Raw genomic sequence first — 72,089 nt, forward strand, 5'->3', positions numbered from 1 at the left:
CAATGTTAAGAGTCTGACTGTATCCGTTAGCAATTAAGCGAGTCTTCAATTATTCAATTGTGTCATTAAGCTGAAATTTAATAATATACACCCGCTGACAACCAACAATACGTTTACCTATAGGAAGACTAGTTAGCTCCCAAGTGTCAATTTTATCAAGTACAATTATTTATTCTTCCATAGCCTGTAAGACCCGTGTCCTAATCCGTACCATTTCATTAGCTTTCGCGGTCCTTCCGGTCAAATTCCGGCAACCTTCGCACCGTATTCGGTGTTTGTGCACGATCCTAGGCCAGGTCCCGCGCACCGACGTCGGCTTGATCCGAAAGTTGTATCATAGCGACCGCATCGTCGCCGCGGTTCCAACGCCGTGACTTGCGCACCGAACCGATACTCAGGTAAGAAGATGCCGATCAGCGTTTATTCCGAAGAAACACCGCGCGTTGCGAATTTCGAGGGAATCTCTACACAATAAGTCCCATCAATCATCATTAAATGCAACCTTATCTCAAGTACAACAACCCATACCTCTTTCTTCACAAAGTCAATTCTCTCTCTCTTCACCCATCCCTCCTTTACTCACTTTTCAAACAAACCCATGCCCCATTAATTACACCCATCACTCCATCACCTCATATCACTCCCATCCTCTCATTTTCTCTCTCATTTTCTCATATCTCTCCAAGCAACCCCAAGCCCCAAACGTCCAAGCCTCCTCTCCCTCTCAAGTGTGGTCCACCTTCCATCTTCCATCTACACCCTCCCATCTCTCATCCACACCATTAATCCCCCATCATCCTCCATTAAAAGTGAAGGTAAGGAGCTAAGGAGTCCAAGGGAGCAAGGAAAAGGAAGATAAGGTGGGTGCATTGTCATTATTTTAAATTTTAGGGCCCACTTGTTGGTGGGACCCATTTGGATGTATGTGATTTAATCTAGAGGGCCCATAGTGGCGGGGTTCCTCTACCTCACGAAATGTCTCTCTCTCTCTATCTCTCTCCCTTCTTTCTTTGTAACGGTGTAGATCCCACCAATATGTGTTACATCTACCCCGTCCATCTACATCAGATGGTGTGGCCCACTCTATTGCAGGTGATGATCCACCCATCCATCGTTTAGATGGCCCAATGCTATATATATATGTATATATATATATGTTATATAAAATATGTATAATATAATGTGTATCACATATATAATATAGTATATATTATATACATATAAGATGGTGGGCCACATCTACGTGGGACCCACCATAGCAATGGGATTAGGAGTGGGTCGCTGGACATTGGAAGTGAAGTGTGTGCACTGACGTGGATGTGTGCCAGCAAACACAAAAAAAAAGGGGGTTAGTTGCCTTTTTGGGGTGGGCCACCTATGTAGGCCCCACCTTGATGTATGTGCTCAATCCAATCCGTCCATCTTCCTCTCCAGCTCATTTTAGGCGTTGAGCCAAACTTTGAGGGTAATCTGGTTCTCAGGTGGGCCATACCATAAGAAATAGCGATATCACCCTTGAAAACCCTCTAGATCCCTCAATTCGTCAAAAGCAGGCCGTATATTAGACTCGTTTGATCGGTCTTGGTCCATGGAATCCGATGGCTGGAGTGGATTCATTCGATGCGGGCCCCACACAGGAGTTTCTGCAAAAAAATGATTTAAAAAAAAAAAAAAACAACAAACCATTGTCAGGACGCCAGAGGGCGGACGGACGGACGGACTGGTTCCACGTCCAGCCGTGGGCCCCACCATGATGTGTATTTTGTACATCCACACCGTCCATTCATTGCCCACCTCCATGGCCGTGGGCCATTCAAAAAATCAGCCTTATACGAAATTCATGTGGGCCATACCAGTTAAAATCATGTGAAGACATGTCAAAATATATAAGATCACTTGGTGGGACCTACCTGAGTTTTGGATGTTGCTGAAACTCGGTATGTACCGTCAGTCAGATGGGACCCACATAATGGATGTGCTGGATCTGTGAACCACATTTCGGTGGGCCCCAAAAAAAAAAATATATATATATATATATAAAAAAAAAAAAAAAAAGTTTTAAAGCAGCATTTCTGCAATGATGGCGTCCACAGGCAGGGAACCACGGCTCCATCCGTGGGCCCCACCATGATGTATATTTTGTATCCACAGCCCATTTGGTGGGCCACTATTTAACATGGACCCCCCTCAAAATTCAGGCCAATCCAGCGCTCGGGCGGCCCACATCACAAGGAACAGTGTGAATTGAACTCTACCATTGAAACCCTTTCTGGGTCCACAGAAGTTCCAGATCAAGCTAAAAATTTTTGTTCCCCTCCTCCCTGGCCCGTGTGACCTTATGAATGGATCGGATGGAAGATAAACACTATGGTGGGCTCCGCATGGGAACCACAGTGGTGCATGTGTTGCATGCCCACCGTCCAGACGGACGGTGGGGCCTATTTGATGTATGTGTTCGTCCGCACAGTCCTGGACGGTGGGACCCTTCCCTGCTGCACGTGAAGGTGCACGTGTGTGCACGTGTGTATGCATATGAGTGTGTGTGGATATACATACATACGTATATATGTGTATATATATATAATATTATATTATTATTATATATAATATTGTATATATTTACATATATTAATGTTATATATATATATATATATATATATATATATATATATATATATATATATATATATATATATATATATATATATGATGATGGGCCTATATGGGCCCCACCATGATGCATGTGTTGCATCCAAGTTGTTCAACCATATGGCCGTTGTTGAGGCCCACCTGGATGTGTATTTGTGGCCATTATTGAGGCCCATCCTGGTATATACATAAGGCCCATGTGATCACCCATTTAACGTATTTAAAGGCCCATGGGTTATGGCCCATTGCAATGTACATAAGGCCCACTAATGCGGCCCACTTGACTTATATAAGGCCCATATGAGATGGCCCATTGGATGTATCTGAGCACTATGGGTCGAGGCCCAATGAGATGTATATTAGTCCATTGCAATGTGTGATTTCCTATGGTTTGTGTAATGGTGCTTTATGGCGGGCTAAGCCTTGGGAACAATGTTGGTTTGACGTCCACATTGTAAGGACAATGTTGGTTAAATGTCCGCATTGTCACACTCCTTAAGGCCACTGATAGGTTCATACTTATACTCTGCAGGCCGTCTAGGCCCATTTCTGTGATACGCAGAGCCCATCCCTATATGCATGTTTAGTATAGATCCATGATTTATCATCATACGCATCATATGTATGACTGGTATGAGGAGTGATTGATCATAGCATATGCCTTCGAGCAGACTGTTACGAGCTCCCTGATAGGCGGAGTTGCCCAGTATGAGCGCATGGGTTACGCAGGACTATTGCATGACTGATAGTATGATTCATGCACTTGCATCTGTGTGATTGTAGTTACTGTATGCCCTAGCGACATCAGGGCCATAGCCTCCACAGATACATCGTGGATGGCAGGATTGGAAACCGGAAATATTTGGTTCTAGCATACGGGCGCCATAGACGTCCCTGGGTGAAAATCCCTAAACCCGATGGTACCAGAGGATGACTCCAACGTCGAGACCGAGTGGATATACGAACGCACGAGGGCCGAATACCAGGAGGCCGCGTCTCCCACTGTGTCGTGGTCGGTTGGAAAGGAGTGTGGCCTTACTCGCCCGAGGGTAGGGGGCAATACTAGGCTGAGTTTGACCAGCTCGCGAATGGGTCCGCTATCGACGTGCCGGATAGGTATTGGCAGACTATTGGTCAGGCGGATAGTGAGGTTTCTTACGCTCATTTGGACTGTGCGGCTAGGAGAGCGACAGTGCCAGTTGGAGTGTATTGAACCCCGGTAATTATCCTGAATGAGAACTGTACTGATACATGTTGAGGATTGGCATGCTTGAGTTGCATTTCACATCGCGTGGCCGTGTTTTGGCCGATGGCATTCATATCTTGCACCGCATAGCCTTGGTACGGCTGACTGCATTCATGTGCTCATTACCATGTTTCCACATCACTCTGACCTTGCATTTTGAGTACGTTTATATTGCGCACACACTTACACCACCCTCTAAGCTTTCCATAAGCTTATGCACGATTGATGCGTGCAGGTGACGCCAGGACGCAGTCGCAGCCATAGTCTCGCTGTAGTTGGAGCGTGCAGCTGAGCTTCTGGAGTTTGCTTCTTTTGTTACATTGTATTTTTCCTTTTTTGTCGCATTGTACTAAAAAGTTTTTGATCATAGTGGATTTTGTGGTGGTGTTCTTGTGGTTATTAGTTGTGGGTTATGCTTTTGTTATGCTCATTATGAATCAGACTGATAATTTGAAATCCTCCTTGTAGTATCCCAGGATCGGAACCTGGTGAATGGGTGCCGGGATCCGAAAATGGGGTTCTACGGAGGCTGTCGGCGCCGGATTCGGCGATCGGGAATTTTGTGAGCCCGGTTTCCGAGTTCGGGGCGTGACATAGCCTGCTCCACTCTTTATGTAGTAGGGCTTCCTGATATGACTTTGGAACAAAATGAAATGACAAAGATAATCCAAATTTACGAAAAGTAAAAGACACAAAATGACAATGGTGTGTGAGTGATCCAGGGTTTAATCCTTGGTAGTGTTACCTTTAAAAAAAAACACTAAAAAGAAACAAATTCAAAGATAGGTTGTTTACCTTTCCTTAGAGCAATAAGGATATCAAATAAATCATGAGATATACATGGAATGATTAAATCAACAAGCTCAAAAAATAAATAAATAAATAAATAAATATGATGGTTGATGCACTCTCTCCCTTTTCGTTGTAAATAGATTTTGAGTGTAAGCGTGTCAATAGGAATAAACGAACAGTGAAAGGAGGTGATTCGACAGTGCCTTCTTTAAAAGAAAGAGGCACAAACGCTAATGATGAAGCTTCCAAGTCAAGAAACCTACCATCATTTGAGAAGAATGGAGTGGACTCAAAGAAATTAGCATCAACACAAATTACCTTTGAAGTCGAGGACTATAACCCCTTAGCATTCTAGAATGCCAAAGAAAATTACATTTAACTATTATAAGATTTAATCTATCATGGATCGACTCTAGTTGATGAACAAAGCACACATATCCAAAAAACCTTGAGGCACAAAAAGAACAAAGAAATATCTAGAAACAAAATTGCATAAGACATTTAATCTATTAAGATAGTAAAGGGCATTCTATTGATCAAATAGCATGTTGTTAAAACTACATCACTCGAAAAACTTTTTACAACATATATGAATAACAAGGTACATGTCACCTCAAGTAAATAACAAAATTTCCATTATGTGGCACCATTTTTATTTTTATTTTTATTATTTTTTGTGGTGTGTGCACACAATGTTTAATGCAAAATAATATTTTCAAATAAATATAAGTTAAAAGAATTGGATATACTCATTAGCATTATCTTAATGAAACATAATTTTGAGTAAAATTGATTTATACTTCCATATGAAAGAGTTTAAAAATAGAGAACATATCAGATTTATCTTTCATTAAATAAAGTCAAGTCAATTTTTTTAATCATCAATAAAAGTAACAAATACACACACACACACACACACACACCATGAAATACTAGAGACACAAATAGGTCTCCAAACATCTAAATGAACCAAAGCAAACATAATTAGACAATGCTTTTTTACACGTGGTGGAAAAGTGACTCGATAATGCTTAAATCACACACTTCGCATTCTAAAGATGACATGGACGATAATGAAGAAATAATACTTTTGAAAATCTTTAAAAATGAGTGATCAAGATGAAAATGCCACTATTAAGAAGAGATCTTGTTCTATGCTAGTGCTCCAACTACTTCATGGTCAAAATAGTGAAGCCCACCATTCTCATGTCCTCCACAAATTTTCTTTTTCGTATTTAGATCCTAAAAAATACAGTATGAATGATAGAAAATCATAGAGCAATTAAGTATTTTTGGGATTTTACTAACATACATAAGGCTAATAGAGAATTTAGGTACATATAGAACATATAACAATGTAAGAAACGAACTTGAATGAACTATACCCATTCTACACACTTTGAACTAGGCACCGTCTGTCAAAGTGACCAATGAACTCAACAACAATGTATCAATAGAGGAAAATGTATTAAAGTCACATATCATATGGTCAAAGGCCCAAGAGTCAATGATCCACAGAGTAGAGGACTTGGACCTTGCACAAGTCACCCAAATTCGAAAATGTGGCTATAAAAATGAGAGTAGCAACAAAGATAGGCCGATTCTTCAATAGCTTGGAATACTTATCTTTAGAAAGCGTAACTATTTCACTAGACATACTTAGCTACTAAGTTGGAGTAGAACCAACAAAACGAGACTCACTACTTTCTTCAGAATAAGATGAATGATTTACTTAAGCTAGCTTCCCATAAATGTCTCAATATTTCTCAGGAGTGTGATTTGTAAGCTCACAGGGAGTACACCCCTACCACAATCCCCTCATACATCACTACAACCACCTCCTTGATTACCGTGGCCATCACAACCACCACCTTCATCTCTTCTAACATACAATGCTAGAACAAAATTTTCACTAACTCCACCTTTGCCATCACAACCACCACCTTCGTCTCTTCTAACAAACAGAATTTTCACTCCACCCACAAAGCCAAGAGATACACATTGAAAGAGAGCATAAAGTTTTTTAAGAGATGGAACATCTTTGTTACCCAAGATTTGCGCATGCACTGGATCATATTTAGTGTTAAGCCAGATACAAATTTAGCCACACAAAACTCCTTATTGACATTATTTCTCCAAATCAAGTGAGCGGCCAATACACATTCAGCTTCTCTCACGTTCCTTTAAGTTTTGAAGAATATTCACCAAGGGACGTATCCCCTTATGGAATGCAAAATGCATCTCTCATAACCCATCCCATAGCTCCTTTGTAGCATCTAGAAATATCACATTCCCACTAACAAATATTTCCAATGTTGTTCCACAGCCACATCATGATCTGAGTATTTTCCTGAATCCAGTGATCATGTGTTATTGTGTTATCACTTTCATCTAATTTTTCTATAGTCAGTATTTTAATTTTCCTTTGGCTGTAAATAAAAAAATAATAAAAAAAAACAAAAAAAACAAAAAAAAAAAACACTTTAATTGATTTAAATCACTAGAGATAATTCACTACATTTAGTTTTGTAAAAGTTATTTGTTCCCTAGGAAAATCAGATGGATTTAAAAAACCCAGATCTTTGATCACTCTTTATCTCTATTGGATGAAAAAATTAAAGAGAATACCACAGTATTCATACAAATAAGGGTTGACTCTTCCAGATATATGAACCCTCCAATGCAAACTTAACATTATGTATGCACCCCCCTTGGTGAAATAATCAGACCACACATACCAATGGAACACAAGAAGATCACGAACACAACATTCACCCTCTTACACAAACTACTACAAAGGCCTGACACATTAAAAATGGAAGCAACTCTAGATTTCCTAGAAAAGTTTTATCACAAGGGAGATATGAGAGCAACAAGGGAAAAAAAAAAGAAGAATTTATAAGATAGAAAAGAAGAGAAGAGAGTGGTCTAAATCAGAATAAAATCCTCTCTGATGTCAATGTAGAATGATGTAGAAGTGAAAGGAGACAAAAAAAGGGTAAGAAAAAGTCATGAGAAAAAATAATGGAGAGAGGGAACTAGGGCCACACGGCCCTCCTCTCTTGCTTTATATATTAAGTCAAAAAAGCAAAAAACTTGAAAATACCCCTCACAATATAACATGTATATAGTAATTGCATCCAATAGACCCAATAGAGGGATATATGGGCAAACTCAAGACTAGGTGGGCCATACCACTATCCATCCCCTTATTACATTCACCCAAGTAGCCCATACGGAGTCATAAAGCCCACATCCATAGTCATTAATATTATCAATGGATGACAACCACCAATCTCTATTTTCAAAATTACCCTCAAAATTATTTTTTGGAAGAAAAAATATTTTATTTGAGAAAAACGTGTTTAAAATGGTTTGTCCCAAAAAAATGTTTTTCCCTAGCTTCCTAAATATACTGAGTTTTAAAAGTTTAATCGATTATAAAATACAGATTTTATAATGTACTAGTCTAACAGAAATCCTGAGAAAACATGTAAAGAAAAAAAGAAAAAAGGAAAAAAGTAAAGGAACTAAAGAATGAAAGAAATCTCTGTAGAGGCTACCAACACATAACATGCCCTATCAGTCACTCTGCACGGCCTAGCCCCTTGTTGGTATCCAATCAAATACCCAGTTGTGGATTCATGCCCCTTTTTGGTATCAAATTACATGACAGTTGTGGATTCATTGCCCAGAGGCATCACATTCAGCTGCATTCCACTCTACCCAAAAGTTGGATGTTTTGTTGGTGTCAAAAGCCGGCCACATCAATGTAACACAACTTTAGATCCAAGCACCACTTGATACATGCTCGCCACAATAGAACCTGCTGATAAGACGCATTGCAGTGATGACATGAAAATCCATCAGATATCGAAGTGAAGAGAAAGAACAATAAAAGTGGGTAGCAAGATTTCTACAGCAAGGACCAAAACCATGAGCATGCATGCATGTATACAGTCATTTTCACCAAACCTGTTCCACTTTCTTTCACTAGCATTAAACAAGAACAGTTGTGGACTTGGTTGAACTTCCATCAGAAATGGAATTGCAATTTTACTATTCATTGTCGATTCCAATGCAATGTAATGCAATGCAATGCAATGCAATGGTAGAAAAGCAAATCACTTTCTGTGTTCCCATGTAATTTTGTCTTGTCATTGTCTGAATAGGATCAGCATCCTGACCAGAAGAGACTGGAAAGGAATATACTACAGAAAACAAATTACTGATACATACAGACCATAACATTGATGAAATCATTAAATACAACAACATTTGAAAAGCTAACATAGCTTACAGGTTGAAACCATCACCAAATGGGCTCCTCAGGTTTGGGCACTCGGCCTCCACTGGAGCTTTTGAACAACGATATCTTATGGGTTTTTTTTTCTTTCTTTCCCGCAATCCATTGAGATTCATGGTGAAGGCTCATGTTATCATTGCTCAAAATCTCCCATATACTATCATTTTGCGTAGGGAGAATCCATAGCCTAGGGAAGGTCTTTCTCGTCTTTCAGCCGTAGAACAGATGCAGGCCGCTGATCATTGTTTCTGAAATCTATTGTTTGAACTGAGGCATGCTTGTCAGCGATGGCATTGTGTGGTTTCAGCTGTACACTGTTGGCAGAAGCACTACTGTTTGCAGTGTTATGGCTGCTGTTTTTGGCTGCGGGGACATCATGGTTATGTTTCCCCTCGTATGTAGTGATGACAGCTTTGGGGTCCGTTGAAGCCCTTTCGACATGCTTACGGACATTGCATCCTGCATTCGTGCATTTGTAATAGCTCCTGTAGATAGCAATCAGAATCATCAGGTTAGAAAAGATGCAGAACTTTGTCAAGATAACACTGGTAACTCTGCATAGCATGCATGGCAACTAGAAAACAACAAGGAAACATGCATATATGCTAACTCAAATTCAAGGTGATGTGATAAAGGCTAATGGACGCATTTCAATCTTCAATTCACTGTCCCTATAATCTTCTATCATATCATATGAAAGAGCAAATTAAATAGAGATGATCCTTCTGCAAAGGTATCAATGACAACAGAGGATAATACAAACTCTATATATTGCTTGTGAACAGCAATTAGATGAAATTTCAAAGCCACTTGGACATAATTTCCATTCACTGACAAGCTAGATGGATGTATGGATAGAATGGGACTCTGGATTGAGGAAGATCTTTGACAACATTAGAGCTTACTGCTTTATGGTTATCCGTTAGAGCATTTAGAGCTGTCTACTGTTCTGCTTAAATCTCATTCCTGGTGAAGATTCATCTTGGAGGTGCTAGGTTCTCTCAAAATACAGTTTCCACCCGACTCTAGGTCGCAGCGAATGAGAATTGTTACTCAAGAATGTGATTATATGGCAGTGGCACTGCAATTTTGAAATGATTTAATATTTTCTGAAATTGGTTACTTGCTAGGTAACAAGGACACAGCATTTTATAGAAATGGATCCCATGTCGATCTGTCTGGACAAGAACACGTGGGCCCGTCACCTCCTGCACCCACCTCAGGGTCTTAAGTTATCCTTTATTTTTGGATGTTCTTCACTAATTTCTTTTTCAATTTTTAGGTTTATTATTTTATTTGGTTCTTTTATATTTAAATAATTACAACATGGTGTATACTAATATTTTAATAAAATTTGAGTGGACATTGCTGAATCATGCTTCCAGAAGTTGCTATGCTGGGCACCCTGTGTCTATCTGACACCAACACGCATGTTGGTGTCTAAGTTATATGGGTTATGTTATCAGATATGGGCCGTTCTATGGCCTATCTACAGGCTGACTAATGTAGAGGCATTTTCACACCAAGCTCGAGTGGGGTGGCTTGTGAGATGCAGGGGCACACTTAGGGTGTGCGGCCCGTGTGAAGCGGAACCCATGTAATGTGGAGCCCACGAGGGGGGTTCAACTGAGGACCTAACCCATGCGATGTGGAGCCTGAGCTATGAGATAAAGGGATTGATTCACCACGCTCTATCAGATCCAGCTTTTAGAGCGAGTGGTTAGTTGTCCTACATCAAAGTGGTATCAGAGAGGGGGAGGTCTTGTATTCGAGACTCCTCACCAGGGGTGATTAATATAGGGGGATTTTAACACCTGCATCACCGACCATGTTTAGGACATAATGGGTATTTTTACTTTTGTTATTAATGGCATTATTGTTCATTCAAACGAAGTTTTTTTTTTTTGTTTGAGGGGGGACCCTTCATTCTCTCCTTTAACAATCACGCCACATGGTATTAGAGCTTTGTCAATTCAGCCATTTATCTCTTCCATCAGCTTCCTAATTCCTTCTCATTTCCTTGTTATTCTATTTACTAGAGGTGAATTTTTAGAGTCGTTAGAGACTTTCTATACGAATTCTCTTCCAACCACCATATGGTGGGTCGTGTAATCGTGAATGCATGTGAGGCCCATTGATGTAAGACACATGATTTAATGTTAGCACGCAATGTGGAGATTATGAAAGAGTCCATAAAGTAATTTAATTAACGAAGGATGTTAATTCACCAAGTAATTAAAAGTAAACAATAAGCAATAAAATCGGATTTAACCTAAATCACATGCCCGCATGCTAAGGAATCACATAAATCAATTAAAGCTAGGCACGATGGAAGGATAGAACTTCCAATTTAGCATAAGCACATTCCACACTCAAGGGACAAATTTATAGGTTTTATAATTAGGGTTATAAAGGGGAAAATCTAAAATTTGAAAAATTAGGGTTCATGTGAATTGAGAATTTTAGAATTAGGGTTTTTAAAAATAGGGGGAAATAGGAAATTGGGGATCTAGGGTTTAGGGTAGGGTTATGGATGAGAAATAAAAGGGGATTTTATGAGGGAAGCAAGGGAAAATCAAAGGATTGAGCAGTTGTCCATGCAGTTAGCCTAGGAGCTCATATGTGTGGGTCATTGGCTAGGCTTTTTTGAATCCTCAATGGTTGATTTCGATTGGGGTTGAAGTTGGATGATGAGAAGTTGAAGAAAAATATAATTTGGATGGTCTTGGATAGGAAGGGAAGAAAAAAAATGAAGTTTTTGAAAAAATACATCTTTTGGATAGAAAAGAAGAGAGAAGGAAGATGATAGATAGAGACCTCGCACCTCTATTGAATGGGGAATGGAATCACACCACACCCAAGCTCCAAATCGCATGGAGTATTCTTCAAATCACATGAAGAAAAGAAAACAAAAATCTTTTTTTTTTTTTTTCAAAATAATGGCATTAGGGCTTCACACACCCATCTTTCTCTTATATATATTCTCAGAAAAGACCTTTTACAAAAAGATGCTCTCAGATAAGATTCTCAACATAAAGACGTTTAATAAATTAAAAGTTGTTCCTAACTTCTTAATCTCAACACAAATATAAGGTATACCAAAAATAATGAAGCATGTAAATAATCTAAATAACTAAACTATTTCGTGGCCCATGGGGGTCCATGATTAAGATGTCTGATGATGATGATCCAACGGTCCGATCATCATTTCCATCCAATCCAATGGTTCGATGTGTCTATCAAGCTCCTATATGCAGCCCACGTGCATCTTCTTAGTGTAGGGTCTTCAAAGATACATGGATATGCACGTGGGGTCTTTAACGTAGCTAGGAATGTGAATTGGGCCAAGTAGGCCCCATGTAATGGCCGTCTAACCATAAGGAGACTGGCTCGGCCCTCCTCTAATATGGTGATCGGATGTCACTTTCTTGTAACACCATTGTGATGGACAAAAGTGGTCAATCAAATATGTGAGGCCAGGCATGATTTATTTATTTATTTATTTTTTGTGAAATTTTGTGTGTATGAAAGTTTTGTATGATAAGGATTACAAACAAATGTACATGTGAAGTTTTTGGATCAAGCAGTGCTATCAAGTGATCATGTTCATTGATAAAAGTGGTTTTCTGGAATACGTGTTGGGTATGTTAAAGTTAAATGTTCTTCCCTTGTGTATTTGATTTCGCCTACATCAGGGGATTTTGCGAATGAAACCAAGACCAGTATTTTTCCTCCATCTCATTTAACGAGCATTTAGATTACATTAATTAAACTCGATGGTGCAAATTACTTGCAATTGGCCATAACGATAGAGGTTTTCCTTACGGGAAAAAGAAGAAGAAGGAAATTGAAGTATTTGACTTCTCCCAAACCCAAAGAAAGTTCAATACAATTTGAAGATTGGGTGGCATTCTAGACAACAGAGGAAGTTTGGGATAATATGAAAGAGATATATTCAAACTAAACGAATTTAACTTAGATCTAAGAGTTACTGTTGAATATCCTTGCTCTTGAATTGAACAGGGAGATAAGAGTGCTAAAGAGTATTATTCAGCCTTTCGACGCATGTGAGAAGAACTAAACGTATACCAACCCATCTGCCAATTATGAGGCTATGAGCCAGCACATAAGGAATTCCATGTTGCTAAATTCCTCTCTAGTCTGTCCTGAATTCAAGCCTATTCGAGCTCGAGGTAATGAAAGCCCATCCATCATTAAAGCATTCACTTGCATTCAACCTGTGGCTAGTGTATAGAGTTTTCCATTGTCAGATCATTTTGCATTTGTTTTTGCATCTGGTAGAGGAGATGGGGGAAATCATGGTCATGATAGCTGTTTTGGTGGTAGATATTTAGTGGCAGGTTGCTTGGTGGTAGAAATAATTGGAGGCCGTGGTACTCGCAGTCATGGTAGTGGTAATCAGCAATGTACTCATGGTGGTCTTAGTAACCACATAGCTAATACGTGTTGGAACCTTATTTGTAAGCCCACTTGAGCGAATCAAGTTCACTCTTTTGATGATAGCACCGAGGGTTATGTCTCAAAGTCTTCTCCTCCATTTTTTAGCCTACCAGTGATACAGTTACACTGCCAAGGAAGAATATGCCAAACTTCTGACAAATCGTTCCATACAGGCACCATCGTCCACAACTACTCTCACACAGTCAGGTATCATTTGTCTTGCATCGTCTGATAGTGTTCCCTCGGTCAATGAATCATGAGCTTTCGATCATATGACCAGCAAGCAGTGTACAGTCTCAGTTTAGCACAATCGTTGTCCATTATTCTGTTACATTACCAAATGATACTTCAACCTGTGTGTCTAGGTTGGGTACTGCTTGTCCTACTCCATCGCTTTCATTCATCAGAACTTTATATCCCTAAATTTCCTTTGAGTTCATTGTCCGTGAGTAAGCTAACCAAATCCTTAAATTATTCTGCCACATTTTAGCATCTTTATTGTGAATACCAAAATCCAAAGGCAGAGAGAATGATTGGTGAAGGCACGAAGCAAATGAACTCTATCACCTCAATAGTGGAATAATTGAAGCTACATTGTAGACAAATATTTATCTCATGAGTCATGCATTTAACTAATATCTTTCATCTCATACTATTATTTCCAAACTTCATGTGCACACACACCAAAACAAAATGGGGCGTAGTTGAAATTAAGAACCGTCATTTACTTGAGAGTGTTGTTGTCGAATATCAAGGTTCCGAAAATATTTTGGAATGATGCAGTCTTAATTACATGATGTCTAATAAATCGGATGCCTTCATCAGTCCTAGATGGAAAGTCACCTCTTTGTGTCTTGTCTCCTCAAATTCATTCCTACTATATTCCTCAAAAAGTGTTCAGTTGTGTGTTTTGTGGATCAGCTTGATCATTTTCGTGGCAAGTTTGAATCAATGGCTATCAAGTGTATTTTTCTTGGACACTCCCGTACCTAACAAGGATACAAATTTTATAATCCAATCTCTTGAAGACATTACGTGTCAAGCTGTCAACTGATGTCAAATTCTTTGAACAAACTTCATATTTGTTTTAAGGGAAAGTCTTTATAGTTTGAAGAGAGCTCCATAGCCACTCTTTCCATTGTACCTGATACTAATACTGGAGTTGGGGAGATGTCTATGCAACATTCAGATCGGTTATTGCATGTTTACTTCAGATGTTCCAAATGTAGAGATAGAGTACATATGAATGTAACTTCTACCAATCCTCCTAATCCGTTAGAAGATCATCATTCTTCCAAGTCTTTGCCTACACTATCAGATGAAGCTAATTTACCTATTTCTCTTCATAAGAGTATCTGTTCATGTATTTGGCTTCTTATTTCAGTGGTTTATCTCTTTCATTTCGATAATTTTCTTTCACTTTGTTGCCTACATTTATTCCCCGTTCTTTCAAAGAAGCCCTGAGTTATGATGGGTGGCAATTGAGCTATTGAAGAAGAAATGACTACACTCTATCATAATCAAACTTGAACATTAGCTAAATCCTGTTGGAAAGTGGGCAATTAGGTGCAGATGAGTGTATATGGTAAAATACAATCATGATGGCTCAGTGGATCATTTAAAAGTCCGGTTAGTTGCAAAAGAGTACTCTCAGACTCTTGGGGTCAACTATTTGGATACCTTCTCACGTATGGTAAAGCTTTACTTGGTACATGCGGTTGTTTCCACTGCTGCAAATTTGGATTGGCCATTGTATCAGCTTGATGTGAAGAATGCTTTTCTTTGTGGAGATCTGGTTAAAGAAATTTACATAGAGCAATTACCTGAGTTTGTTGCTAAGGGAGAGTCAAATAAGGTATGTTGTGTCAAGAAATCATTTTATTGGTCGAAACAACCTCTAGAAGTTTGATAAATTTAGTAAAATTTTGTTCAAATTCGAAATGAAACGTAGCCGAGCCAACCACTCTATTTGTAAGGCAAAGTGAGATAGGCACTCTTGTGTTAGTTGAATATGTACATGTCATCATTGTGACAGACAATGACAGTATAGGAATTGACAAGTTGAAAAAAAAAAAAAAAAAAAACTTTACAACAATTTTCTATACGAAGGACTTGGGTCGTCTTCGGTATTTTTTGGGCATTGAGGTGGGCAGGTCAAAGTAGGCATCAACTTGTCACAAATAAAATATGTGATGTATTTACTTAATGAGACAAGTTTCTAGCAGTCAAGCCTGCCGAAACACCCATGCATACAAATCAAAACCTAGTGTGAACCTAGGTGAGTAAATGGATGATCCAGGGAGATATCATTGACTTGTTGGAAAAGTGATTTATCTAACAATTACCCAACCTGATATTACATATCCTATCAACTTGGTTAGTCAATTTATGCAGGCTCCCCATGTTCTTCATATGGAAGCCGCACTCAGGTATTTAAAAGGGGCTCTTGCTCGTGGTATCCTATACAAGCAGAACGGCCATCTTCGAGTGAAAAAAACATTATGATGCAGATTGGGCTGATTCTCCATCTGATAGGTTATTGAAATTTGGCTACTGTACTTTGTAGGTGGCAACGCTATTTGGAAGAGTAAGAAGCAACGAGTTGTGGCCCATTCAAGTGTTGAGGAGGCAAACTATAGGGGAATGGCTCATGCGACATGTGAACTCATTTCGGCAAAGACCAATGTGCAAACTTGAGTTTATAACTAAGGTTCCCATGAGACTGTATTGTGATAATCAAGCAACCTCCCATATTGCCAACAACCCTACCCATCATGAGAGGACCAAGCATATTGAGGTCGAATGCCACTTTATCCAACAGAAAGTTGCTAGTAAGGAAATCCGCATGAGGTTCGTCAAGTCCTAAGATCAACTAGTACATTCATGATATATATGCTCCAACTTGAGGGGAAGTGTCATCAAATATGGGTTGTTCTATGGTCCATCTACAACCCATCTATGTTTATGACATAATGGGTCTTCTTGTTATGTTACTACCTGCATTATTGTAATTATTGAAAACCAAGATAATAAAAAGAGAGAGATGGGGTGTGTGAACATTAATATCTCCTTATGTCCTTTCATTCTGTACTTGTAGTTAATTGGAAGAAGGAAAAGGATTAAATAGAGGAGCTCCCAAGCGTGCATTATGCTAGCAAGTCCCACCCCCATTAAGGCACCCTTTTTGTTTTTTCTTCTTTTTTGAATCGGTGCAGCAAGTCAATTGCAAGGTGCTGAAAGAATTAAAATGATCAATACCTTTCTCGAAACAAACAAAAATGAAAAGAAAGATGAAACATAAACCATGAATCAACTAAGCCCTCCCTCTGGGAGCTTGCTTAAGAATAAGGTGCAAAGCGTGGTAGGCTTGCATCGGGGGAGCATAGCATAGGGAGGAAAGGGAGCCTGGACGATAGAAGAGCCAGGGGAGGCCGAGTCATTTAACAGAAATGGAAGGCTTTTTCCGAGCATCTCATGATTTCTAGTAAAAGAGGGAGTGAGCCCTCAAGCAAAGAAGAGTCTATTTCGGTCTGAATTCAAGCCATGCCTGCTCATTTGCTACTAGGTTCAGGAATGGCGCCTAGTTGGGGTCTTCGCTTCCTCCAAGAAATCCTGACTTTTTCATGGTATCAAAGCCATCCTTCATGGCCCTCCAGTCATATTCCGAACCAAATCATTAAAGGCAACACCGGGAAGCCAAATTATAAGGTGAAAGAACTGGGATGTAGTCACCATTATATCCTTCTTGAGATTAATCATGACTATTTGTGCCTTTCCCCTCCTGAAAAAGGTAGGGCCAGAAGGGAACGATTTCTGGGATTTCTATCTATCCATCCGTAGGAAAAGAGAGGGACGAGCACTTGTATTGCTTTCATTGCGATGATTGAATAATGAGGAGGTGGAGGACTTCCTGGTGCTTGCTAATCATTCAAGTGGTAATCAGGCATCGCGAGCAGAAGTCGATAAAGGAATGAGGTAGCCAAGACCAACTCCTTTTAATCCTAGGCTCATCTCATGAAGGAAAAAAAAAAGTAGTTGTGTTGTTGTTGTTCGCTACCTTGACACATTCCCTTATCTCCCCGGCATCATCCCACACAGAAAGAAAGAGCACGGATCCCTGGCCCGTGTAACAAGTTCAGGGTTTTTCTGGATGACAAAGTTGAGGCATACCCTATTACCATTTTACATGTGTATTTTGTTCGCAGATTTAGTGGAATTTCGGAAAAATTGTCATGTCACCTTCAGGTGATTAGCACACAGATAAAGAAGATACAGAACAGCTCTGCACACATTCTGTTCCTCAATAATCATGTGAAGCATAAAGAGGTGAAGATTGATTCTGCACAGCATGAGTTACTAACACCAACCAGGTTACATAAACTAGATTGCCTCAAGTGTTAGTAACACAATTGCTCATGTCCCAAGTGGGAATCAAGGTGTGCTGTAACAGCCGTTACGCTTTACGGGGTCGTAATGGCCATTCCTGGAAAATGACCCATAATGACAGTAACAGCCCCGTAACAGTCCGTTACAGGGCCAATACAGGTTTTTCTTCATTTCTTTTTATTATTATCATTATAGAAAGACCGTAATGGCCCGTATCGGAACGGTAACGATGGTGGTCGTTACTGCCACCATTACTGTTATGAAGTACCTTGGTGGGAATCCTTGGTGACGAGGAGGGAGATGTGTACAGGCCTGGAAGACTAGGAATGTCCAAGAATAATCTCCATTTGATATCACATTGGAGTCTAAAATCATTGTTGATAACTTAAATGAATATTATATTGCTTCATGAGGTTCATCATGAGAACAATAGACATCCGACATAAGTTGCAAACAATGAATGGAACACAGGCTCTGCATAATGAAAATGAAATCAAGACGACATTTCATACATTTAGTGGCCAAACATGATCAAACTTAAACCACTTGTCTGGCTTTAAATTTACACCATTGGTCATGTTAACCAGATGAAGAACTATGTGATCTTTCCAACAGTTCCATAATTTCTAAATAATAGCCGTGTCTAACTGGATAAATGGAATTGGGAGAATCCAAAGCACTTCATAGCAAGCAACCCGTGTGTGAAATTTTTTCTTATGTAAGTGTACATCATTCTATCATGTTAATCTGATGAAGAACTATATAGCTTTTCCATCTGGCTTGTAACTTCTAGATACCGAATGTCACCTTGTCTAACTAGACAAACGAAATTGAAGGAATCCCAAACACTTCATCATCATCATTATAACATACGCCTTATCCCAATTAATTGGGTTCAGCTACACAAATCCTGTTATGCCATTCCACAATATCACAGACCATATCCTCAATTAAACCATAAATCCTCGAATATTTTCTTACTACCTCCAACTCTGCCCTTTTGGGCCTTCCCCTTGCCCTTTTAGAGCCTTCAACTTGAACCAATTCACTCCTAACTGGTGCAGTTTTTGGTCTCTGTTGCACATGACCAAACCGTCTTAGTCTACTTTCTCACCTCTGAATACGAATTGGTGCTACTCCTAAGATCTGTCAAATGCATTAATTCTATTTTTTTTCCTCATCTTGCCACTTATCCATCTCAATTTAACTGCCCAACATTCTGTCCCATAAAGTATGGCTGGTCTTCTAGCTATCATATAAAATTTCCGCTATAGTTTATTGGTACAAGAATCACAAGCAATTCTAGAGGAAGAAATCCTGTGTGAGAGATTCTCTGACCACTTCCATTAATATTCATTTTTCTTTCCCTCGAAAAAAGAAGGTTCAGTTAGCTTACAGCACACCTAATCATTTTTTTGTCAGATACACAGTACAGAGGTACAGTATTGACAGTGGCCGATCCTGAGTTTGGTAAGACACATGCTTGCTGTGAAGTCGTTATGGTGTGTCCTAGATTCTTTGTTATCATCATCATCGTAGCCTTGTAATAGCTATTGAAGCCCGCTTTACGAATCCCTTTTCACCAACCTAAGGCCTCATACTCAGTGAACAAGCCTTCATTTCCCTTCTCACCACTTCAATTCACATCCTTTTAGGCTTTCTCCTCTTTTCAGGTTCTTCCAACCTAAGGCCTTATACTCAGTGAACAAGCCTTCATATCCCTTCTCACCACTTCAATTCACATCGTTTTAGGCTTTCTCCTCTTTTCAGGTTCTTCCAACCTAACTGATGTTTCCCTCTTACCAGAGCCACGCCATCTCAATCTGATTCCCATCATTTTGTCTCTTACTGGAACTACTCCTAGGGAACTTCGAGGGACCGTGATGTTAACTCTACCCTTCCTATTCTGCCACATATCTATCCCAACGACCTCATCTTCACAACATTCATTCATTCTCTACTCATCTTGCCTCTTAATTGCCCGATACTCTGCCCCATATAGCATACCGGTCTAATGTATTGTCCTGAATTCTTCATTGTCTTCGGTTCATTACATCACAAAATTTTTAAAAAAGAAAAAAGAAAAAGAAAAAGAAAAGAAATGGAAAACCATAATATCTCACGCAATGAAATGAATTGGCAACCGATCATTTTTGTTTGTAAGTAACATTAGCTGTGGGGTTTATCTTGATTTCTATTTAAAATATTAATTTTTTTTTTTTTGACTGGTGCAACATGCCACAGTGCGGAATGAAAGCATTCCTTAAGGTCCAATTAGAATGCACAATGATCAACAAGCATATTGTATTCCAAAAGTTACATTTTCTATAACAGGAGTAATAAACGAAAACCATGAAAGGATTCAAATTTTATTCAACTACTATTAGTGATGGAAAAGAGAATATTGGCTTCCCCAAAATTCAATGGCATTGGAGAAATAATTCTCACTGTTATACCCAGAAGCCCAAACATCAAAAGAGGAACAATTTACTACCTTGGGTTAGGATTTCCTTTCACCACTTTCTGCCCATACTTGCGCCACCTATACCCATCATCCAAAAGATCAACTTCACTTGTTGTCTGGACAATGATCCTAGGCTCCGTGACTGCCCTGTGTGAATTAACTGACTCAGTTACCCCCATGTCCACATTCCTGCTCCATGATCAACAGATTTGTTCAGAAACAGCAACGCAATACAAATTAGGTCTTTCTTACAAGATTCAAATAATGTACCTTCTCTTTGGATCGGGTTCATCATCGTCCCTCTCATCCATCCTCACTTCAGCATCACCCCCATCCTCAGCATCACTTGAACCAGATAACTGTTCAGATGTTGCAAGGCCAGAATCCTGATCCCTCCTAGACCCTGTAGCAGCTATGACTTCATTGGATTTGCTCAAATTCCCAGTGAGACTATGAGAACCAGCCTCGGGATTCCCAAGCATATCTATCTTTCCGTTCAACTCAGCAGATCCAGATGGGCCTTCTTTAGAACGTTTAGTAGGTTGAGGTCGTTGATGATTGTGCTGGCCTTTATAGATGATCTCAGTTACTTGGCCATCAAGGGAACGTTCAACCTTTTTCTTGACAGGACAACTTGGATGGGTACACTTGTAGTAGCTCCGCGGATATTCGCTTCCCTTCACCTGCTTCTGCCCATACTTCCGCCAGTTGTAGCCATCATCAGCAGGTTTATCCACAGTAAGGGACAGGGGTTGAGATCTTTGATCAGAATGCGAGACCTCCAGCTGTTCCGACGTGGTGGTTACAGCATCTGATGTCAAAGATGGCATCTGCTGGAGTCGATTTGCATTTACAGTAGGGCGCGTAGGACATGCCAAAGAAGTTTCAGTTGGAGCTGAGAGAGAAGATGCATACTCAGCATGGACGTGCATATGAGATTGGGATTGGGCAGCCTGAGCGGTAACTTGAGCCAGGGCCTGCTGATGGGAGATTCCAAAGTGACCCTAAACAAATCCCATGAATAATAAAATGAGCACCCAAAAGAGATATGTTGCTTTCTACCAGTAACAAACATGAGGCAAGAAACAACACTATCAAACCTAGATAGCAGAAAATATAACGTAATATCCTGGAACAAATTATTTTCTTACTCAGAATTATACTGCGAAAACTGTATGCAAGAAATTTACTACAAATTGAAATCATATGCCAACCAAAATAGATTTATGTGAAATCTGTTGTCTCATTAAAATATAAATTCAAAAACAGCACTTGCAAACATACTGAACAGAGGCAAAACCTCTTGAATGACAAAGTTCTTGTATTTAAACAGACCTGCATGGATGTTCCAGATGCAACTGGTTGGACGATAAATTTAAGGTGCAACTAGCTCACAACTCCATGTGGCAAATATGTGCAACATCCAGCTTTGTACAAAGGTTGACCCCATAGCCCACCATGAAGAACATATGACGCTAAAATCAGGCCAATCCACTCATCATATGGCCCACGCCATAGAAAATAATGGCCAGCCAATGATCTTATCCAAATTACATGTGTGGCTCACCTCATGAGTGGATCGGCCTGATTTTCACACTAATGATCTTCACGGTGGGGCCAGCAGTTTCAATGTGTTGGATGCCATTTGCACAAGACATATTGCTACTTGTGCATTAGCCAGATAATAACTTATCATCCAACTAGTTGTGAGACCTATGGTAAGATTGTCATAAATAAAATCAAGGAATTCCGTAATGGTAATGGTGGGCGTAACATCCCAGCCAAAAACCGTTACGCGTAACGACTGTTACGGGGGGCGTACCTATTCATCATATATGGAAATTTGTAAGCCCTCCATGTGTAATTTCTATTCAATGGCTTGTTGGAAAAGACTATGCACAATTGATCATCTTTGCAGTAGAGGATAATTCCGAATGGATGCATTTTATGTTTGCATGGGCCGGAACCTATTCTATTCTTGCACCGTGATTTCACGCAGAAGACTCATTGGAATTTTCTCAGGCTATTTAGTGTCTTACGGGTGATGCCTTATTCAATTGGGAAGCTTGTCAATGCTTGGCACTTCACTAAAAGAGGTAGGAGAAGGGGAATTGTCTGGGGCCTTGCTCTTCTTACAGTTCTGAGATTGGTCTCTAGCACAACAACATGACTTTTCAAGGGTGTTTGTGTAACACCCCGAACATTTCAATACCCGAGTATTGAAAGTTCACGAGTGTTACCATGGAAAGTAACATAATATGTACATGTGTATGATATAAATCTAAGTATCCTAACATTACATCTATTACCTGACACGAATCTAACCGTTGGGAATGATCTCCATTCATAGATCCAGCAATCTAACCGTTGATTTTGAGACGAGACCATCCATCATGTGATTTGATGTGTGTACCTTCCCTTAAATGAATTGGTGAATAACTCCTTATTCACAATGATTTAGATGTAAGTTCTTTTGTAAGAATTGTTTAGAAAGGTGCATATAACCATGTAAAACTATTAGATTTCACAAAACTCTTATATCAGCAATAATTACGAAAATGCCACTAACCTAGACCCTTGAATTCTAGATCACATGGTTTCCACTATCCGTTTAATGTGAAATTTTATACCATACCTATGTATCATAAATTAACCATACATATCGAATTTCAGCCCTTAGATCATTGTAAAAGTGACCCAATTGACAGATCAACCCCTTGATTTTGGTGTCTATCAAGTGAAGAAACCTCGTGGGTAGTCATAGTTGGATATTTTCCTTCATATGAATGACTTGGATTGCTCATCATATGGACCAAGTGTGAAATATGAAGACCCCACTCTGGTAGGCTTTTCGGCGCAAAGTTATCCTTTCAAAGCTTATCAACTCCTTATAAATCTAGATTTTTAGATCTAGCCACTTCCTGCCGTCCATCGAAACTCAAACTTGGATCACACCTTGACCTCACATGACTATGACATCATACAAAATTTAGACCCTGATCTATGATCCTACACCGTTGAACGTTGAAGCTAGTTCCTTCCTTTTGATGCAAAAGGTGATATTTCAAATCTAGCCTTTTTCCACCATCGATCAATCACCAAATTTTGTCCAATTGTCTGCCCATCTTGACTACACATTTCCTCCAAATTTGAGCCCTGATCATTTAGTGTAGACCATTAATTTATATCAAGTCCATTTTGGCACCTGCTAGGAGACTTTTCAAGATAAAACAACCTAAAGCTCGGATCTACTTCATAATTGGACCCATGGCCCAACATGACCTTGCGAAGCTAAGGAATGGAGTGGATTTTATGAAACTCACCCCAGTGGACCCCACCTATTATGTATAACCAAAGCGAAATGTGAAAAGTTTCGCACGTTGTAACAACTTCCGAAGAACTTGCATGCGCAAGAAATCCTCCCACCAGGACTCTCTTGCTCGGCTCCTCTATCAGAACGAAACCGTCCACCTGAGTCTCGGATCAACCCCCATATCACACCCAAACACCCTTAGGACCCTTTGACCAGTGACGTTCAAATTCAGAACAATCTGACCACTAGACACCCCCCCCCCCCCCCCCAAATCAAGTTGTATGGCCCACCAAAGCTTGGATTTGCCTCATCTAGGGCCAGATGGACCTACTTGGGCCATTGAAAATTGGATGGCCCGAGTGGATTTTCCACAAGCATCACTGTGGGGCCCATCTTAACCACGCAGGTGCACCAAAGGGTGTGCATTGGTGTTGCGCCAAACAACGAAACACAGTCAAAGCTCCTTGACCCATTAAAATAGGAAGGAAAGCCTTCCTTCTTTCAATTCCATCTCTTGTCGCATCTTGAAGAACGGACACTGTCCGCTGGGACGTATTGTGGCCCACCATGACTGTCCATTTAGATAATTTGAACCGTCCATCCTGTCCACGGGACGGATTCGACCAAATCCAACTGAGCAACCGAACGGATTTCTGTCGCAAAACCTTCCGCAAGCAATGCCAAGAAAACCATACGGGTTCGAACTCTTCTGCATAAGAATCTCGAAGAGAGCTATCTGGTTTTGATCTGGGCCGTCCAAAGCCTAAGGAAGGGATTTCCGACCCTTCCCAAGCAGACGAAATTCAAAAGAGAAGGGAGGGAGAACTGCCTCCCTGTATTCCCGCTGTCTGCAACGCGAACAGACAACGTCTGTTTGAAGGAGTTGTGGGCCACCTTGATCATCTGATGGGGTGATCCAAACCGTCCATCAGGAAGCCACGCCCAAACCAACCCTTCCCACGAAAATATATCAGAGGGAGAGCCAACGTGAAGACGCTGGCCACCCCACTTCTTTCAATACGCAAGTCTTTTTTCTCTGCTGCAAAAATGAGTTGCATAAGGTCTTATGCTGTTTTTCTTGCTACGTAAGACATTCGCAAAGGAATCTAAAGACACACCTGCCTATAAAAACCACCCGTCCAATGATGGAAAGAAACACCACAAGAAAAACAGGGAAATAGAGAGAGAAAGAAAGAAAGCAAAGAAAGACAAACAGAGAAAAAGTGGACGTCCAGACCAGCTACCCGTTCCGTAAGAAAAGAAATAAGAAACAGCAAGAGAGAGAGAGAGAGAGAGAGAGAGAGAGAGAGAGAAGGAATGAAAGAAAAAGAGAAAGAGAGAGAAGAAAAAGAAGGAAAGAGAGGAAGAGAGTCGAGTGCCAAGTCGACTCGTTGAGTCCAACAGATGAGTCAGGAACGAATTGGGAGATTTAGGCCAGCCATCCTGGCAGGTAAGGCACAAATTTTCTTATTCTATTCTATTGCGTTTAAAGAGGAAATTTCCATTAAACTTTGAATTTTAGAGTAAGCATGACGATTTGAATCGACTCAAGGATGCTAGATCACAAATCTGTAGATTAAGGGGATCGGTTGAGATCCATAACCCACTCCGAACGAAAATCCACTATTAAAGAGAATATTTCAAACCCAACCCAAAAATCTACCTTCATGTTGATCGTTATGCAAAAATTGGTCCTAATCGTGTAACATGTATAATTTGATAGCCAAACTAGAAGAATCATGTTGATTGTGCTAGAGATGGAGCGCGCAACGCAAATCTAACAAGGTTAGAGTAAGATCGAGTTTAAGAGATGAGGGTTTTCTCCTTTAAGCTTACGTGATTTAGAGTTGATATTATATTGATATTTACAAGCTTTCATGACACTTGAACTTTCCCTGTATTTGTTTGTCAACACTAACTAGTTATCCTTTGAGAATATTGATAAGGAGTGATAATAACCATTCATGGCCTTTCAGAATTTATGTGAGGATTTTATCCTTTAAGCTTACTTTAATTTAAGTTTGTATGAATTATTTTGCCTTTTACCTGCCTTTATGATTTTCTCTCTGCAAATATTTAAGTTATCATCAACAACTAATTGCCCCTTTTATGGTAAGATGTCAATTACAAGTGATCTTTATGAATTTATGTGGGCGATGGGTACAAGCCTTGCCCTTGCCTTACGAAATTTATTGAGTTAGCCCTTGCTACTCTTCTCTGTATTGAGTTGGCAATTGCCACTCGTCTCTTTATTAAGTTGGCCCTACCACTCTTCTTTTTATTGAGTTGGCACTTGCTACTCTCCTATTTGTTGAGTTAACCATTGTTACTTTCCTTTTTGTTAAGTTGGCCATTGCCACTTTTCTCTTTATTGAGTTGACCATTGTCACTCTTCTCTTTTTTATATTGGTCTTGTGCTATCTATCTTTAAGGCTTGGGCATATGTCTTGTTATTCCAGAACCCCATGATTCAGATCACGTTCTTTATCAATGCAAGTGTTGTGTTGAAGGTATCACAACTAGTGACTAAAATATTTATCGTGGACATAATGCATTACGGGTAGCGGCCCTCTTGGTCGGCATGTACTTTCGTGGGTTGGTTGGCGTGGTGTACAATCGATGTATGTAAATCTTCATACGTGTTACATCACTTTTTCGAGATTGCATGTCGCAAATAGTCATTCCATAAATACATCGTGTTACGTAAATCCCTCAATCGCGTTGTTGTGTCGCCTTGAGATGTTCGCATAAATCCACGTTAATGTTCGACATGCCGGCGAATATCCGTAGTTATGGGATGCGGGTCGAGTCAGGTTTTCTACAAATTATATTTCACATTGTGACGATCACTACGTATGATGAGCCACACACACTTTGCTAGGTATACATTCATGTAGATTGTTTGCGCATACTGATATCTCTCGTAGTAGTAGAGTACGTGACGTATCAGAACCCTTACATTACTTTTATGAATATCTTGAATCATTGTTAATCTTAAAGGATAACCATTACTATGAGTAAGGCGTTGACCCTTTCTAACCATACAAATGATGCAGGTGATGTACAGATTGAAGACTTAAAGGACCATCTCCCTATCGAAGATTATACCAAAAGAATAAGAAAATAGTTTTATGAATTAGTTTTATACTTCCGCTGCGAACTCGATAAATGTAATAAATTCCTATTGAGAGGGCATTTGATTATTGAATTCTTTTACTCTGATTAAATAATCAATACAGTTGATTTTATTTCTCGTAAATGTTGCCTTCATGAATGTATCTAGATGTGATCTAAATGGAAAAAAAAAAAAAAAAAGTTTGATTTTTAAAGCATCCAATTTATACATTATTAACACCCGATTTTCTCGGGCACGAGTATAAACTCTGGCCGTGAAAATTCGGGGCATTACAGCTTGTGTCATAAGTTACTTTAAATAAGTTACTTATGTCATAAGTAGTTTATCTTGGTTTCTACTTAATCAACAAATAAGTATGTTTGGTAAACAACATACTTATCCAAAAAGTAAAAAAGCATATTTGGCTTCCAACATCATAAGTAATTATCTTGAAAGTCAGTTTGGTCCCTGTCATATCCACCGTCCATCATGTAGGGCCAACCTTTGATGTGAATCGTTCATTATGTGGGCCCCGCCTTTGATGTGAGTCGTCCATCATGCAGGGCCCACCTTGGTTGTGAGCCATTTATCATTAGGGGCCGACCTTTAATGTGCAAAGTTAATTAGGTAGGGGCCACCTTTGATGTTAGCCATCCATCATGTGGGGCCCACCATCAATGTTTTTGTCCATCATGCGGGGCCTATCTTCAATATCCACTGCCCATCATGTGGAGCCCACCTTTGATGTGGACCGTCCATCATGTGAAGCCCACCTTTGGCCCACCTTCAATGTGGCCGTCCATAATGTGGGACTCGCCTTGGATATGGGCCACTCATCATTAGGCCGACCTTTGATGTGAATTTTCCATCATGTGGGACCCACCTTAATGTAGATCATCCATCATGTGGGGCCCACCATTATTAATTGCCTATCATGTGGCGTCCACCTTTGATGTGAGTTGCCCATCATGTGGGTCCCACCTTCAATGTGGGTTAACCATCTTGCGAGGCTCGCCTTGGATGTAAGCCACTCATCATTAGGGGCGGACCTTTGATGTGGAGTGTCCATTATGTGGGGCCACCTCAATATGGGTCATCATCATGTGGGGCCCACTAGATCATCCACCCATTCATTGGATGATTTTCCAATCTTGTGAACTTAGGAGTTCATGGCCACAGAGAGCATATTCTCTTAAATAATTTTCTAAGTTGTTGTGTCACCAATGAAAATAAAGGAAATAAATTACTTTTCCTAAAAAGCTACTTATTTAAGTTTAATAACCAAACTAACTTATTTAAGAAAACTAACTTATTAATTTACGTAAGTTAAAAAAGCTACTTATTTGGAAGTATCCAAACGGGCCCTTAGGGACTTGTCTAATTCACTAGAGGTGGTCATTTAACGGCCAAGGAGTTAGTAGTTGAGTGCGGTAACATCGGATGATCACTCATCATCTCTTTTGTTCTCTTTGCCTCATTTTATATCTCAAAAAAAAATAAAAATAAATAAATAATAAAAAATTGTTATTAAGTTTAATGGAAATTTTAAATTGGTTCTTATGGGTGGAGAAAACCTTTTTTGTTGCTTGCCTCTTGCTTCTTCTGCATCGAGTCATTTGATAAATTGCCTTTGATTTTGTCTGCCAACTGATATTAATAGGACAAGATCTCTATATTTCTAAAAAATATAGAGGCAAGCCATGGGTGAGGTTCGCTACAATAGGTTAAATGCCTAGCTTTTGATCTGTATCACCTTTTGGAGACATAGTGATGTGGACACAAGCACATTCAAGGTGTACTAACGAAGAAAGCGCCAACCACATGTGCCGTCCTTGTGGATAGGCGACTATTGAGGAGCTGAAGACCTTTCACATGTGATTGGACATATAGAAGACCCCACTCAGGGAAGACACATGTGAAGGAAGATTGGAGAAAGAAGACTGAGCGCCCAAACTTTCCCGTACTTATGTTATTTGTGCGTTTTTGACTTAGGGATCTTTTAGTAATTTTATGTCTTTATTTGCTTGTCCTAGGGGTATTTTAGTAATTTTATGTCTTTATTTGCTTATTTAAGTGGGCTAAAGCCCTAAACTCGAATTTGAACTATTGATTAATGAAAAGCAAACCTTTGGTTGCCTCCTTCTTTTCTTCTCTCTAATGGTGCTTCTTCTCTTCCCTTGATCTTCTTCTCCTAATTTCTTCTTATGCCCCTCCAACTTCTTCAAGGTAATAATTTTATTCCTTCTATTTTCCAGTTTTGGCTAATCCTTCTTCGATCAAAATCTTGAGAACCGATCTAAACCCTAAACCCCCAAATTCTCAAATCCCTAATCCGAGAAACTTCTTGGTTCTTCGGACTAGTGATCTTCGTTGATCGATTGGGTGTGACCATGCAAGATCGGGAGATCTCATCCCTCGTCGGATCCAACCCAAGTAGTAATTGAATTCCATAATCCATGGTTGTGGTGATGGCCCGCTCCATTGCATGTTTCCTTTATGATTTTCTCAGTTATGATGATTACTGTTAGAATTTTAGATCATTTATTCCTTTTATTTCCGCTGTTTAATTGTGTCCATGAGCATGCATCATAATTAGGGCTGTGCTGCGTCAAATTTGGTATCAAAGCCTAGGCTTGCATGGTTTTTGTCTAGATCGAGTTATCAAAATAGGGTTTTGATTTTTAGGTTTAACTTAGGAAAGTTCCAGGTTTAGAAAGTTTTCAATTTTAGAAACTTTCCAATTTTAGAAAGTTCCTAATCTGGAAAAATTTCCAGATTTGAGTTGTTTCCTGTTCCAACTTAATTGTGTCAGTTCATAGTAGTTTTGCATTCATCGCATTCATCTTGAGAGTCATAACACCTAGTAGTCTAGTTAAGTAGAGTTTGGTTCAAGTCTTCATTGTATGCCCACGAGAAGAGGTAGAGGTTTTGGACTTCAACCTACCATGAATAACGAGCAGTTATCTGAGCAACTTGCTCAATTGATACAAAAGATAACCGCCCTAGAAGCGGGTCAATGGCGTGAGTTTGCCCGCCTTGAGAACCAAATTACCACTACCATGACTAAGGTGGAGCAACTAGAGGCGTCCCAAAAGGAAAACCCCGCTATAGGGGAAGATGCGCACTCCCAAGTGGAAGGAATCATTGAAGAACGCGCTGTCACACGTGGTGGTAGTGAGGATAGAGATCGTGGTAACGGTCGTGGTGTGGTGCGAGAAGCACGAGCCACATGTGGTCATCAAGACCGCTATGATCCAGATGAGCGTGCGATGAAGAGTGTGAGAGTTGAGGCCCCGAGTTTTGATGAGCGCTTGGATCCCAAGGCGTTCCTTGACTGGGTTGCTGACATGGACCACTACTTTGAGTGGTATGGCATGTCGGAAAACCGTCAAATGCGGTTTGCTAAGATGAAGCTTGTGGGTCAAGCCAAGCACTTTTGGACTAACACCGAGCGTAGGATAGAGAGAGTTGGTAGAGCCCCTATCACACATTGGTATGAGATGAAAGAGAAGTTGAATGAGAAGTATCTTCCTCTCTCATACCGTCAGAAGCTCCTTGACCAATGGCAATCCTTACGCCAAGGGTCAATGCCTGCCGCTGACTACATCGCTAAATTTGAAGAGTATGTGATGCGATGTAATATCCGAGAAGACCCTCTAGTAACGCTCTCGCGTTTCAAGACAGGCCTTTGTGCGGATCTTCAGCGCGAGCTTATTACTCGGCCCTTAACGGACTTAGATGAAGCATATCAAGTCGTGCAGGAGTTAGAGCAATATCTGAAGGCTCCTGTCGTTCGTCGTTTTGAGTCCCGAGACTCCAGTGCTAGATCTAGTTCCCAAGGAACTAGACCTAATATTGGTAGTCAACCTAGGGCACAGGCGACCATTCTGTCTAGGCCTAGGGAGGACAAGGGCAAAGGGGTTCTTGGTGCCGGTCCTAGTAACATGAGCCAAGTGAGGTGCTATGAGTGTGGCAACCTCGGCCACATATCTAATCAGTGTCCTACGAAGAGCCGTGGGAGAGCCTTAGTTATAGGTGAGCCCCATGAGGGTGGAGATGACCAGGGTGATTATGAAGTTGAAGAGTATCACCCTGAAGGAGGACTTACTGATGAAGAAGAAGTGGATGAAGAAGCAACGCTTGCAGTAGTCAGGCGTGTGTTAACTCAGTCTAGAAGTATTGCTGACTGGCGTCGAAGCACTATCTTCTACACTATTGCCAAGTGTGGTGAAAAGAATTGCAAGGTGATAGTGGACAGTGGAAGTTGTCAGAATGTGATTTCCACTAGCACCTTAGATCGCTTAAAACTGAAATCCACACCTCATCCAGACCCGTATAAAGTTTCTTAGGTTGACAAGACATCCCTACCTGTCACCCAGCAATGTCTAGTCCCCATCGAGTTTAGGTCATACAAAGAGTCCATGTGGTGTGATGTTTTACTTATGGATATGGGACATGTTATCCTAGGTAGACCGTGGCTATTCGATAATGATGTCACGATCTTTGGCCGTTCGAATGCGTGTACTTTTATGTATAATGGTAAAAAGATCAAACTTAATCCCATGCCACCTGAGAAGACACTAGGGAAGAAGAAGGATGAGAAGGCAAGTGAGCCTAGAGAAATGGGGAAATCCAAACCTAAGTCTTTACATATAATCAGCGCAAGAGAGTTTGAAAAAGAGGCTAAGGAGGATTCTATGGTGTATGCCCTTGTGGCTAGAGAAATTACACCTGAGGTTCCATCAGAGTTGCCCCGTGAGGTGACCTCGGTCCTGAAGGAATACAGTGATGTATTTCTTGAAGACTTACCGAATGAGTTGCCACCTATGAGGGACATACAGCATGCCATTGATCTTGTCCCAGGGTCTACTCTACCGAACCTTCCTCACTACAGGATGAACCCTGCAGCGCATGCAGAGTTGAAGAAGCAAGTTGATGAGCTTTTGCAAAAGGGTTTCATCCAAGAGAGTATGAGCCCGTGTGCCGTGCCTGCATTGTTGACGCCAAAGAGAGACGGCACGTGGCGCATGTGTGTGGACAGCCATGCCATAAACAAAATTACTGTCAAGTATAGGTTCCCTATACCTAGACTTGATGATATGCTTGATGGCCAAGTCCACTATATTCTCTAAGATAGACCTCAAGAGTAGATATCACCAAATTCGTATACGCCCAGGAGATGAGTGGAAGATGGAGTTTAAGATGAAAGATGGGCTGTATGAGTGGTTGGTCATGCCCTTCGGCTTGACTAACGCACCCAATACTTTCATGCGGGTGATGACACAAACTTTGAGGCCGTTCATGGAAAAATTCCTAGTGGTGTACTTTGACGATATTCTTATTTATAGTACCACTAAGGAATCACACCTTGAACATTTAAAAAAGGTCTGTAGTATCCTTAGGAAGGAAAAGTTGTACGCTAATCTTAAGAAATATGCATTCATGTCTAACCAAGTTGTGTTCTTAGGATTTATAGTGTTATCTGAAGGGATGCGCGCAGACCCTGAAAAAGTCAGGGCCATAGTTGAGTGGCCAAAACCAAGGAACATTCATGAGGTGCGAAGTTTTCACAGCCTAGCAACTTTTTATCGTCGGTTCATTAGGGGTTTTAGCACGATCATGGCTCCCATTACCGAGTGCATGAAAAAGGGAGAGTTCGTGTGGTCTAAAGCCGCCGTCAAGGCTTTTAAAGAAATTAAGGGCAAGATGGTGGAAGCTCCTGCCATGCGTCTACCTGACTTTTCTAAAGTCTTTGCAGTAGTGTGCGATGCGTCTTGTGTCGGTATAGGTGGAGTGTTGAGTCAAGAAGGACACCCAGTGGCCTATTTCAGTGAGAAACTGAATGAGGTAAAACAAAAATACTCCACTTACGACAAAGAATTTTATGCGGTAGTGCAATCCCTGAGACATTGGCGACACTACCTCCTACCGCAAGAATTCGTTTTGTTTTCTGACCATGAGGCTTTGAGATATTTGCATTCTCAAAAGAAACTCAACCCAAGGCATGCCAAGTGGGTAGCGTTTCTTCAGGAATATTCGTTTGTTTTGAAACACAAGGCCGGGGTTGAAAACAAACCAGCGGATGCCCTTAGTAGGAGAGTGGCGTTGCTCAACTCCTTAAGTGTAGAGGTAGTCGGATTTGAGCAACTGAAAGATGAATACCCCATATGTCCTGATTTTGGGGGTACTTACGCGTCGCTCTCTAGTGACCAGCATATTATGGGTGAATATATTCTTAAAGATGGCTTTCTTTTCAAGGGAGATAGACTTTGTATTCCCCGTATGTCCCTTCATGAATTCCTCATCTGAGAGCTTCATTTAGGAGGGATAGCTGGCCATTTTGGTCGTGATAAGACCATTGCCCTCGTGGAAGATCGTTTCTATTGGCCAAGCCTCAAGCGAGACGTAGCCAAAGTTTTAGGGCAGTGTCGAACATGTCAGCTGGCAAAGCAAAGAAAGCAAAATACCAGGCTGTACACGCCATTGCCAGTGCCACATGCTCCGTGGCAGGACATTAGTATGGACTTCGTGCTCGGGCTTCCCAAGACTATAAAAAGCACGATTCCGTTTTTGTCGTTGTGGACCGTTTTTCTAAAATGGCGCATTTCCTCCTGTGTTCGAAGACGTCAGATGCGTCTCATGTTGCTCATCTTTTTTTTGATGGTGTGGTGCGTCTCCATGGGTTACCTAAAACTATAGTGTCTGATCGTGATGTTCGATTTACTAGCTTTTTTTGGAAGACACTGTGGCACATCATGGGAACTCGTTTACAATTTTCTACTGCTTACCACCCACAAACAGATGGTCAAACTGAAGTGGTAAACCGTAGCCTTGGAAATCTTCTACGTTGTCTAGTGGGTGAACATGTTAAGACTTGGGACCTAATTTTACCAACTGCTGAACTTGCTTATAATGGGTCAGTTAATAGATCTACAGGGTTGAGTCCTTTTGAAATTGTAAGTGGTTATAAACCTAGAATGCCCATAGATCTCTTACCTATGTCTGTTACCCAAAGGTCTTCTGAGTTAGTCGATGCATTCGCACGCCATATTCATGATTTGCATACACATATTAGACAGCGGTTAAATAAGAGCAATGATGATTATAAAGTTTCAGCTGATTCTCATCGTAGAGTGCAAGAATTTCAAGAAGGAGACTATGTAATGGTGCGAATAAGGCCAGAGCGATTCTCTCAAGGATCTGCAAAGAAATTACAAGCGCGTAGTGCTGGACCATTCAAGATATTACAAAAGGTTGGGTCCAACGCGTATCGGGTTGACCTTCCACCTGAAATGAGCATTAATCCAACTTTTAATGTGGAAGATCTAGTCCGTGCCCATACTTCCATTGTTGATACATCGTCCCTTTCATGGCCTTTTTCTGAGTTTGCTACCCAACCCCTTCCACCCCCTCCTCCACCCATTACCCATAAAGAAGCAATTGAGGAAATCTTGGATGACGAGAGAGTATCCACGAGAGATGGGAGTTTCGAAAGGTATCTTATCAAGTGGAAGAACAAACCATCGTCTGAATCTACGTGGCTGTCGGGCGACGGATTGCAGGATATTGGTCCAGATCTACTCGAGCGCTACAAAAGTTTCAACTCGTCGGAGTCGAGTTTTTCACCCGAGGGGAATTGATGCGGACACAAGCACATTCAAGGTGTACTAACGAAGAAAGCGCCAACCACATGTGCCGTCCTTGTGGATAGGCGACTATTGAGGAGCTGAAGATCTTTCACATGTGATTGGACATATAAAAGACCCCACTCAGGGAAGACACATGTGAAGGAAGATTGGAGAAAGAAGACTGAGCGCCCAAACTTTCTCGTACTTATGTTATTTGCGCATTTTTGACTTAGTTAAGGGTCTTTTAGTAATTTTATGTCTTTATTTGCTTGTCTTAGGGGTATTTTAGGAATTTTATGTCTTTATTTGCTTATTTAAGTGGACTAAAGCCCTAAACTCGAGTTTGAACTATTGATTAATGAAAAGCAAACCTTTGGTTGCCTCGTTCCTCTCTTCTCTCTAATGGTGCTTCTTCTCTTCCCTTGATCTTCTTCTCCTAATTTCTTCTTGTGCCCTTCCAACTTCTTCAAGGTAATAATTTTCTTCCTTCTATTTTTCAGTTTTGGCTAATCCTTCTTCGATCAAAATCTTGAGAACCGATCTAAACCCTAAACCCCCAAATTCTCAAATCCCTAATCCGAGAAACTTCTTGGTTTTTCGGACAAGTCTTCGTTGATCGATTGGGTGTGACCATGCAAGATCGGGAGGTCTCATCCCTCGCCGGATCCAACCCAAGTAGTAATTGAATTCCATAATCCATGGTTGTGGTGATGGCCCGCTCCATTGCATGTTTCCTTTATGATTTTCTCAGTTATGATGATTACTGTTAGAATTTTAGATCATTTATTCCTTTTATTTCCGCTGTTTAATTGTGTCCATGAGCATGCATCATAATTAGGGCTGTCCTGCGTCACATAGGCCTGGTTTTTGTCTAAATTACATTGAGTTTCAGTAATTGCAGTGACAACCGCCTTTGATAAAAATCATGGTGGCCAGACATGACATGCAAGCTGATCAGGCAAAACCACTGATCTACAGTAAGTAGATCGACTAGAGGATATGTTGATTGCCAAGATAGCAAACACCTCTACAACCAATGTCTGGGAAAACTACAGATTTCAAAATCCAAATTATTAACCTTGAGAAAAGGAGACTTAAAATGTCTATGACAATCATGACTGCGACGAGGAAGATATCGGCTATCCATAAGTTTCAAGATGGTGTCAAATAAAAGAACGGGAGTGCAAAACGTTTAATATAGAAAAGTAGACCAATAAAATGTATAAGATGCACAGCAAGTTTTGGATAAACTGTTTGGAAGCATCAAGTACCAGTCAAGCTGGATGCCATTGACTTTAGCCAAGTCAGGTGGAGGAGAAGAAACCACCACAATACCTTGTATGTCAGAAAGGTACACCTCAAGAAAGCAGCTGGTCAAACCAGTTAAAGGTGACCAAGACTGGTTGAATAGGTGTCATACAGCTTAAATACAAGGATAAGTCAAGAAAAACACATAATAAAACAAAGATGGGTTCCGATGGAGCAAAATTGGTTCCAGAAGCTACAAAGAATCAAGAAGTACAAGGTTAACCAAGTCAATTGTTGATCAAACCTGGAAACTGAAAAAATGATTGGAATGAAGTTGATTGGGTTCCTGGATGTGTATAAAAAGAGAGGGCGCATGATGCATGAAGATCTGGGTAAAGAGATCCAATACCATCTGACACGTATATCCAACAACTTTCAGGAGGCATAACTTTGTTCCCTGTTATCTGTTTCAATGACTACAGCTTTTTCTTGATGCTGCTTCAAAATCCATGATAGTTATTTCTGCAACTTTTCATATTTGGAAATTCAAACATTCAATTAAGAAATTTTCTATTTTTTAGGGGTGTTATAGACCCTAGACTCCGGAGACTGCTAAATTATTGGAGATTGGGACTAAAATCTATTTAGTAGAGTAGGATCAGTGATTTTGATTACTTGTAGGCTTAAGGTTTCTGAACAAGTTCTTTATTTGAGAGACTTACATAGAATTTTTTATTAGGTTGACTGAAAGTGGAATTCGCTTTACTCAAAAGTAGAGGAAACCCTTCGTAGCTTGCCTCTCTCTTTAGTACTTGATGTCCATTCTTTTCTTTATGTTATTGATTTGATCAATCAAGCCGTCCACTGCCTCAACACTGAAATAAAGAGAGCTTATCCAGTAAGATTTACAACCCAAACCCCAGAACTGCAAGATTGGAATATAGTTGCATGAAGCATGAAACGTTGTGGTAAGTGGTAACAGATTCGAGGTGCAGAAGCAGGGAAGCATCTGTTTCAAAATGTTATTAAGCATAGAAGGCTAGGAAGTGGGAGCAGGAAAGCAAGTCTGGCGCGTTATTCGGAGGAGCAGCACCTAGTTAGGAGGATCCTGCAACTAAGGATTGGAGCAATTAAGTCAAATCCAATGGTCATATAGTACAAGTCTACAAAGGATGTGCTTGAGAAAATTCATCTAATGAAATTAAGTAGGTGAAGGAAGCTAAATTCATTTCCATCCAGTATAAGGTGACACAAGAAATTTACTGTGTGGTATGAACAGAACAATCTCAATACTGCATTATCCAGAAAATTGAATATCAAAGGAAAGTGAACCACTTGAATTAGAAGCCATTGTACAGAATGACTATGCATTCCATAATACTTGATGTCACCGTAAGCTTCGCACCAATTGAGAGACTGATTAGCACCTGCCATCATCTTCTACTTGCTTAAAAGAATGACTCAATTAAGCTTGACACCAATTGGGAGACTGACTAGCACCTACCCTCATCATCTACCAATTGAGTCTGAGAGAGAGAGAGAGAGAGAGAGAGAGAGAGAGAGAGTGAGTGACCTAGCACCTATCCTCGTCTTCTACTCCCTTAATATGAATAGACTCAATTTTGAAACCAATACTCTTGAAGCCCAAATCCAATGACCATTTATGGTACCTGTGGGGAATGATCACACAGGTGGCATACAGTTGGTTTTTGCAGGTCCATAGGCTCAAAGGATACAAATGTGATAGAGGCTTTTCAAGTCTTACAAGTCCATCTACAAGGCACAAAATCCTTTTCTACACACTTCAAGGCCCTTCAAGGCAGAGGGTGAAACTCATGAATGCTAACAAATGCTTTAGTGCAAAAGTTTGTGATAAGTTCTTTTAGAGAATAGTTAATCCATCCAAGAGATATTGACATATGCACCATGTTTAAGGTCACCTTTCATCGAATTTATTCTGCAGGTAACTCATTTCACATTTCCTTCCTAAAAAGGAATACTAGACCATTATAGTTAATTGGGATGCTTTTCACATAGTTTTTATGTCACCCATTTTAATTTCAAAAGCATGCTTATATCATTGGTAAGGTCATGTTGTGGACAAGTGGATTCAGCAGCATGCAGTCCAAATTGCAATAGTATGCACTTCTAACATGTATGATCACAATGGTGTTGGTTCCAAAGCGATTTAAGGGCTGCCAAATGCACCCCAATTTCCAATATGACCCTAACAGACTCTTGTAATGCAAGCATGAATGAGTGTAAGAAGTGTCGATTAAGATGTAGGGCCCAAAAGCCCAATTTGGGTCCTATGGCCTGTCCAATGGGCCCCACATGTTGAGTTGTGCTGAGAGATTTTTAAGATATGGGTGTCATTTGTGTGCGTCTAGCTGGATTCTTTTGAAATCTTTATTTAGTAAAGATTTTGAAGGATCTTTAATAAGCTATATTAATATCTTGGGAGATCTTACTAAGAAAAATTAGAGAGAACTTGAAAGAAAAAAAATGGAAGGGAGAGATATAGGTCTATATATGCATGGTATTTTTAGATTCCTTTCTTGATTTAGAATAATTGAGTTTTTATATGTGTCTTATTTCTTTTAAAAAAATGTCTTCGTAGGTGCTAGATAGCAATCAAGATAGGAATAAAGAATGTGAGTTTTTTTCTTGCAAAGGGAGAAAACCTATAGAATTAACCCTTTGAATTGTAGTATGAAAAATCTAATCTTCTCCTCTTCTTCTTCTTCTTCTTCTTTTCTTCTTCTTCATCTTCTTCTACCTTTTTTTTTTTTTTTTTTTGTGGGTCGTCCATCCCACATTGAATTTGAGCGAGTTCATACGTGGGCTTGTTTGAGAACAATGACAAGCAGCAAGAAGAACATCTTCAAAGAAATGGGTAGGAAACAAAATTGAATTGGAAGGAATTGTCCAAGAGATCTTGAATAGATTGGATAGGTTGGCACCACCTACACAACATCAAGGAGAGCCTTCTTGCATGTTTGAAGGTAGCAACGTTGTGGAATCTGAGGATAGTGATTTCGACAATGTTCCATTCAATTGTCCCCATGATAAGAGAAGAAACCGGAGATCATAGTTGTAACTATGGTGTAAAAGTTAAGATGCCCAAATTCTATGAAGATCTACAACCAGGAAACTTCCTCGATTGGTTGGCTCATTTAGAGCAATTTTTCGAATAGAAGGAGACACTAGAGAAGAAGGTTAAGATTGTGACAACCCAGTTACTTGGTCATGCGCTCTTGCGGTGGACCCAACTCCAAAAGACCCGCAGTTGGTAAGAAAAAAAATTGGAGAATTGGAATAAGATGAAGAATGAAGAAAGTTTTCCCCCCCTCAAATTACGAGCAAGAACTCTATCAGAAGTTTTATCATCTATGACAGAAAGATCTAACTGTTAAAGCCTTAGACGAATGAGTTCTACTGCCTTATGATCCAAAATGAGCTCAATGAGATCAATGGGTAGCAAGATACACTAGTGGGTTGGATTATAAGATCTAACAGAAAATTTCAAGGGCTTATTTTGTGGACGAGGCTTACTAACTTGCACAATTTACTATTGGCAATAACAGCCGTCTAGGCCTCTTCGCTATGTACCGTTCCTAGGACTTTTAAAATTTAAATAAAATAAAATAAACAACAAAAAGCTCTTTCTTTCCCATCTTTTTTCTCCAACTTCCATTATCTTCTGTGATCCCCATGGTTCAAAGTTGGCAACAACATGGGTTTGGATCTGATCTTGTTGCACTGCAATCATTATGCTGATTTGGTGGGCCATTGTATCCTTGGGGTAGCATTGCATGAACCTGAGTCGGTGGGATTCTTCCCATGAGGCGAAAACTTCCTTACATAAAGTGATTAAGATCGGGCCTCTGGCATAATCAAATCTGTCAGTGGATAGTGCCCCCATCAATAGCCAGTACGTTACTGTTGTTAGAAACTAACATGAAAACTCAATTAAAGACATTTGTGTTCACCAGCTGAATTTTATGCATTCCAACTTGGCCATTAGAGCGGGCGCCCACAAAGTGCAAACTAACAGAGTTTCTGTTCTTTTCAAATGCCATGAAGCAAATTACGGCAGTCCTTGTGATTGGTGGGCAAAAGGCACTATATCCTAAGAAATTTCAATCAATAAAGCAACAAAATGCAATACAAAAATCTCGGATTTGGATTGGTGGTTAGGAGTTCACCACCCACCTCAGTGGTGAAATGGCATGGCGAGATTTGATTGGAGGGACCGTATGCTGTCAGAGATGGGTCCATACCGTTTTTAAGGTTTTCCATCCTATTATATACTCGGGTCATCTCTGACAGCATAGAACCCACCAATCAAATCTTGCCAGGCCATTACAATACCGTGGCATCAACACCCAATCCGCATCCAAAAATCTCATGCAAAACGGCAGAGGCAGCAATTGAATCAAATCCAAAAACCCAAAACACTGAATCTAATTCTCCAAAGCAATAAAGAAAACCTAAAAATGAAATGAATATTTACATCCGCATCCCTCTCCATTCCATTTTTGGTAATTTGGAGCATCATATAAATAAAAACTCGAATAAAAAGGGAGCACCACCGTAGAATTCTCATACCTGGCCAGATGAAAAGAGGCCTGGAGAATCAAGCAAGCTGGCAGGGCTGAGCCCCGGAGGGACAGTAAACAATGGCGATTGTGCGACCACCAGGCCCATCGGACGGCTCTGCTTGAACCGAAGCCCACCGGAGGAATCGCCCATGGTCGAGCTGCTGTCGAAGGCCGGCCGGGGAGAGGCCATCGCCCCCGCCAGGAGTTGAGAGAAGGACCGACAGTCGGAGTCGGGGTCGTTCTCGGCGAAGAAGGAGGAGACGAGTGTCATCGGTCCAGGGCTGGCGTCCGGCCCTCTCATGAAGAGGTTCTCAACGGAAGAGCGCGGAGGAAGTGCGATCGTTGGCCGCGGACCAGCGTTCTTCGGTGCTCCCTCATTTTGGGCCATGGTTTTCTTCTTCTTTTTTTTGTTTTTTTTCCCTTCCTAATGGAATTTTGAGTGCGGGTTATCTGAGAGTCGCTGGCGCTGTCATTGAAGATGTAGAGCTTGTTTTTCTTCTTGTTCAGTTAGAAATTCTGAGTTAATTGCAGAAGATCTTCTTCGCTTTCTGCTTCCTTTCTTTCTACGAATTTGCTCTTTTTGTTTCCAGGGATCTGGAGATGAGTGAAAGCACTAAAGTCCACGCAGCGCGACGAAAATTGCATCTCCGGACTACGTTGATAGTTCGTCATCCTCTCTTCTTTTTAAATGGTGGTGTTGGGACGTGGTTGCCTGTAACCCGCATTATAGTATTCTCTTTGTAACCCTAAGCTCTGTAGGGCCCACCGTGATGTTTGTGTTATATCCACTCCGTCCATCCATTTCTTCAGATCATTTTGGTCCATGAATGAAAACATTAATGAGATCCGTAAATCAATTGGGCCATATTAGTTTTATGTATCCTACAATTGAAAACTTCTTGGCACCACCAACGTTTTGTATCATAGCTGATATTTGTATTTTCCCTTCGTCCATCCATCCATCCATCCAGGTGTGACTCACTTATAATAAACAGATTGGATGACGTAAAAAACACCATCATGGATCCAGGGTGGTTTCAACGGTAAACATTTCCGAAACAACTGTTTTTTTTTTTTTTCTGACATGGCCCACTTGTGTTACTTAACTTCCGCATTCTCATTCACCAAAATGAGCTGATAAACATGTGAACAGAGTGGATATAACACAAATATCATGGTCGAGCAGCGTCCGCGGTGTTAGCGTTCTCATTTTGGATGGACGGACGGATGAATCACATCCGATAATCGCATTGAACCGAATTATGCCGTAACCATCCATTTTCAGTTCCAAACAACCGGTTTCAGGGATGTGATCCTTTCAGGACGGGCACTATTTCGGTTTATTTTTTCCACGTAGACGACTTGCCGCCATCTTTTAAGATTGTGGTGAAACATCACCTTAGTCATATCGAACAAGGGCGGACTTTTTTCTACCCTTTCTTTTTACTTCATAGAAAAGCTTTTATGCTCTGGCAAAGTGTGAAGGATGATACACAGGCACTTAGAACTTGCACGCGTAATATACAATTAGCCAAACTAAACCATCCAAAATATTCTATTTCATATAGATGTATCACGAACCAAAAACAAAGTTTATTGTATAAATATTGAATTGGTTTTCATTTATTTTATACTTAGGAATGAAAAATATCCAATAGAGTTATTTTACCAAACAGATGTCTACTAATAGGATGCCATGGCCATTCAATCAATGTGATCTTAGGATTGCGACAAGGGAATGGTACGATGGACAATCTAGTCGATTTTATTTGAGTAGTATATAGCCACGTGTTCAATTTCTTAATGCCTGTGTATCAAGTGTTATAAACAGCCTGAGTACTGTATAACTCCTCTCCAAGTCAAGGAGGTTTCTTAGCCACCCAAAATTCATAGCCCCCATAATCTTTACCAATCAAGGGCTACAGTCATTTATGGCGATTCAGCCGGTCAAGAAGAGGTGGCCAACCTGTGAATGGACATGATGTGATCGTCAGTCCCATCGAATCCATAAAAATCATGGATCAAACATCTATCGTCGTCCAAATGATAAAATTACTCGTTCTCTAAATTGTTAACGGTCCGGATTACTGGCAGGTACAGCCACGTGCAAAGGTTAATGGAAAGATCACACATTTGAGGACCCCCGTAGATCTACTTCCTTTTCCCTTTCAGACTGCCGCCGCCGAAGTACGCATGACTGCTTTGCCCCAGGCGACTTCAGCAAATAACGGGATTGCCCCGGAGTCTTCGGCACGTAGTCGCGGTTAGGAATTATAAGATCCTCTACTCTAGGATATGGACAGTAGACATGCGCCTTCAATTTGTAAAGGTGGGTCCATGGTTTATTGATCCACACCGATTGAAAAAACAACTGTCATCTTGAAAGTACAATTCTAAAAAATATTGGTCTTTTGTTTTAGGCAATCATGGAAAATTGTTATTTTTTTATTAACCGTTTATCTGCCGGAGAGGATACCCTTGTAAAAACTCCTTTAGACAGGATTCATCCAAAAGGAAAGCATAACACCAGCGGCGTCGATTCCGGAACCGTGGGTGGTACTTGTCCAAACTGAAAATTCCCGTGGACCCTGCATATTCTACCATCAAGATTCGGTCGTCCATACGCGCTGCCGCCGTTAACCTGATGACATCTGGGCCCTCTGTCAGAGCTGGACACGAGTCAACTTAGCTTCGTTTGATTCGCTCAACTCTGCTCGAACCACCTTGGTTCAGATCGGATTGAACGTTGGGTTCAAACCGACTCAAGCCATTATTGTTTTAAGCACAATTTTTTTAAAAGTCGAGCTTGAGCCAACGCTGGCTCAATTCGGAGTTCGGATCGATTTAACTTGGTTTGAATTCAATTCGGAATTTGAACTCGATTTAACTCATGTCTAATTAATAATATGTATTTATAAAGAAAAATATATAAATTCTTTAGGGCCGGTTTGGGACGGTGCGTTAGAGTGAATTAGACGGGATGAAATTAGATTTAAGATAACGAGAGGACTGTCACCATTGTCCAGGACGACTTCCAGTAGATTGGAAGAGCCTGGGATGATATGGGTTTTCTTTTTATATGGCTGATGGGATTCGGCCATCCTCCGAGTCTAAACTCGTCAGAGCGTTTGGAAATGTAGAGTATATTGCAATACATCATGCGTTTTTCAACAGTGGGCGTCCTTAGCACCACGGCTTCATACGGTGTGGTCCATTGTAGCCTTGGACCTACCTTTGTTTTGGTCCAATTCTCTATACTAAATGGACCTGATGTACGGATGGTGTGGATCAAAGTTATACATCACAGTGGGCCGCCTGTGAGGTCACATGTGGTCCCATCCCATATCGCACGCTGCATGGAGGGATGGGTGAAGTTTGAAGGAGGGATTTCATGAATCCCTTGGGAGGCCGGTGCAGTTTACGAGGCATTCCGTGCTAGAGTAACATCCAGCCATCCAAACAAACTGTTAGATGGAAATCAGGATCAAATCGCACTTAATACCATCCAGTTTAGTCCAGTACGTCGGGCCAAACATGCCCTTAAGGGATTGGCACTCCTTTTTCATTTGACCTATTCCTCCATTCCTGCTCGCCGGGTCCCTTTGCCCGTCCACCTCGCCTCCGGCCATCTGCTCTCTCTCTCTCTCTCTCTCTCTCTCTCTCTCTCTCTCTTGCCCGTCCTACATTTTGCCCAATTATCCATTCTCTTGCCTGTTGCCTTTAGCCCCCTACCCAACTGTTAGCCTAGCTTGCCCATCCACCTTTGGCCCTTGCTCGATTGTGTGATTCTTTATCTCTCGCCTGTCCGGTGTCTCATCTCTCTCACACATACAATCTCTCTCTCTCTCTCTCTCTCTCTCTCTCTCTCTCTCTCTCTCTCTCTCTCTCTCTCCAGCTAATCTGCCTCTAGACCCCTGCCCGACCATCCGCCTTTGCAAATACTCGACTGCAACTGTCTGATCCACCACTACTCAATTATCTTTTTCGAGCAAAACATAATAACCTCTAGGCCACCATGTCCGATCACCTTAGTGAATTAATTAGAATATTTTTGAAATTATTAGTGAATTGATTAGTATATTTATGAATTGATTAGTGAATTGATATCATCTGTTTGCCTCTGGCTCCCTGCTCGGTCGTCCACCTTTACACAAACTCGACTCCCATTGTTCAGTTCGCTACTATCCGGTCACCTTAGTGAATTGATTAGTTTAATTGTGAATTAATTAATATATTTGTGAATTCATAAATTGATTAGTATATTTGTAAATTGATTAGTGCATTTATTAGTATATTTATGAATTTGTGAATTGATTAGTATATTTGTGATTTTGTGAATTTATGATTTGATTAATATATTTGTGAATTTGTGAATTGATTAGTGAATTAATTAGTATATTTGTGAATTTGTGAATTGATTAGTGAATTACTCATTTGTGAATTTGTGAATTGATTGGAGAATTGATTAGTATATTTTGTGAATTGATGAATTGATTAGTGACATTGATTATTATTAGTGATTTATTAATTAATGATATTGATTATTATTGGTGAATTTGTGATTAGTGATATTGGTTAGTGAATTGTGAATTGATTAATGATTAGTAAATTATGAATTAATTAGTATATGATAATTAGTTGCCCATTTGAGCATTTTGTATGTTGCGAGGTATAGATATAGTGTGCTTTTAGTGGTATATAAATTCTCAAATTATCCCATTGTTTGGACAATTTAATGTTTAATAAATTATAGTGTTTTCTTTTATTCCAAATTTAATGCATACGTTAGTTTCGGTTTATCTTTACCTTTCTCTTTGAAAGATTTCGTACACTTGTTTCCGTCATCAAATATTCACAGTTTGTATGGATACTTGATGTCACGCCTTAAACCCAGAGATCGGATTCACAGGAATTTCAATCGCCGAACCCGGTGCCGACAGCCTCCATAATACCCCATTCTCGGCTCCTAGCGTCTATCCGTCAGGTTCCGATCCTGGGATCCTATAAGGAAGATTTTTTTTTTTGTACATTTAACTCGTAATAAGCATAATCACAGGATTACCCAATTCATAAAGGCAACATCATCATCATATATCTACTAATGTAATCATTTGAGTACAATACTGAAAAGGAAATACATAAATCGAAAATCAAGCTCCAAAAGACCGTTATACGCTCCAAGCTCAACACTGTTGCAACCTAACATCATCTGCACGCGCTTATCATATATAAGCTTATAGAAAGCTTAGAGGGTGGTGTAAGTGTATGCACAAGGTAAGTGTCAAGTGTTCAACACAATGTCATAATCATACAATGTCGAAATAGGCGCAAGGTCATGAATCATATGTTATCAGAGTAAACGAAAATACTGACAAGTCCATGAGTCAAGCAATATCAGAATGCGCAATATAGATCAACTATATAAATGAGGAACAATATCAGAATACACGATACAGATCAACTATACAAATGGGGAACAATATCAGAATACGCGATACAGATCAACTATATAAATGAGAAGTCATAAGGAGTCAAATATCAGATGCCGTATCTAAACCATATAAATGCAAAAACACAAGTAACCCAAAATATCATATGCCGCGATTGTAATGCAATATACAGTGCAAATGGAATGACCATGTTGGAGTATGAAGTCGGGATGATAGTACATAGTATCGTAGGCTATGGGGTCCATCACAAGGGACTTCTATCCAAACCAATCCCATACCTAAATTTGGATAGTCAGACTCAATGTGGTAAACTCCAGATCTCAGGTTAGTCGCGCACCCCAACCGAAATCCTGGCCATTACGAAGGTACACATGACAAATAGTTACGCACCACCAGTCCGAGTGGATAGTGAATGAATAAATGAATGAATGAGTATGCAACTCCTGCTCAATAAGTCGACATATTACTATTGTTCATCTCTGGGATCATCACCGGGGTTTAGTATACTCCAAATGGCACTGCCCCTCTCCCAGCAGAACAGTCCAAGTGAGCGCAAGAAACCTCACTATCTGTCTGGTCAATAGTCTGCCAATACCTATCCAGCACGTCGATAACGGACCCATTTACAAGCTGGTCAAACTCAGCCTAGTTATGCCCCCTACCCTCAGGCAGGTAAGGCCACACCCCCTCCCAACTGACCACGACACAGTGAGAGATGTCGTCTCTAGTATTCGGCACTCGGGCGCTCATGTATCCACTCGGTCTCGATGTTAGGGCATCCTCTGGTACCAAGAAGGTTTAGAAATTTTCACCCAGGGCCATTTATGGCAGCCCGATGCTAGATAAAATTTTCGGTGCCCCATCTGGCCATCCACAATATGCCTGTGGAGGCTATAGCCCTGATGTCACTAGGGCGTACAGTAATTATAATGCAAGATGCATAAGTCATACAATTTAGTCATGTATCAATCCTGCGCATACCGTGCGCTCGTGTGAGATAACCTCCACCTATCAGGGAGTCTCATAATAACATGCTCAATGACATATGCAATGATCAACCACATCTCATAACAAACATGTAGATGATGCGTATGGGCATGTATCATGATGTTATGCTGTCACATACTCATAATCAGTATCAATAACTGGCATCGACAATCGACCTCGACAATGTGAACATTTAACCAACATTGCCTCCGAGGAATGACCTCATAGATCCTAACATATAGTGGACCCATGACCTCACACAAGGGCTAAATATAGAACACCATGGGCCTCACTCAAGAGCTTAATATACATCACAACAGACCTCTCACAGGGGCCTAATATACATCACACAGGCCGAATACACATCATAATGAGCCTCAACTACGGGGTCGCATATTCATCATATAGGTCTCGATAATTGAAATCGGCCTCAACAATTGAAATTGGCCTATACAATTGACCTTGACAAATCAGAATTGACCTCGATACTCAGCCTCGACAATCGGAATCGGCCAATACAATTGGCCTCGACAAATCGAAATTGGCCTCGATACTCAGCCTTGACAATCGGAATTGGCCTATACAATTGGCCTCGACAAATCAGAATCGACCTCAATACTCAGCCTTGACAATCAAAATTGGCCGCGACAAATCGGAATCGGCCTTGATAATAAGAATCAGCCTCGGCAATTGGCCTCGATACTTGGCCTTAATAATCGAAATCGGAATCGACAATCAGAATCGGAATCGTCCTCGACGATCGAAATCGACCTCGAATATCAGAATCAGCCTCGATCATCAGAAACGGCCTCGATAATCGGCCTCAATAATCAGAATCATTGGAATTTGCCTCGATAATCGGAGTCGATTGATAATTAAAATCAGCAAATCGGTCACGATAATCGGAATCGATCAATAATCAAAATCGGTAAATCGGTCATATCAATCGGAATCGACAATCGGTCATAGTATTCAGAATCGATCGATAATCAAAATCGGCAAATTGGTTAAGTTAATCAGAATCGGTAATCGTTATGATGATTGGAATCGATCGATAATAAGAATCGGCAAATCGGTCACGTTGATCGGAATCTGCAATCGGTCACGACAAACGGAATCGATCGATAATCAAAATCGACAAATCGATCACGTCAATCAGAATCGACAATCGATTATGATGATCAGAATCGATCGATAATCAGAATCTACAAACCGGTCATGACAATCGAAATTGGCAATCGGTCACAATAATCGGAATAGATCGATAATCAAAATCGACAAATCAGTCACGTCAATCAGAATCGGCAATCGGTCATGATGATCAGAATCGATCGATAATCGAAATCGGTAAATCGGACACGTCAATTGAAATCGGCAATCAGTCACGACAATCGGAATCGTTCGATAATCAGAATCGGCAAATCGGTCATGCCAATCATAATCGGCAATCGGTCATGATGATCAGACTCGATCGATAATCAGAATCGGTAAACCTGTTACGTCAATCAGAATCGGCAATCGGTGACAATCGGAATCGATCAATAATCAGAATCAGAAAATCGGTCACATTAATCGGAATCGGCCTCGACTATCTGACTCGGCCTCGTTAATTGGAATCGGCCATGCAAAGGGCCTAAGGGAAGGTCACAATGTGGACATTTAACCATCATTGCCCATCAATGTAGCCATTTAACCAGCATTGCTTCCAAGGGGTGACCCTTATAGGGCCAAACATATAGTAGGCCCATGGCCTCACGCAAGGGTCAAATATACATCAAGATGGGCCGGAACAATGGACCTCATATACATCAAGATGGGCTGGAACAACGGGGCGCACTAATAGGCATCAAGTGGGCTTGGACCACACCAAAAATCATTTTAATAGTTGTAAGTGTAACATGTGTATCACTGTACACTATCATTTTATGGGGCACATGGCCACTAATGATGATCAACACTGTCCAAACATTATCTATGTAAATCAGCGTTGTCCAAACATTGCCTATGTAAATCGGCACTGTCCAAACATTGTCTATGTAAATCGACACTGTCCAAACATTGTCCAGCATCGTCCAGCATAATCTGGATGGTGTGGATGAAATAAATACATCATGGTGGTCCCATGAACGGCTGGATAAAATACATATATTATGGGGGGTCCCACTATCCTGATCAAGTAGACGGTGAGGATATATGAGGCATGCATCAAGGTAGATCCTAGACAGATGGACAGGGTGTATAAAACACACACATCAAAGAGGGGCCCACAACACTTGTTGACGTTAATCAGCTATGTAACTGGAGCTGTACACTTTCCAGTCCTATCCCCGCCGTCCAAGGTCTGGACGGTGTGGATGCAACACACATATCACAGCGTACCATGATGGCCCTCATCAGGTGGGTCCCACGTGGGGCCCACCACATATGATATATATATATATATGTATATAATATTAACATCATCTGACATATGATATATATATGATATATTATATAATATATTACATCATCTGAAAGCCAGATGTGTGTGTGTGTGTGTGTATATATATTATATAATATTAACAACGTCTGCAGCTTGCCCACATCCAACGACCACCGTCCATTGGACTGGACGGTGTGGACGCAAGACACGTGCAACACGATGGGGTCCATAGAATCTGAAGTCGTCAATACAATAACCATCTGGCTAGGCTGATGGCCCACTGGCAGATGAACAGTCTGGATTTAACTCATACAGCATGATCAGACCCCTTTTTAAACTTGCTGACGTCATGTGGGTCCCATATAAATGGATGGTGGTAGATATACAATGCATACAATAGGTGGGTCCACGTCCAGCTTATTGGACAGTTGGATGCAACTCATCCTCACGTGGGCCACACTGTCCACGTGTGGATAGCGTGGACAAAACATACACCGGTGGGCTCCACAAAACTTGCTGGCATAATAGCGTCAGCAGCTGCAGCTGCGTACGGTGCACTAGCTATTCCACTTCCAGGCAGGTGGGTCCCACGTGCTGATGTAGCACGCCAAGATGGTGGGCCCCATGTTGGATCAAGCTGTAATTTGTGTTTTCCTATCATCCAGGGTTGCTGGACAGGACCAGCAGTGTTGGACCATCTAACCATCCACTGGACACCAGCAACGTGGGATCCATGGGTAGATGGTCTGGATCAAATATTAGGTGGGCCATAGGCCATCACAAAAGAGAGAGATAGAGAGAGAGAGAGAGATGGAGATCGAAGTAGCGGAGGGACCCCGCCACTATGGGTCCCTCTTGATACAACACATACATCAAGATGGGTCCCACATATGTGTGCCCTTAAATCACATATCAAATAGTAAATCACCCACCTATTGGCCGCCTTCTTGGTCCAATGGAACGCCCAACTCCTTGGCTTTAGCTTTGACGGCGGATGATGGAGATTGGATGGTTGGATATGGTGGTAGGGAGGTGGGCTACACATGACCTCTCTCCCATGGATGTACACCTCTCCCATGGTTGCTTGAGAGAGAGATTTTGAAAAATGAGAAAGAGATGAGAGAGAGAGATTGAAAGAGAGAGAGTGATGGGGTGTGTAAGAGATGGAATGGAAATGTTAACTTTAGGGATTGTGTTGTGTACTTGGGGATGGGATAGGGTACTTGACTTGATGGGTTATGTACTTTTATTGATTGATGGGATTGATTTGACATTTGGTAGAGATTCTCTTGGGATTGTAAACGCACGATGTTTTCTCAAACTGATTGTGGGCCCACATCTCCTGGCTTGGGTATCGCATCGGCGCGCGAGACGCGGCGTTGGAACCGCGACGACGACGCGGCCGTGAGGGTACAAGTTTCGGGTCGAGCCGACTCTGGAATATGGGACACGACTCAGGATCGCACGCAAATGTCGAATAAAGGTCAAAGGTTGCCAGAATTTGACCGGAAAAACCACGGAAGCCTACGGAATGGTATGGGCTAGGATACGGGTCTCATAGATCTCCCCACCTAATAAAAATTTTATCCTCGAAATTTACAGAATAGACAACTTATACATATAGCAATCAATACCATACAAGGCATAATCAATCTATAAACAAATGAAAATAGCATTCTCTAATCTTAGCCTTGCTCTCCCAAAATACTTCCTTAACAGAATGGTGACCCTTACTGAACCATAGATCCTGGTTCAGAAACGATCAAAATGGGAATACTATGCGGCCTTATAGCTTCAATGGTAAGGAGTTATATCAGAAAATCTCTAAGTTATCTGAACTCGGGGATCTAACTATTCTAAATTTTCAACAATCTGTAGGTAGTTATCAGCAGATATGTGATGTTATCTTCAAGTATTCCCAAGTTATGCTCTGATACCAACTTCTGTCACGCCCCAAACCCCGAGATCAGATTCGCAGGAATCCCGATCACCGAATCCGGTGCCAACAGCCTCGTAGTACCCCATTCTTAGCTCATAGCGTCCATACGCCAGGTTCTGATCCTGGGATCCTATAAGGAGTATTTTTTTGTGTACATTTAACTTGTAATAAGCATAACCACAAGATTACCTAATTCACAAAGGCAACATCATCATCATATATCCACTAATATAATCATTTGAGTTAGTCAAACTCAGCCTAGCTCTGCCCCCTACCCTTGGGCAGGTAAGGCCACACCCCCTCCCAACCGACCATGACACAGTGGGAGACGCGACCTCCTGGTATTCGGCACTTGGGCGCTCATATATCCACTTGATCTCGACGTTGGGGCGTCCTCTGGTACCAAGAGGGTTTAGAAATTTTCACCTAGGGCCATCTATGGGAGCTTAATGCTAGAATAAATTTTTGGTGCCCCGTCTAGCCATCTACGATATGCCTGTGAAGGCTACGGCTCTGATGTCGCTAGGGCATACAGTAATCATAATGTAAGATGCATGAGTCATACAATCTAGTCATGCATCAATCCTACGCATACCTTGCGCTCAAGTGAGATAACCTCCGCCTATCAGGGAGTCGCATAACAACATGCTCAATGACATATGCAATAATCAACCACATCTCATAACAAATATGCAGATGATGCGTATGGACATGTATCATGATGTTATGCTATCACATACTCATAATCGGTGTCAATAACTGGCATCGACAATCGACCTCGATAATGTGGACATTTAACCAACATTGCCCCCGAGGAATGACCCTCATAGATCCTAACATGCAGTGGACCCTGACCTCACACAAGGGCTAAATATAGAACACCATGGGCCTCACTTAAGAGCTTAATACACATCACGACGGACCTCTCACACGGGCTTAATATATATCACACAAGCCAAATACACATCATAATGGGCCTCAACTACGGGTCGCATATACATTATATAGGTCTCGACAATTGAAATCGGTTCAACAATCGGAATCGGCCTATACAATCGACCTCGACAAATCGGAATCGACCTCGATAATCGAAATCGGCTTCGATACTAGATACTCGGCCTCGACAATCGAAATTGGCTTCGATACTCGATACTCGGCTTCGACAATCAGAATCGGCATATACAATTGGCATCGACAAATCAGAATCAGCCTCGATACTCGGCCTTGACAATCGGAATCGGCCTATACAATTGGCCTTGACAAATCAGAATCGGCCTCGATACTCGGCCTTGACAACAAATCGAAATCGTGAAATGACCAAGCTATATGTCCTATAGGGGGTGAATAGGATTATGCCAAATTTAAAAATAAATACAGCGAAATATGAAATAAAGAATAGATATCAATCACAGAATAGGAATGGAAAACAACCTAAAATAGAGAAATAGAAACACAAATTGTTCTAAGGATAACCTTACACCAAAAACCAAAGTTTATGGTAGGACAACCTTATTTTTAGAACAAATAGAGAAACTGAAGCTCAACATAATAATAAAGAGATAGTAAAAATATAATGCTGAAATGTAAATATAAATTATTACAACATTCCCCACTATGCTTGAAATGTAAAATTTACAAAATTCACATCCACACATACATTCTACAATTCTGAATGATAAAAGATAGGAAATATAAATCACACATCCACAACACAAAGAATTATAGTGGTTCGCCTGTGTGCTCACCAACTGTTAAACAACAGCCACACAAAATGCTACTCCACTCCTAATATCCTCACACAGGGGATATTAGTGTTCACTATCAAATAGGTTTTCACAGGTTCACCCAAAACCTTCACAATTGTGTCTTTTTCAAAGGGCTTACACAATTCAAAAACCCTCACTTCTGAGTTTTCTGGCTCTCCTCAGATAACCAACAACTTTGAGATTTTTCTGGCTTAACCTCAAACAAAACCAAACAATGTAAATTACACAAATTGTAAAATACTTGATTTTCTCCTTTGTTGTAGCAGCCCAGAAGAACCAAGTCGGAGTAAAGATTTGAATGTCAAAGTTCAATGTCCAATACTCACTTTATAATGGTTCTAAGTTCTAATAGATTTTAAATTAAAATAGAAGGGCTAGCTCTAATTGATTTTGATTCCAGAAAAAGGAAAACAACAATTCCTCTTTTTCAGATTAGATTGGAATGCAAGAAACAAAATCAATTAAGAAAGCTAAAGAAAGAGAATATTAAATATGCACACTTAGCTTATATAGAGCACCAACTTATTCCTAGAAGACCGAATTAATTTAGCTTAAAGTTCATGTTTTATTCTGAGATTCGTGCTCTATTTATAGGTGAGCAAATCATACCTTCTACTGGTCTAAGGACCTCTACGACTGGTCGTAGAACCAACAGATATTTGAAAAATTCGGGCGCGATAAGATTTGGCAGTTTTATGATTGGTCGTAGGTGGTCTACGACTGGTCGTGGTTCTCCTACGACTGGTCGAAGCAGGTCGATTTTCAGCGCTGTACATTGAGTCGTAGGTCTAAAACTGGTCGAAGATGCAGTCGACACTGTTCCTACGACTGGTCGAACAGTCCCCAGGACTAGTCGAAGCCTAACAGAAAGTTTTCGATTTTTGTAACAAACTTACGACTGATCCAGGAATTTCTTAGACAGGTCGAAGCAGTACTAAGACTAGTCGAACAAAGTCCAAGACTAGTCTTAGAACAGACCAAGCTCACTTATAGAAAATATATGAATTATGTATCCAAAATGACCTACTTTAAAGGTCAACCTAAGGTCAGTCATACCTCAGGAGTGAAGTAAGGACATTGAACATAGGAGACATGTGACCTTTGAAGTCTTGATGGAGCTCAAACTTGAAAACCTCTTGAGATCTTGGGGTAGAACTTGAATGCATCTTGAGATCTTGATAACAAACTCACTTTCTCGAGTCTTGACTTGTGAACAGTACTTGTTACCCTAAGTTGATCTTGAGTAGAGCATTGGTCTTTACAGATGCAAGCTTCATAATAGTGTCTTTGGCACCACAAATTTGACAACACAAAGGGATATAAACTATGGCACTTATAATCTCCCCCTTTATCAAATTAGTGACAAAACACACTTTCAAGATATGTTTCATAACACAGAATATCCGATTAAAGAATCATGCACCAGTTATTATGAACCAGCATCCTGCAGACTTGTAAACCAGTTATTATCAACCAGCATCCTGCAGACTTGTAAATCAATATTCAGTCCACCTCTACACACCATTGCACATACTCCCCCTGAGTAACATACTCATAAAACATCATACAAAACAATACTACTCTCTCCTCATGACAACATCTATATATAACATATAACATATCCATACTCCCCATTTTTGTCATAATAGGACAAAGGAAGCACAAAATAGATGGCTGAGGAGAAATAATCAATGAGATATATGAGAGTTAACATAGAATAAGCAACACACATAATTCATAGACTGAGTTAAGTTAAAGAGAGCGACAAACTCAAAACAAGTTAGGAGTAATAAAGTTATTACAAACCAGTAAACTTAAAAATACTAATCTGACCCAGATGAAGGAGCAAGAATGGAAGGATCAAGTTGATGCATGCCTTTGTTGAAGCACTTAAGATATTTGCGCATATATTTGAACTGTAAATCATGGGCAACAGACATGTTTTCCATCTTAGCATTTAGACACTCAACTTTATCTTCCAATGCACTTAGACGTGCATCAAATAAAGAAGGCTCATAATCTGGATTATTTGTAGAATCGGACTCAAGGTCTTCAAAAATATCATCCATGTTCATATCATCAGAAGGAAGATCACTAGCTTCTTCCTCATGTTTAGCTTTCGCACCGCCAACACCATCACCTTGGCCAGGAAGGTAATCTAGTTTCATCTTATTGATATTGGAATTGTTAAATATCAAATGATGGATAGGGGCCTCTCCAATCGGCATATTAACAGACATATGTGTAGCTAATACAGTCATCAAATATCCAAAAGGAATGTCACTATGACCAGGATGGAAACGAAACTGAATGATGAAATGACAAATCAAGGATGGTAAACAAATGTTAATACTTCTAACAACAGAATGAAGAATACGAACCATGAAGGACGTCAATTCAGATTTGTTACCCGACCGAGGATACAAATTAGACACAGATTTTGTGAAGAATTCTGTATTTGGGTAACAAATACCTTGAGGGAAGCGCATTCCCTTTATGCGTCCATTGTACATCCAAATTGCATAAGTCCTTAGTTAGCATACGTTTTTTAGTGACAGAGGGTTTATCATATAAAGTATGGATAGGAATACTCTCATCATTCACTGGAATATCCATAAGGGCTGAAATCAAATGTCGATCAACTTCAAATGGCCCTTCTCTTGTGGAGATAGAAAAAGTTAAATTTTCCAGAGAGAAAATACATATGCATGCAAACATGGATTGGGTAATGGACCGGTATGCAGGCCCACCCTAAAGCAATAAGTTATTCCAACATATAGATTGGAGCATAGGAAAAATATCAAAAGGAGCAACATGATTAATATCAACTGGATGCTCAACAATAACATTACGTAATCAGATGTCCCGAACATAAGATGGATCGTCCTTAGGAGCCCTAAGATGACGCTTAGTGATAGGGGCTGACCTGGAAGAAGAAGACGGACCACGAGACATAGATTTTCTTCCTTTAGAGCAACAAAGATTTCAAGAATATGGAGAGTTGCAAAGGATTGAGAAATGGGTTTTCTCAAATCAAATTTTTCAAAAGAAAATCCCCAAATCTCAACTAAATTCAAAATAGACAACTCCAAGAGAGAAATAGAAGCAATCTAGACATAAATATACAAGTAAAATGTAAATGAAGTACTAACCTCGAAGATTTTGGAAGATGGGTTCGACTAGTCGTGTGTCGGCTCGTTGGAGAGAGAAGTTGAAATGAAGAAGAAGATGTTTTCCCCAAATTTTAAGTGAATCCATGTGATTCACGACTGGTCGTGGATATACACGACCAGTCGTAGCACGACAGGTCATGGATACTCACGACTAGTCGAGTACAAGCTAAAAAAAATCTGATTTTTGCATATTTTTCAAGATTTGAAAACTAAACTAGCAAACATAAACACTATGATACAAATATGCATAATTAATCATTTTAAAATGCATATGCCGAGATCAAATTTCATTTTGTTAAATCTGCTTTTGTCGAGCGGTTTAGTGAAAATATCAGCACGTTGATTCTCGGTAGGGATATATTCTAAAGATATAACTTTTTCTTCTACTAATTTCCAAATATAATGAAATCTAATGTCAATGTGCTTAGTACGAGAATGCTGAATTGGATTTTTTGAAATATTTATGGCATTGGAGTTATCACAATATAATAACATAGAATCCTGTTTAATTCCATAATCACTTAGCATACGTTTCATCCAAATAAGCTGTGTACACGCATTACCAGCTACGATATATTCAGCTTCAGCTGTTGAAAGTGATATAGAATTTTATTTCTTGCAAAACCAAGAAACTAAACAGTTTCCGATATGAAAACAACCACCACTGGTTGATTTTCGATCATCAAGATTACCATCCCAGTCAGCATTCGAGTACCCAGCTAATTGAACACTAGTTTCATGAGGATACCAGAGACCGAGATTAACAGTACTTGCGACATATCGTATAATCCGCTTAACAGCAGTCAAGTGCGACTCTTTAGATTTAGATTGATATCTAGCGCAAATACCAACACTTAGAGCGATATTTGGTCTACTAGCAGTTAAATACAATAGACTACCAATCATACTCCGATATAATTTCGGATCCACATTTTTACCCGCAGAATCTTTTGAGAGTTTCAAGGTTGTACTCATAAGAGTATCAAAATTCTTATCATTCTCAAATCCAAATCTCTTAATCAAATTCATAGCATATTTAGATTGAGAAATGAACATTCCATTAGTTTTTTGTTTTACTTGTAACCTGAGGAAATAATTTAATTCCCCAACCAAGCTCATTTCAAACTGAGATTTCATCAAATTTGCAAACTCAATAGTCATGTCAGTACAAGTAGATCCATAAATGATATCATCAACATAGATTTGTACTAATAAGATGTGATCCTTATATTTTTTAATAAACAGAGTTTTATCAATACATCCCATTTGAAAATTTTAGCTTAATAGAAACTTTGTTAGTTTCTCGTACCATGCCCTAGGAGCTTGTTTTAAACCGTAAAGTGCCTTTTTAAGATGATATACATGATCAGTATTTTTGGGATCTTCAAAACCCATTGGTTGTTCAACATAAACTTCCTCATGTAGATTGCCATTTAAAAATGCACTTTTCACATCCATTTGGTAAATCTTAAACTTTCTAAAACACGCAATGGATATAAAGAGTCTGATTGATTCAAGATGTGCTACTGGTGCAAAGGTTTCATCATAGTCAATACCTTCAATTTGAGTGTAACCTTGTACCACTAGCCTAGCCTTGTTTCTAATTATATTGCCAAGTTCGTCAGACTTATTTTTAAAAATCCATTTAGTTCTAATGATGTGTTTATCTTTAAGTCTAGGTACAAGATACCAAACATCATTTCTTACAAATTGGTTAAGTTCTTTTTGCATCACAACAATCCAATTTTCATCAGCAAGAGCTTCTTTTACGTTAGATGGTTCTATTTGAGATGTAAAACATACCTAATTGCATATATCCTCAAGTTGTCTACGGGTACGAATACCAGAGTGAGGGTTTCTAAGAATCTGTGTGGTTGGATGATCTTTAACAGTCCTCAGTTTAGAATCAGTCTGATTAGATGAAATATCAGATTTATCAATTACTAGTACTTCATCATTATCTGAATTTGAGACTGGTGTGTTTAAGTGATCATCAATGACCACATTGATGGAATCTTGAATCACACCGGTCCTTTTGTTCAGAACCTTATAAGCTCGACTGTTTAAAGAATATCCTAGAAAGATCCCTTCATCACTCTTTGTATCAAACTTTCCCAGATTTTCACGATCTCGTAAAATATAACACTTACTGCCAAAAACTCGAAAGTATTTCACAGTAGGCTTTTTTATCGAACCACATTTCGTAAGCCGTTTTATTATTACCTTTACTAGTGTAAACCCGGTTAATAATATAGTAAGCTGTATTGATAACTTCAGTCCAAAGATTCTTAGAGAGCTTCATACTATTCAACATGACATTAGCCATTTCTTGAAGCACTTTATTTTTCCTTTCAACTATACCATTTTGTTGTAGAGTTTTGGGTGCTGAGAATTCATGTAATATTCCTTGGTCGCTACAGAACTTCTCAAAATCGCTATTCTCAAATTCAGATCCATGATCATACGAATCTTACTGACTTGAGAACCTTGAGAACCTTTTTTACTTCTTTTAGGGTTTCTGATTTGTCCCTTAAGAAGACAACCCATGAATATCTGGTAAAGTCATCTACTATTACCAAAATATATCTTTTGCCACCTCGACTTTCCGTCCTGGTAGGTCCTACTAGATCCATATGGAGAAGCTCAAGTGGTCTTGATGTGGTATTGGAATTCACCTTTTTGTGTGAGTTCCTTCTTTGTTTGCTAATCTGGCATTCACCACATATTTTATCTAATTTTTGTAGTTTGGGTAGACCTCTTATAAGTTCCTATTTGTTCAATCTATATAGATTTCGGTAGTTTACATGTCCAAGACGTTTGTGTCATAAGTCAGTCTCGTCTGTATGGACCATGTAACACAATTGATTAGATGAGCTAGATTCGCTAACAATATAGCAGTTTTCAGACGTTCTACGTCCAGTTAGTATTATTGAACCCTTGTTGTTTAGAATCTCACAGCTTTGATTAGAAAACCGTACACTATGGTTATTGTCGCATATTTGAGATATGCTAAGCAAGTTATGTTTTAGACCTTCAACATATAAAATATTTTTAAACAAAGGAAGGTTATAGAGTTGAACAGTACCTTGGCCCATAATCTTGTAGTTGCTACCATCACCAAATGTGACTGAACCATCAGTCATGTCTTTGAAATCGGTGAATAAACCTTTATCACCAGTCATATGCCTTGAGCATCCACTGTCTAGGTACCACTTTGAATGACTTGTTGCTTTGAAAGCGGTGTGAGCAACCAAGCAGGCAACTTTAGGAACCCATTTCAGAACTGTTTTGGGTTTAGGAGTATAGTTGGTCTTCTTCTGACTGATGTTGTAAGAAAGACTTACTGAGTTAGATTTTAAGAGCTCCTTGAGTAAATCTACTATCTTTTCAGCAAGAGGGTTTCGGTTCTGATTTTTAAAGTTGTCATGGCTGCTTTTAGGTTTTTGAAAAGTTTTTATATTTTTAGAAAAACTTTGATAAGTACTTTTTCCTTTTGAGTTTGAGGACTCTCCTTTCACAAACTTGGGAGGAGTATACTTTTGATTAGGAGTTGTATTCTTATCATAGCCCAATCCGGATCGATCGCCACTTTTTCTTGAGCCGGATAATAGTTTTTCTAACTTTGGATCTCCTTGGGCATACCTCCATGTATCCTTTAAACTCAGAAGAGAAGATACTTCATTTTTAAGTATCTCATTTTCAGATTTAAGATTTTCAATCAGCGAGGTTTTGAATTCTAAATCGCATTTTGATTTTTCAAAACAATCTAAAATTTGAGATTTTTCTAAAACAAGTGATTCAAATATTTTTTGAGTTTAAAAAACTTTTCTTTTTGAAGTTTAAGTTTGATAGCAATTTTACAACTTTCCTTGTATAGGGCATTGTAAGTATCTTGAAGATCATCTTCATTTTCATAATCACTGTTTAGATTTTCTTCACCAGTTGTATCATCATGATCTAAAAAAGTGAATTTGGCTAGAGTTATAAGGGCTTTAACTTCACTGCCCGACTCAGTTTTAGAATCTTCTGATTCAGAAGAAGCTTCAGAATCAAATGATTCATCCCAAGTAGCCAACATTCCCTTTCTTTTTGTTTTGTCCTTCTTAGGACATTTGTTTGCTAAGTGCCCATACTCTTAGCAATTGTAATATTGACTATCTTTCAAAGACTTCCAACTTTTAGATCTAGGTTTAGATCTTTTCTTATCATTTGATTTTTGAAAATCTACCCTTTTCTTGCTTTTAAAAATCTTGTAGAATTTCTTCGCTAAAAGAGCCATATCATCTTCAGAATTTTCCAAATCCGAGTTTTCTTGAGAAATACCTTTAGAAGATTTGAGAGCAATGGATTTACTTTTAGGAGCTTTGAAGTTTAACTCATAGGTTTGTAAAGAACCAACTAGTTCTTCTACTCTCATATTATCCGTATCACGAAGTTCCTGGATTGTGGTTACCTTAGAGTTGAACCGCTCAGGAAGTGAGCGTAGTATCTTTGCACACACTTTACTTTCTGGGATTTTGTCGCCAAGACCCCACATTGAGTTTAAAATGTCATTTAATCATGTGTAAAAGTCTATAAACATTTCATTTTCCTCCATATGAATTTCTTCAAATTTAGTTGTGAGGAGTTGGACTTTAGATTTTTTGACAATTGTAGTACCCTCGTGTCATTTCTAATATATCCCAGGCTTGCTTTGCAGTATTACAGGATATGATTCTTTTGAACTCATCCGGTGATAGTACGCATGTGATTGCATTTAGTGCTTTTGCATTGGCACTACTTTCATTTTTCTGACGGGTGGTCCATGAAAAATATGTTGTTACTTTCATTGATTTTGAACCATCAAAACCAGTCATTTTAGTGGTAGGTGGGTTCCATTTAGTCACTGTGGCTTGCCACGCACTCTCATCCACTGATTTGAGGAAGATCCTCATCTTGGCTTTCCAATACGCATAATTGGAGCCATCAAAGGGTGGATGCCTAGTGACTGATAGGCTATCAAAATTTGACATCTTGTATATAGCTTAGATCGTTAGCTCAGGAATTAAATCCAAATAAAAAGCAATAAGAGCGAGCTATTAGGCTCTGATACCACTTGAAATGACCAAGCTATGTCCTAAGGGGGTGGGGGGGTGAATAGGACTATGCCAAATTAAAAATAAATACAGCAGAATATGAAATAAAGAATAGATAGCAATCACAGAATAGGAATGGAAAGCAACCTAAAATAGAGAAATAAAAACACAAATTGTTCTAAGGACAACCTTACACCAAAAACTAAAGTTTATGGTAGGACAACCTTATTTCTAGAACAAATAGAGAAATTGAAGCTCAACGTAATAATAAAGAGATAGCAAAAATATAATGCTGAAATGTAAATCTAAATTATTACAACATTCCCCACTGTGCTTGAAATGTAAAATTTACAACATTCACATCCACACATACATTCCACAATTTTGAATGATAAAAGATAGGAAATATAAATCACATATCCACAACATAAAGAATTATAGTGGTTCGCCTCTGTGTTCACCAACTGTTAAACAACAGCCACACAGAATGCTACTCCACTCCTAATATCCTCACACAGGGGATATTAGCGTTCACTATCAAATAGGTTTTCACAGGTTCACCCAAAACCTTCACAATTGTGTCTTTTTCAAAGGGCTTACACAATTCAAAAACCCTTCTGAGTTTTCTGGCTCTCCTCAGATAACTAACAACTTAGAAAATTTTCTGGCTTAACCTCAAACAAAACCAAACAATGTAAATTACACAAATTGTAAAATACTTGATTTTCTCCTTTGTTGTAGCAGCCCAGAAGAACCAAGTTGGAGTAGAGATTTGAATGTCAAAGTTCAATGTCCAATACTCACTTTATAATGGTTCAAAGTTCTAATAGATTTCAAATTAAAACAGAAGGGCTAGCTCTAATTGATTTTGATTCTAGAAAAAGGAAAACAACAATTCCTCTTTTTTATATTAGATTAGAATGTAAGAAACAAAATCAATTAAGAAAGCTAAAGAAAGAGAATATTAAATATGCACACTTAGCTTATATGGAGCACCGACTTATATCTCAGAAGACCGAATTAATTTAGCTTAAAGTTCATGTTTTATTCTGAGATTCGTGCTCTATTTATAGGTGAGCAAATCACTCCTTCTACTGGTCTAAGGACCTCTGCGACTGATTGTAGAACCAATAGATATTTGAAAAATTCAGGCGCGATAAGATTTGACAGTTTTACGACTGGTCGTGGGTCTCCTACGACTGGTCGTAGGTTCTCACGACTGGTCAAAGTAGGTCGATTTCAGCTCAGTACATTGAGTCGTAAGTCTACGACTGGTCGAAGATGCAGTCGACACTGTTCCTACGACTGGTCGAACAGTTCCCAGGACTAGTCGAAGCCTAACAGAAAATTTTCAATTTTTGTAATAAACTTATGACTGATCCAGGAATTTCTTAGACAGGTCGAAGCAGTGCTAGGACTAGTCGAACAAAGTCCAAGACTAGTCTTAGAACAGACCAAGTATACTTATAGAAAACATATGAATTATGTATCCAAAATGACCTACTTTAAAGGTCAACCTAAGGTCAGTCATACTTCAGGAGTGAAGTAAGGACATTGAACATAGGAGACATGTGACCTTTGAAGTCTTGATGGAGCTCAAACTTGAAAGCCTCTTGAGATCTTGAGGTAGAACTTGAATGCATCTTGAGATCTTGATAACAAACTCACTTTCTTGAGTCTTGACTTGTGAACAGTGCTTGTCACCCTAAGTTGATCTTGAGTAGAGCATTGTTCTTTACAGATGCAAGCTTCATAACAGTGTCTTTGGCACCACAAATTTGACAACACAAAGGGATATAAACTGTGGCAATCGGCCTCGATAATAAGAATCAGCCTTGATACTTGGCCTCGATAATCAGAATCGGAATCATCCTCGACGATCAGAATCGACCTCGAATATCAGAATCGGCCTCGATAATCGGAAACGGCCTCGATAATCGGAAACGGCCTCGATAATCGGAATCATCGGAATTGGCCTCGATAATCGGAGTCGATCAATAATCAAAATCGACAAATCAGTCACAATAATCAGAATCGATCGATAATCGAAATCGGTAAATCGGTCACATCAATCGGAATCGGCAATCGGTCATGATAATCGGAATTGATCGATTATCAAAATCGGTAAATCGGTCACGTCAATTAGAATCGGTAATCGTCATGATGATCGGAATCGATCGATAATCAGAATTGGCAAATCGGTCATGTCGATCGGAATCAGCAATCGGTCACAACAATCGAAATCGATCGATAATCAGAATCGGTAAATCAGTCACGTCATTCAGAATCGGCAATCGGTCATGATTATCGGAATCGATCGATAATCAGAATCGGCAAACCGGTCACGACAATCGAAATCGACATTCGATCACGACAATCGAAATTGATCGATAATCAGATTCCGTAAATCGATCATGTCAATCAGAATCAGCAATCGGTCATGATGATCGAAATCGTTTGATAATCAGAATCGGCAAACCGGTCATGTCAATCGAATTGGTAATCGGTCACGACAATCGAAATCGATCGATAATCAGAATCGGCAAATCAGTCACGTCAATCAGAATCGGCAATCGGTCATGTTGATCAGAATCGATCGATAATCAGAATCGCAAACTGGTCATGTCAATCAGAATTGGCAATCGGTCATGACAATCGGAATTGATCGGTAATCAGAATCGAAAAATCGGTCACGTCAATCAGAATCGGCCCCGACGATCTGACTTGGCCTCGTCAATTGGAATCGGTCATGTAAAGGGCCCAAGGGAAGGTCACAATGTGAACATTTAACCATCATTACCCATCAATGTGGCCATTTAACTGGCATTGCTCCCAAGGGGTGACCCTCATAGGGCCAAACATATAGTGGGCCCATGGCCTCAAGTAAGGGCCGAATATACGTCAAGATGGGCCGGAACAATGAGCCTCATATACATCAAGATGGGCTGGAACAACGGGCCGCACTAATGGCCCTTAAGTGGACTTGAACCACACCAAAAATCATTTCAATGGTTGTAGGTGTAACATGTGTATCACTATACACTATCATTTTATGGGGCACATTGCCACTAATGATGATTAACACTGTCCAAACATTATCTATGTAAATTAGCATTGTCCAAGCATTGCCCATGTAAATCGGCCCTATCCAAACATTGTTTATGTAAACCAGCACTGTCCAAACATTGTCCAGCATCGTTCAGCATAATCTGGACAGTGTGGATGAAATAAATACATCATGGTGGTCCCATGAACGGCTGGATAAAATACATATATTATGGGGGGTCCCACTGTCCTAATCAAGTAGACTAAGGATATACGATGCATGCATCAAGGTAGATCCTAGACAGATGGACAGGGTGTTTAAAACACACACATCAAAGAGGGGCCCACAACACTTGCTAACATCAATCAGCTATGTAACGGGAGCTGTACACTTTCCAATCCTATCCCCACCGTCCGAGGTCTGGACGGTGTGGATGCAACACACATATCATAGTGTTCCCCACCGTCTAAATAGACGGGGGATGAAACACGTACCATGATGGCCCTCATCAGGTGGGTCCCACGTGGGGCCCACCACTATGATATATATATATATATAATATTAACATCATTTGACATATGATAATATGATATATTATATAATATATTGCATCATCTGGAAGCTAGATGTATATATATATATATATATTATATAATATTAACAACATCTGTAGCTTGCCCACATCTAGCGACCACCGTCCATTGGACTGGACCGTGTGGACGCATGTCACGTGCAACACGGTGGGGTCCACAGAATCTGATGTCGTCAATACAATAGCCATCTGGCTGGGCTGATGGCCCACTGGCAGATGAATGGTCTGAATTTAACTCATATAGCATGATCAGACCCCTTTTTAAACTTGCTGATGTCATGTGGGTCCCATATAGATATACGGTGGTAGATATACAATGCATACGATAGGTGGGTCCACGTCCAGCTTGTTAGACGGTTGGATGCAACTCATCCTCACGTGGGCCACACTGTCCACGTGTGGACAGCGTGGAAAAAACATACATCTGTGGGCTCCACAAAACTTGCTGGCATAACAGCGTCAGTAGCTGCAGCTGCGTACGGTGCACTAACCGATCCACTTCTAGGCAGGTGGGTCCCACGTGCTAATGCAGCACGCCAAGATGGTGGGCCCCACGTTGGATCAAGCTGCAATTTGTGTTTTCCTATCGTCAGGGCTGCTGGATGGTACCAGCAGTGTTAGACCATCCAACCAACCACTGGACACCAGCAACGTGGGATCCACGGGTAGATGGTCTGGATCAAATATTAGGTGGGCCATAGGCCATCACAAAAGAGAGAGATAGAGAGAGATGGAGATCGAAGTAGCAGAGGGACCTCGCCACTATGGGTCCCTCTTGATACAACACATACATCAAGATGGGTCCCACATATGTGGGCCCTTAAATCACATATCAAATAGTAAATCACCCACCTATTGGCCGCCTTCTTGGTCCAATGGAACGCCCAACTCATCAGCTTTGGCTTGGACGACGGATGATGGAGATTGGATGGTTGGATATGGTGGTAGGGAGGTGGGCCACACATGACCTCTCTCTCATGGACGTACACCTCTCCCATGGTTGCTTGAGAGTGGGGTTTTGAAAAATGAGAAAGAGATGAGAGAGAGAGATTGAAAGAGAGAGAGAGTGATGGGGTGAGTGATGGGGTCTGTAAGAGATGGATGGAAAGGTTGACTTTGGGGATGGTGTTGTGTACTTGAGGATGGGATAGGGTACTTGACTTGATGGGTTGTGTACTTTTATTGATTGATGGGATTGATTTGACATTTGGTAGAGATTCTCTTGGGATTGTAAACGCACGGCGTTTTCTCGAACTGATCGTGGGCCCACATCTCCTGGCTTGGGTATCGCATCGGCGCGCGAGACGTGGTGTCGGAACTGCGGTGACGGTACGATCGTCAGGCTACAAGTCTCGAGTTGAGCTGACTCTGGAATACGAGACAGGACTTATGATCACGCATAAATGTCGGATAAAGGTCGAAGGTTGCTAGAATTCGACCGGGGGAACCGTGGAAGCCTAAGGAACGGTACGGGATAGAATACGGGTCTCACAAGCGTGGGATTCAAATATAGGATGCATATTTCTGGAGAGTAAGGGGAATGCTGCTAGAGTTTCAGGGTGACATTTAAATTGGAATAAATGAAAGCATTAAAATCTATCCAACCTTGAATGGGTGACTGATTTAAATAGTTAATGAAGTTTAAAAAATTGTAGGGGCATTTAAGTTGACATCATCATGTTTATAGATGACTAGTGAGGTGTGCCAATTACTCCCAAGGCCGGTGCGTCAGCCACATCTCCTCTTATTGTGGAGTGAGAAGTGTCTTCAACTACGACCATGGGAAAAAATGATCAATGGTTTAGGATGACTTTAATAATAGTGGTTAATGGTGTAATGAAGATTAATTGTATTCATTGCAAGACATTGTACACTAAGAATTTTGTGGGGTAATAAGTCATTTATAAAGACATAATAAAAATTGTATGAACAGACCAAAAATTCAACTTATAGGCCAACATTTACTTTCATTTACCAAGTCTAAATGGAGCAACTCTCAAGATCAACTTACCACTCACAAGTTTAACAAAGAAACGATGAAAGAATGGTATGCAAGATTAGTGATTGTCAAAGAAAAACATTTAGAATGATAGAGAGTAAAGTTTTTATGGGATTCTGTAAATACCTTAATCCTCAAGTTGAGAAGGCCTCCTGCATCCTCGTGAAGTGAGAGTGCATGAAGATATATATAAGCAGTAAAATAAAACTAAAAGTTATTTTAACATCAATATCTAAAATAAGTATCTAAAATAAGTTTGACTTTTGATTTGTGGATGACATCTAATAAAAGAAAGGGATACATTTCATTAATAACACACTACGTTGATGAAGATTGGAATCTCTGTAAGAGAATTTTGAACTTTCACCACCTTCCTCCTCACACTAGTCTAGTTATTTCAGATTGCATATATAGTTGTCTACAAGAATAAGATATTGAAAACAAATTATCTTCAATAACTTTAGATGATGCCTCTACAAATGAAAGTATAATTTCATTCTTACGTAACAAGTTAAAGGTAACAAGCAATTTGTTCTTTGAGGAAAAAAATTTCAGGTTAAGTGTTATGCTCACATATTAAATATAATTATATAAGAAAGGTTGAAAGCAATTGACTCCACTATAGATAACATAAGAGAGAATGTAAAATACATAAAGGGGTCACCTTTAAGATTGAGTATCCGGAGTGATATAATTTAACATTTGAATATAAAATCCCATAAAATGTTAAGGTTAGATGTATGCACACATGAGAATTTGACTTCTGAAATGTTGGATTCAACCATAGAATTAGAGATTGCATTCTCTAAATACATGACATTTAACATGCTGATTTTTTTTTCTCTAACAGTGGGTACCTAATATCATTTTTTCTTATGGTCTAGCCCACTTAAACTTTAGATTGGCCTCATTTTTTGCCCAAGCCTTATTATGATATGGTAAAATTGATGGATGGAGTGGATCTCTCCACCGTTCCTTGCTTCGGGGCTCACCACATTTTTAAAAAAACAAACAAATTTAAGTGACGTGCGTCAGCATGTCACCTCCCTCACCCAAACCACCTCCCCATTTTCTTCTCTCCTTCATCCCAACTTCTTTGAACATGAGCAATCCAACCCATTCATCTTAATGGTATCCCACTGTCAATTTGAACTACCCATTTGATTCAGAACTTGGCAAAACCCTGATCGTAAAAGTTTCATCTCCAGAGCTTCATTGCACGACCCACCTTGAACACCATATCTACTTTATTTTTAAGTTTCCATTCAAATTCGACCCTTTGAACATGATGAATGTTTCAGATTCCTCCAAATCATTCTAGTGGACCCTACCTAGCCTTTTCGCTATGGGGAGAACTGCGAAAGGCTTCCAAACAATTCATGTTCCATGACGGCCGCCTTTTTTTTCTTCTCCTACCTTATCTTTTTAGAAACTATCTCTCATGTAAACCATTCAAAACACAATCCTCAATCAAGATCTACCTGTCCATATATCGTCACCAAATGAACAACATCGAGAATCGATCAACCCAACATCATCTTCACCAGTTTTCTCAAAACCGTGCCACATCGATTCGAACCCTTCTCTAACGTGAACCACTAATCAGATCAACCCAAACCTTCAAAAAGCTACATTCCTAAGCTTTCTGTAGTTTATTTAAATCATCTAAAAGTGACAGATTAAATCAAAACATCTTGAGTAGCGATCTGCCATTGTTGTCTTCTTTACCTCTATCCAGAAAACTCATCATTATAACAGTTGTGATCACTATTTTTAATCTATGCCATACATTCTTTAGGCCCACCTGATCATCATCTAACTATCCAAATCCATCCAACTAATAGAAACAATGATCTGGACTCTTCCAGCGTAGATAACACCTTGTCGCAACTCAAATTCTAAGCTCGACATTATCCTTGTATAACTAGACTCTAGAAGCCTTTTCATAACTCTTCTCATGATCAAAAATCTTACTGACATCCTCCAGACGAATGGAGAGAGAGAGAGAGAATGTGGAGAAGATTAGTGAGTCATGACTCACTGAGTCTCGAGAAATCACTCGGTTGTTGGACATAGCTGGAAGGAGAAGATGGAAGAAGAAAAGAAGAGAGGAATGAGTAGGAAGGAAATAAAAGAGAGAACATAAGAAAGAGAAGAAGAATCAAAAGTCCAGAGAGACTGAGAGAGAAGGATTGAAAAAAAATCATAGCGTGCCAACACTATAAGGCAGCCTAGTTTCAACAGCATTCACGCGTTGTTTCGCTAAGTCCATATTGGTCTTGCATTCCGATCATTCCTTCATAATAACCTAGGTAAGCCACATGTTGTATGTTAGATCATGTAAACATTAACAACTTCATCAATGCACTTTACAACTACTTACACCGTGACTTAGTAAGTCAGCATGCTTTCCTTTGAAACCAAATCTTTTAATTGTAAATCTTTAAAATTAAGATGCAGAACCTAGCATTCATTTGCCTAGGTAAGGCATTCCAACAATGGGACTGAGTCGAATCATCTACGTGTCATTTTTAAGTGTTAGATCAGATCATTACACACCTTCACTAGGTAGGTGATCTTCCCAGTTAAAAACCTTATGTTAGTTGTAGTTTGATTCCATTTGATTATGTATTTCATAATGTGGATTTAAATTATTTAACTAATTTTTATACGTTATAGATTAAACCAACTTGATTATTGTTACTTGTTGTTGATGAGATTTATTTATTTGTCTATGTATCGTAGATTGAATCCTTTGATTATGGTTATGCGTTGTGAGGAGAATTAGTATTACTACTTGTTTAAATTAATTATTTGATTATTGCTACTTGTTTATATTACGGGTATTCTGCCCTAATAGGATCACTATGTTATTTTGTTATGGGTGCTCTGCCCTAAAAGGATCATTGTGTATTTTGTTATGGTGCTCTGCCCAAGTTCATCCCAAATAAATGTTTATTTTGTAGTCTACTTGTCGATATTAGTATTTATGAACATTCGACCCCTGACCTGTATTCCAGGATGTGTTGTATATGAATATGGAATCCCTGGCCCATGTTCCAGGATGAAAGTTATATTTTCTTTATGCAAGATTAAGTGAATCTACACATGGGTGCTCTGCCCTAGGTAATTCCCCAAAAGATACACACACTGGTACCCGGCCCTGGACTAACTCCTAAAAGATGTTGCGTGGTGCTTTGCCTAGGGTCATTCCTTAAAAGATATCACACTGTGCAATGCCTAAGGTTATTGCCTAAAAGATCATCATGGTCATATATTTTCAAGTTTATTTACTGAGGAGTATATTGAGTTTATGGAAATATTGTTGCCAAATTATTTCTTTCATCTTACAGGTGGACAATTAAGTGCTGTGTTTCTGTAGAGATATTGTTTTCCTATATTCGAGATTGTAGATGCCTAAATATAATTTAGGTGCACATATTCGTAGGCCACAATCCCTAATATGTATAGGACTATTCGAGATCAAGAGTTTATTATCTTGAATTCACTTCACACATTAGGTATTAGACTAACGTGAGTTGTGGCCCTTGGTACGAGACCCCTACTGGCTTGTAATACATGCACTACAACTTGACCTTTTATTATGTATTCCTTATTACACGTTGATGTAGATTTTTAAAATTGGGAATGATGTAACCCTACGAGCTGTTGCGCTCACACCCACATAGATTATTTTATATGGTTTGTATATGAAGAGTCAGCTAGGCAAGATTGAAGACTTTTTCTTCTATTTATTTGAAGAGTAGTTGAATTTAAATGTATTTTATTATTAATTTTTTTTATATCAATGTAATTAAAGATTTAATGATTGATTAGTGAACAACTATTTAATGATTCAATGATTATTTCCATTTTTGTTGCTCTGATTATCATGAAAATGCGTGGAAATTATGTAGGTTATGATGTATATTTTGTTTAAATACAACTTTGTCATGCCCCAAACTCGGAGAACATGATCACAAAATTTTCGATTACTGAATCTGGTGCCGACAGCCTTCGTAGTACTCCATTCTCGGCTTCAGCACCCATACACTATATTTCGATCCTGGAATCCTACAAGGAGGATTTTCCAACGTACATTTATCTTGTAATAAGCATAACCACAAGTTTACCCAAATCACAAAGGCAACATCATCATCACATATCCACTAATATAAATAGTTGAATACAGTGCTGAAAGGGAAATACATATATTGAAAATCAAAGCTCCAGAAGATAGCTGCATGCTCCAAGCTCAACGCTACTGTGACCTAACGCCACTTGCACGTATCTATTGTGCATAAGCTTATAGAAAACTTAGAGGGTAGTGTAAGTGTGTGCGCAAGATAAGTGCCAAGCACACAAATATCAGAGTAAGCGAAAATACTTGCAAGTCTATAAGTCATTAATATCAGAGTATACAATACATAACGGCTATACAATGCGGAGTCATAATGAGACAAATATCAGGTACCAAGGATGCAATATAATATGCAATTCTGAAGAGCCATGAATACCATCAGCTCCATCTAGGCCATATAAATGCAGAAGACATAGCGACCCAAATGTCATATGCCGCAGATGTAATGCAATATGCAAGTCCTAATGAGTCTATAATACAATCAACCTTATTTAGGCTATGCAAAATAGAAGCATAATAAATTAGATGCTATATGATGAGGATGCAATGCAATATGTGGTGTGAATGAAATGACCAAGCTAGAGTGTGAAGTTGGGATGATAGTACGTAGTATCATAGGCTGTGGGGTCCAGTACAAGGGACTTCTATTCAAACTAGTCCCATACCTAAATTTAGATAGTTAGACTCAATTTGGTGATCTCCTGATCTCAGGTTAGTCGCGCGCCCCAACCGAAATCCTGGCCATTGCGAAGGTATGCATAATAATTAGTTGTGTATCACCAACCTGAGTGGATAGTAAATGAATGAATGAAAAAGTAAAATGCTGAGTATGTAACTCTCGCTTAATAAGTCCACATGTCAGTACCGTACATCTCTGGGATAATCATCGGGGTCTAGTACACTATACGCCAGCTTGCCGTCCCTATTTAAGCGCACAACTGGATAAGTGGAAGAGACCTCACTATCCGCCTGCCAATATTGGGCCTGGCTTGTCGATAGCGGACCCATTCCTTAAGCTGGTCAAAATTAACCTAGCTATTACCCCCTCACTTAGGCGGGTAAGGTCACACCCCTTCCCAACTGACCATGACACAATGGGAGACACGGCCTACAGGTATACAGCCCTCATGCGCTTATAAATATCCACTCGGTCTAGATGTTGGGGCATCCCCTAGCCTCGGGGGTTTAGGAATTTTCACCCATGGACATCTATCGCGTCCGTATGTTAGAACCAAACAATTTCGATGTCCCATTTGGCCATCCACAACATGCCTGTGGAGGCCACGA

At 39.9% G+C, this 72,089-nt stretch overlaps 1 protein-coding gene across 1 annotated transcript; it reads right to left on the bottom strand.

Annotated features, from left to right (window-relative positions):
* Positions 1-8,796: 8,796 nt before the first annotated feature.
* LOC131228581 (probable WRKY transcription factor 3) lies at positions 8,797-40,862 on the bottom strand. The gene is made up of 4 exons (XM_058224338.1): positions 40,220-40,862; positions 20,575-21,308; positions 20,335-20,493; positions 8,797-9,478 (listed from the first exon to the last, which is right to left on the bottom strand). Exons 1-4 carry the CDS (start codon positions 40,598-40,600, stop codon positions 9,181-9,183), a joined length of 1,572 nt encoding a protein of 523 aa, XP_058080321.1. The 5' UTR covers positions 40,601-40,862; the 3' UTR covers positions 8,797-9,180.
* Positions 40,863-72,089: the final 31,227 nt, after the last annotated feature.

Source organism: Magnolia sinica, chromosome 16 (assembly GCF_029962835.1).
Source record: "Magnolia sinica isolate HGM2019 chromosome 16, MsV1, whole genome shotgun sequence".
Classification (NCBI taxonomy): Eukaryota; Viridiplantae; Streptophyta; class Magnoliopsida; order Magnoliales; family Magnoliaceae; genus Magnolia; species Magnolia sinica.

What these genes read in the sequence shown, in the direction of transcription:
- LOC131228581 (XM_058224338.1), bottom strand. Translation starts at nt 40,600, where the DNA reads ATGGCCCAAAATGAGGGAGCACCGAAGAACGCTGGTCCGCGGCCAACG. An exon ending in GAACCCGATCCAAAGAGAAG is followed by an intron (nt 20,494 to 20,574) that starts GTACATTATTTG and finishes ATCATGGAGCAG; the next exon opens with GAATGTGGACATGGGGGTAA. An exon ending in AAAGGAAATCCTAACCCAAG is followed by an intron (nt 9,479 to 20,334) that starts GTAGTAAATTGT and finishes TGCTATCTACAG; the next exon opens with GAGCTATTACAAATGCACGA.